At 42.8% G+C, this 65709-nt stretch overlaps 2 protein-coding genes across 4 annotated transcripts in view; one reads left to right on the top strand and one right to left on the bottom strand.

Annotated features, from left to right (window-relative positions):
• The first annotated feature begins 5903 nt into the window (after positions 1-5903).
• On the top strand, positions 5904-35740 carry LOC311149321 (large ribosomal subunit protein uL16). The gene is made up of 6 exons (XM_084186467.1): positions 5904-6069; positions 13028-13086; positions 15964-16071; positions 16698-16836; positions 18137-18299; positions 35489-35740. Exons 1-6 carry the CDS (start codon positions 6047-6049, stop codon positions 35642-35644), a joined length of 648 nt encoding a protein of 215 aa, XP_084042593.1. The 5' UTR covers positions 5904-6046; the 3' UTR covers positions 35645-35740.
• An 11551-nt stretch (positions 35741-47291) lies between these two features.
• LOC311149719 (deoxyribonuclease gamma-like) overlaps positions 47292-65709 on the bottom strand; it is a 35455-nt gene continuing 17037 nt past the window's right edge. For 2 of the 3 annotated variants that reach the window (XM_084186929.1, XM_084186928.1), the window contains exons 6-9: positions 52261-52373; positions 49556-49713; positions 49169-49265; positions 47452-48240 (exon numbers count right to left, since the gene is read on the bottom strand). In XM_084186929.1, coding sequence (XP_084043055.1) covers positions 48127-48240; positions 49169-49265; positions 49556-49713; positions 52261-52373 — 482 coding nt within the window. In that variant the 3' untranslated portion in view covers positions 47452-48126. Of the gene's footprint in view, positions 48241-49168; positions 49266-49555; positions 49714-52260; positions 52374-65709 lie in introns of all 3 variants that reach the window. The other variant, XM_084186927.1, reaches the window with a different exon arrangement.

Genomic DNA, 65709 nt, shown 5'->3' with positions numbered 1-65709 from the left:
TAATTGAAACAGTGAACAGTATAGGTCTATATTGGGTATGTTCTGTGTGTAGAGTCAAACCAAGGCTAGAATTCCTAACATTGCCCAGCCTCCCTCGTCGTTAAAACATTTGTTCTGCATTAGTCCAGTTTACAGATAGTATGACCTCATACTGGAGCTCTGAGTCAGACTGAATCTAATCACTACATGGAGAGGAGTATAGAGGAACAGAGAGACGATATCTACTCAGTACAGAGAGAGAAGTATAGAGGAACAGAGAGACGATATCTACTCAGTACAGAGAGAGGAGTATAGAGGAACAGAGAGACGATATCTACTCAGTACAGAGAGAGGAGTATAGAGGAACAGAGAGATGATATCTACTCAGTACAGAGAGAGGAGTATAGAGGAACAGAGAGACGATATCTACTCAGTACAGAGAGAGGAGTATAGAGGAACAGAGAGACGATATCTACTCAGTACAGAGAGAGGAGTATAGAGGAACAGAGAGACGATATCTACTCAGTACAGAGAGAGGAGTATAGAGGAACAGAGAGACGATATCTACTCAGTACAGAGAGAGAGTATAGAGGAACAGAGAGACGATATCTACTCAGTACAGAGAGAGGAGTATAGAGGAACAGAGAGATGATATCTACTCAGTACAGAGAGAGGAGTATAGAGGAACAGAGAGACGATATCTACTCAGTACAGAGAGAGAGTATAGAGGAACAGAGAGACGATATCTACTCAGTACAGAGAGAGAGTATAGAGGAACAGAGAGACGATATCTACTCAGTACAGAGAGAGAGTATAGAGGAACAGAGAGACGATATCTACTCAGTACAGAGAGAGAGTATAGAGGAACAGAGAGACGATATCTACTCAGTACAGAGAGAGAGTATAGAGGAACAGAGAGACGATATCTACTCAGTACAGAGAGAGAGGAGTATAGAGGAACAGAGAGACGATATCTACTCAGTACAGAGAGAGAAGTATAGAGGAACAGAGAGACGATATCTACTCAGTACAGAGAGAGAGAAGTATAGAGGAACAGAGAGACGATATCTACTCAGTACAGAGAGAGGAGTATAGAGGAACAGAGAGACGATATCTACTCAGTACAGAGAGAGAAGTATAGAGGAACAGAGAGACGATATCTACTCAGTACAGAGAGAGGAGTATAGAGGAACAGAGAGACGATATCTACTCAGTACAGAGAGAGGAGTATAGAGGAACAGAGAGACGATATCTACTCAGTACAGAGAGAGAGGAGTATAGAGGAACAGAGAGACGATATCTACTCAGTACAGAGAGAGAAGTATAGAGGAACAGAGAGACGATATCTACTCAGTACAGAGAGAGGAGTATAGAGGAACAGAGAGACGATATCTACTCAGTACAGAGAGAGGAGTATAGAGGAACAGAGAGACGATATCTACTCAGTACAGAGAGAGAGGAACAGAGAGACGATATCTACTCAGTACAGAGAGAGGAGTATAGAGGAACAGAGAGACGATATCTACTCAGTACAGAGAGAGAGTTTAGAGGAACAGAGAGACGATATCTACTCAGTACAGAGAGAGAGTATAGAGGAACAGAGAGACGATATCTACTCAGTACAGAGAGAGGAGTATAGAGGAACAGAGAGACGATATCTACTCAGTACAGAGAGAGGAGTATAGAGGAACAGAGAGACGATATCTACTCAGTACAGAGAGAGGAGTATAGAGGAACAGAGAGACGATATCTACTCAGTACAGAGGAGTATAGAGGCACAGAGAGACGATATCTACTCAGTACAGAGAGAGGAGTATAGAGGAACAGAGAGACGATATCTACTCAGTACAGAGAGAGGAGTATAGAGGAACAGAGAGACGATATCTACTCAGTACAGAGAGAGAGTATAGAGGAACAGAGAGACGATATCTACTCAGTACAGAGAGAGGAGTATAGAGGAACAGAGAGACGATATCTACTCAGTACAGAGAGAGGAGTATAGAGGAACAGAGAGACGATATCTACTCAGTACAGAGAGAGGAGTATAGAGGAACAGAGAGACGATATCTACTCAGTACAGAGGAGTATAGAGGGACAGAGAGACGATATCTACTCAGTACAGAGAGAGGAGTATAGAGGAACAGAGAGACGATATCTACTCAGTACAGAGGAGTATAGAGGAACAGAGAGACGATATCTACTCAGTACAGAGAGAGGAGTATAGAGGAACAGAGAGACGATATCTACTCAGTACAGAGAGAGGAGTATAGAGGAACAGAGAGACGATATCTACTCAGTACAGAGGAGTATAGAGGGACAGAGAGACGATATCTACTCAGTACAGAGAGAGGAGTATAGAGGAACAGAGAGACGATATCTACTCAGTACAGAGGAGTATAGAGGGACAGAGAGACGATATCTACTCAGTACAGAGAGAGGAGTATAGAGGAACAGAGAGACGATATCTACTCAGTACAGAGAGAGAGAAGTATAGAGGAACAGAGAGACGATATCTACTCAGTACAGAGAGAGAGAAGTATAGAGGAACAGAGAGACGATATCTACTCAGTACAGAGAGAGAGGAGTATAGAGGAACAGAGAGACGATATCTACTCAGTACAGAGAGAGGAGTATAGAGGAACAGAGAGACGATATCTACTCAGTACAGAGAGAGAGAAGTATAGAGGAACAGAGAGACGATATCTACTCAGTACAGAGAGAGGAGTATAGAGGAACAGAGAGACGATATCTACTCAGTACAGAGAGAGAGTATAGAGGAACAGAGAGACGATATCTACTCAGTACAGAGAGAGAGTATAGAGGAACAGAGAGACGATATCTACTCAGTACAGAGAGAGAGAAGTATAGAGGAACAGAGAGACGATATCTACTCAGTACAGAGAGAGAGTATAGAGGAACAGAGAGACGATATCTACTCAGTACAGAGAGAGGAGTTTAGAGGAACAGAGAGACGATATCTACTCAGTACAGAGAGAGAGAAGTATAGAGGAACAGAGAGACGATATCTACTCAGTACAGAGAGAGGAGTTTAGAGGAACAGAGAGACGATATCTACTCAGTACAGAGAGAGAGTATAGAGGAACAGAGAGACGATATCTACTCAGTACAGAGAGAGGAGTATAGAGGAACAGAGAGACGATACAGGAGCTGCTCTCCTGGTGCAGTGCCGCCCCCTGCTGGTCACAGTAGGAAACAGCTGGACCTGGGAGTGTCTCTGAACTGCCCCCATAACAACTCTGTATGAAATCCTTTCAAATGTAGTTTGTGTCCATTTTTCCTTGATAATTTACAGCCTTCATCTCTCCTACATACTTAAAGTGGCGTGTTGGTAAAATAATGGCCAAACACAATTGTTGTTGCTATCAGTGTCTTCAGACAGTTTAGAGTAGTTGTCCAACTTGTAGCTACAGATTGTACGCCAGATCATGTGATATAAGCAAAGATTTTTGGTGTCCATTTCTGGGAGTTACAGGAACGCTTCAAACTAACCTGTTCTTGCCGATACTTTCTTTGTTCTCGATTTGGTGGGGGAAAAAGTATCTTCGAAATGTCCGTTTCCAGTTGCAGGTGGTTCTATTAAAAAACATAGAAAATTAAGAAAGATATTAAATCCATGTTTTGTATCGATTGAGGTATAGAGGGGTAACCAACCCGTGCGCAACTATGGGGCAAAACAGATGGGGTTGGCTTAGATTGTTGACAACATGGAAACTATATTTCATCTCCAATGTTTATTGAAAACATAAATGCATTTGCACAATGAGCACTTGTTGTCTCTCAAATATATATTTACAGTTGTTGGTTAGCTAGCTAGCGAATTTTTGTCATTTTAGCATAGACTTGAAATCAGTCAAAACACTTCAAAACATGACATGGTATCAAGAACAAGATGAAACATGCTGAAATGAGTCTCGACTCCCCACATGGCAGTTTCTTGTCATTGTTGGTATCTATCTGGCCATCCAGAATCACAACAACACGCAGACTTCTGCTCAATTGAAGGTGCATCGTTTTCGTGACATTGTCAGCCAACCCATCTATGCGGCTTGCATGTGTGTAGAGCTTTGTTTTTGTTGCACTGGGTGATGTGCTGTCTTTTACTTCTCCAAATGGCAGCGGGCGTGTCGCATATAAACTCCTAGTTCCTGTAAAGATGTTGGGCAATGCTAGATGTGCAGCAGCAATGAGGAACCTCCTGTAAACATGCTGGGCAATGCTAGATGTGCAGCAGCAATGAGGAACCTCCTGTAAACATGCTGGGCAATGCTAGATGTGCAGCAGCAATGAGGAACCTCCTGTAAACATGCTGGGCAATGCTAGATGTGCAGCAGCAATGAGGAACCTCCTGTAAACATGCTGGGCAATGCTAGATGTGCAGCAGCAATGAGGAACCTCCTGTAAACATGCTGGGCAATGCTAGATGTGCAGCAGCAATGAGGAACCTCCTTGTGCGCTACAAAACATGGATTTAATATCTTTCTGAATTTTCTATGGTTTTTGTAGACCCACCTGCAACTGAAAACGGACATTTCTAAGATACTTTTTTCACCAAAAATCTTTGGTTATATCACATTATCTGATATACAATCTGTAGCTATCCAACTTGTATCTTAGGGAGTAAATGTTATTTATAATAAGGGTTACATGGAGAAAATCTGACCTCTCTGAAATGCAGTGGTGGAAAAAGTACCCAATTGTCATACTTGAGTGAAAGTATAGATACCTTAATAGAAAGTTACTCAAGTAAAAGTGAAAGTCACCCAGTAAAATACTACTTGAGTAAAAGTCTAAAAGTATTTGGTTTTAAATATATTTAAGTATCAAAAGTAAATGTAATTGCTAAAATATACTTAAGTATCAAAAGTAGTAGTCAAAGCATGAATCATTTCAAATTCCTTATGTTAAGCAAAGCAGATGGCACCATTTTGTTGTTTTTAAAATGTACGGATAGCCAGGGGCACACTCCAACACTCAGACATTATTTACAAAAGATGCATTTGTGTTTAGTGACTCCGCCAGACCATAGGCATTAGGGATGATTTAACTCTACCCACATGTACATATTACCTCAACTACCTCAACTAGCCGGTGCCCCCGCACATTGACTATGCAACGGTACCCCCCTGTATATATAGCCTCCCTACTGTCACTTTATTTTACTGTATATATAGCCTCCCTACTGTCACTTTATTTTACTTCTGCTCTTTTTTTCTCAACACTTTTTTGTTGTTGTTTTATTCTTACTTTTTTTGTTTAAAATAAATGCACTGTTGGTTAAGGGCTGTAAGTAAGCATTTCACTGTAATGTCTGCACCTGTTGTATTCGGCGCATGTGACCAATAAAATTTGATTTGATTTGATTTGATGACCACGTGTTATCTTGATAAGTGTGTGAATTTCACAATTGTCCTGTCCTGCTGAGCATTCAAAACGTAACCAGTACTTGGGTTGTCAGGGGAAATGTATGGAGTAAAAAGTACAATATTTTCATTAGGAATGTAGTGAAGTAAAAGTAAAAGTTGTCAAGAATATAAATAGTAAGGTACAGATACCCCATAAACTACTTTAGTAGTACTTTGAAGTATTTTTACTGAAGTACTTTACACCACTGTTCATTTTCTCCTACTGTAAACGACAGAGATGAACGATCTTGGGTTAGTTATAAATATCTTTGGTAAAAACTACTCTTCCCAAGATGCTCCACAATTGGCTAGTAGTTACGGAGGAAATTTTACTGCCTAAATATTCAATAAAAAATTTACGATTACTAACCATAATTCAACTATGATTACAAAAGTGATTACCCAAATGAAAAAATAAAACAGGTGTGTTTTTACCATATATTTTATCCAGGCGAACGCACCCATATGACGCACCGGAAGTCTCTGTAACTTCCTTTCCTCCATTCGGTGAGTGAACGGTGACATCGTGGTCTCTGCCGCTCTTCTAAAAATTATAGAAAATAAAGTATTTGTCCACTCTAGAACCCCAGCTACTTTCCATTGGTAATAAGTGTTTATTTGTGTTATTTCAACAGGTCGCAGCCATGGGTCGCCGCCCAGCCCGATGGTGAGTGTTTTTGTCGCGTAGTTTTAGCTCAAGTATAAAGTCTGACACTGGGTGAAAATACAAAATGGCGGATGTGTCTGCACAATGTGCAGCAATGAGCCGGCTAACTACATTCGCAGGGTTGCTGTGAAATGATTTATATGCCGTAACGTAAACTTGTGTTGTCATTAAACTGACTAGCTAGATGGTATGTTACACACTGTCAGCGATGTCTACGTCCCCGTCATATACCTAGTTAACACTAACTCCTCTGTAGCTCAGCTGGTAGAGCATGGCGCTTGTAACGCCAAGGTAGTGGGTTCAATCCCCGGGACCACCCATACACAAAAATGTATGTACGCATGACTGTAAGTCGCTTTGGATAAAAGCGTCTGCTAAATGGCATATTATTATATTATTAACTCATGTAGCTAGCTGGATTAGAAGGCTAACACCGCTAATGGCATTAGGTAGCGAAACTAGACGATGCAACTTGTGGGTGGCGCAACATACTTATTTATGGAGTTTATTGGTGTCTTACATTGGTCTGTGATTATTGGTACACATTACACAGCATAGTGAGGTTTATACCGTACAGAATAAAGATAAGTGTAGCTCAGTTGGTAGAGCATGGCGCTTGCAACGCCAGGGTTGTGGGTTCGATTCCCACGAGGGGCCAGTATGAAAATGTATGCACTCAATAACTGTAAGTCGCTCTGGATAAGCCTATTCCTTTATAGCCTGAATAACCTTTTCAATAAATGCTCAACAATTTACAGAATGCGAGAGAACAAAGCAGCCCAAAACATCAAAGTTTGTCTCGATGTCAGATGATCTGGTCCATATAGCCGAAGTCCATTTACATTTTCTATAGTGGACAATCCAGTGACTATTTTAAAAGACACATTTAGCCTTCTGTCCATTTGTTCTGAATATGACTTGAGTTTTTATGCCTGCTGGCTTTCTCTCTCCTCCCACCGCTGTACTTCATGACCAAACAATGAATTTATCTAACACTGAAGGCTAATGTCAGTTGCATGCTAAATTGACTGCATCACTACTTGTCTTTGTGAGAGGTGTTGAAGGCACTGAACTGTCTGTTCAAACAGCTAACACACAGCTCAGACACCCATACATACCCCACAAGACATGCCACCAGGGGTCCCTTTACAGTTTAGAACCGAGGCCATGAAACTCAGTACTACATAGAGCCATGACTACATGGAACTCTATTCCACATCAAGTAACTCAAGCAAGCCGTAAAATCAGACTTAAAAAAATAAATAAATAATCAAATTTATACTCAGGACAACATGGACTGTGAAGAGACACACTCTAGTAACACACCCATTACAAATGTATAATACAACATTACAATGTTTTTTTATTAATGATGTAGGCTGTTGCCTTTTATGTAATTTTTTATTCCTGTCTGGACCCCAGGAAGAGTAGCTGTTGAATTGGTGGCAGCCTATGGGGATTCTAATAAATACTAAACAAGAACATGTGTTCTTAACTGCAGCTTATTAAGCCGACCAGTCTCGCTGCAGTGTGGTTCTGGTGTGCAGTGGCTGCAGACAGTGACTCTGTGGTTGTGTATGAGGCCAGCTGGGAGGTGCTGGCCCCTTTAAGGGACCGCTGAGACAAAACGTTACAATGTTTTAATTCTGCCAACTACTGAGGGTGTAGCTAGTTGACTGTTTGCTATGTCTATTTGGTCACTTGCAGCTGGAATGTGACCTTTTGAGCGACCTGACCAAATTCACAGAAATTAGTTATATACTGAACAGAAATGTAAACGCTACATGTAAAGTGTTGATCCCATGTTTCATGAGCTGAAATAACAGATCCCAGCAACTTTCCACATGCTCAAAGAGTGGCCTATTCCTTTATAGCCTGAATAACCTTTTTCAATAAATTTAACAATTTACAGCCATTTTACATTTTCTATAGTGGACAATCCAGTGACTATTTTAAAAGACACATTTAGTCTTCTGTCCATTTGTTCTGAATATGACTTCAGTTTTTATGCCTGCTGGCTTTCTCCCTCCTCCCGCCGCAGTACTTCATGATCAAACAATGAATTTATCTAATGCCGTAAGTTCTCAAAGTTTTGAATAACCTAAAAACATGCTAGGCAATAATCAGGTAGAACAAACAATAGAAAGATGGAAAAATCTAAGGAATAGTTTGCCACAAACCTTACAGTTGAGCAAAGCTTAGTCTAAAATAAATTATTCATGCATCCCTCCTCGCTGTTGCGAAACAAACGGCCAAAAAGCGAAATCCTACAAATTAACATTACATTTACATTTACGTCATTTAGCAGACGCTCTTATCCAGAGCGACTTACAAATAGGTGCATTCACCCTATAGCCAGTGGGATAACCACTTTACAATATCTTTTTTTTTTTAGGGGGGGGGGGGGGTAGAAGGATTACTTTATCCTATCCCAGGTATTCCTTAAAGAGGTGGGGTTTCAAATGTCTCCGGAAGGTGGTGAGTGACTCCGCTGTCCTGGCGTCGTGAGGGAGCTTGTTCCACCATTGGGGTGCCAGAGCAGCGAACAGTTTTGACTGGGCTGAGTGGGAACTATGCTTCCGCTGAGGAAGGGGAGCCAGCAGGCCAGAGGTGGATGAACGCAATGCCCTCGTTTGGATGTAGGGACTGATCAGAGCCTGAAGGTACAGAGGTGCCGATCCCCTCACAGCTCCATAGGCAAGCACCATGGTCTTGTAACAGATGCGAGCTTCAACTGGAAGCCAGTGGAGTGTGCGGAGGAGCGGGGTGACGTGAGAGAACTTGGGAAGGTTGAACACCAGACGGGCTGCGGCATTCTGGATGAGTTGTAGGGGTTTAATGGCACAGGCAGGGAGCCCAGCCAACAGCGAGTTGCAGTAATCCAGACGGGAGATGACAAGTGCCTGGATTAGGACCTGTGCCGCTTCCTGTGTAAGGCAGGGTCGTACTCTCCGAATGTTGTAGAGCATGAACCTGCAGGATCGGGTCACCGCCTTGATGTTAGCGGAGAACGACAGGGTGTTGTCCAGGGTCACGCCAAGGCTCTTCGCACTCTGGGAGGAGGACACAACGGAGTTGTCAACCGTGATGGCGAGATCATGGAACGGGCAGTCCTTCCCCGGGAGGAAGAGCAGCTCCGTCTTGCCAGGGTTCAGCTTGAGGTGGTGATCCGTCATCCATACTGATATGTCTGCCAGACATGCAGAGATGTGATTCGCCACCTGGTTATCAGAGGGGGGAAAGGAGAAGATTAGTTGTGTATCGTCTGCGTAGCAATGATAGGAGAGGCCATGTGAGGATATGACAGAGCCAAGTGACTTGGTGTATAGGGAGAATAGGAGAGGGCCTAGAACTGAGCCCTGGGGGACACCAGTGGTGAGAGCACCTGGTGCGGAGACAGCTTCTCGCCACGCCACTTGGTAGGAGCGACCGGTCAGGTAGGACGCGATCCAGGAGTGAGCCGCGCCGGAGATGCCCAGCTCGGAGAGGGTGGAGAGGAGGATCTGATGGTTCACAGTATCAAAGGCAGCAGACAGGTCTAGAAGGACAAGAGGAGAGAGAGTTAGCTTTAGCAGTGCGGAGAGCCTCCGTGACACAGAGAAGAGCAGTCTCAGTTGAATGACCAGTCCTGAAACCTGACTGGTTTGGATCAAGAAGGTCGTTCTGAGAGAGATAGCAAGAGAGTTGGCTAAAGACGGTACGCTCAATAGTTTTGGAAAGAAAAGAAAGAAGGGATACTGGTCTGTAGTTGTTGACATCAGTGGGATCGAGTGTTGGTTTTTTGAGAAGGGGTGCAACTCTCGCTCTCTTGAAGACGGAAGGGACATAGCCAGCGGTCAAGGATGAGTTGATCAGCGAGGTGAGGTAGGGGAGAAGGTCACCGGAGATGGTCTGGAGAAGAGAGGAGGGGATGGGGTCAAGCGGGCAGGTTGTTGGGCGGCCTGCAGTCACAAGTCGCAAGATTTTATCTGGAGAGAGAGGGGAGAAAGAAGTCAAAGCATAGGGTAGGGCAGTGTGAGCAGGACCAGCAGTGTCATTAGACTTAACAAACGAGGATCGGATGTCGTCAACCTTCTTTTCAAAGTGGTTGACGAAGTCATCCACAGAGAGAGAGGAGGGGGGGGGGATTCAGCAGGGAGGAGAATGTGGCAAAGAGCTTCCTAGGGTTAGAGGCAGATGCTTGGAATTTAGAGTGGTAGAAAGTGGCCTTAGCAGCAGAAACAGATGAAGAAAATGTAGAGAGGAGGGAGTGAAAAGATGCCAGGTCGGCAGGGAGTTTAGTTTTCTTCCATTTCCGCTCCGCTGCCCGGAGCTCTGTTCTGTGAGCTCGCAATGAGTCATCAAGCCACGGAGCTGGAGGGGAGGACCGAGCCGGCCGGGAGGATAGGGGACACAGAGAGTCAAAGGATGCAGAAAGGGAGGAGGGTTGAGGAGGCAGAATCAGGAGATTGGAGGGAGAATGATTGAGCAGAGGGAAGAGATGATAGGATGGAAGAGGAGAGAGTAGTGGGAGAGAGAGAGCGAAGGTTGCGGTGGCGCATTACCATCTGTGTAGGGGCAGAGTGAGTAGTGTTGGAGGAGAGCGAGAGAGAAAAGGATACAAAGTAGTGGTCGGAGACTTGGAGGGGAGTTGCAGTGAGATTAGTAGAAGAGCAGCATCTAGTAAAGATGAGGTCAAGCGTATTGCCTGCCTTGTGAGTAGGGGGGGACGGTGAGAGGGTGAGGTCAAAAGAGGAGAGGAGTGGAAAGAAGGAGGCAGAGAGAAATGAGTCAAATGTAGACGTAGGGAGGTTGAAATCCCCCAAAACTGTGAGGGGTGAGCCATCCTCAGGAAAGGAACTTATCAAGGCGTCAAGCTCATTGATGAACTCTCCAAGGGAACCTGGAGGGCGATAGATGACAGCATTTCAAAATGCTTTTTAAAATAGCATTTCAAAAGCATTAAAGGAGTATTTCACTTTTACAACTTGATGTTAGATGATTCCTCACCCTGAAAGTAGTCTATGGACCAGGAGAAACTAATCCATGGTTCGGTTTTCTTTAAACAGCCACTAGAAACTTCAGCTAACTTTAGCCACCGCAAGTTAACAATCAATGGAAGTGATGGGGGCATGTGAGCATGTTTTTTAAATGTCAAAATCACCTAAGTAACATCAAACCAAATATGGAGTTGATTTCAGGTGATTTGGGCTTTTTAAACATGCTCACATCACTTCCATTGATTTGTTAACTACTTTCAGGGTGAGGAACCATCTAACATCAAGTTGTAAAATACTATTTTAAGGCAAGTTAATATTATGGAGTTTTCTTTGTAGCTCATTTGGTAGAGCATGGTGCTTGAAATGCGTTGCTTGTAATGCCAGGGTAGTGGGTTCCATTCCCGGGACCACCCATATGTAAAATGTATGCACGCATGACTGTCACTTTGTATAAAAACGTCTGCTAAATGGCATAATTATTCCCAAATAGGCTAATAGTGTTTAATGTCCTGAAGCTTCAGCTTTCAAATAGGAACAATTGTGAGTCTTATAGGTGATTTCTTTATCACAACTTTTTTTTTTTATTACGACTATTACAGGCAACAACAAGTGAAATTGTCAGACCACTTCAAGATGGAAAAATCAAATGAAGTCAAACGGGAACTTAGAGCTGAGCAAAGCTTATGAAGGAAACGAAGTGTAGAGTAGGCCTATTTCCATAGCTTATTATTGGCAGTGTATATGGAACCTACCGGCAACGTATAGAGGTGTTGTAAGAGGAAGATTAGGCAGATCATTAAATAATGATTCTGTTCTGGGGACGGCAGAGTTGTGCTCTGCAGCTGGGCCCTTCATGGGGACGGCAGAGTTGTGCCCTTCATGGGGACGGCAGAGTTGTGCTCCGCAGCTGGGCCCTTCATGGGGACGGCAGAGTTGTGCTCCGCAGCTGGGCCCTTCATGGGGACGGCAGAGTTGTGCTCTGCAGCTGGGCCCTTCATGATTTACAACAAATCACGTGACTCACAACCAGTGAGGCAGTCTTGCACGTCGACATCTCCTTCGTGCCACAGAGAGGAATAGGCTATTTTTGTACAGATTTTTTTTTTGTGTGGCTGAAATATATTTTGTCATGGTTAATCTCATCCCTCCTGTAGCATGTTTACGCCAGCAGTCCTTTTTTAGCTGTGTTTTTTGCGTTTGACCTTTTTGGGGGTTGGCCATTGTATATCAATGTTTTATGGGTACTTAATCACGATTGGACAGAGGTTGACATCGCCCAATCCTAGTACTGCAGACTCTGGTTGTTTGAGGCCAGCTGGAAGGTGCTGGCCCCTTTAAGGGACCGCTGAGGCAACATGCTGACTGGTTAGATTTCCTTTACACGCTAATAAACATGGCGTTCTCTGGAGAACTTCTGATCACTCCTACATTGTTGGCATTTCCCTGTGTTGAATGTAAAAGTAGCTGACACAACCACTTGACCAACCAAATTGTGACTGAGCCAGTAGCCTATAGTAGTGCTACTGTAGGTAGTCAGTTAGCTACGAGCCGCTACTGTAGGTAGTCAGTTAGCTACGAGAAGCTACTGTAGGTAGTCAGTTAGCTACGAGCCGCTACTGTAGGTAGTCAGTTAGCTACGAGCCGCTACTGTAGGTAGTCAGTTAGCTACGAGCAGCTACTGTAGGTAGTCAGTTAGCTACGAGCCGCTACTGTAGGTAGTCAGTTAGCTACGAGCCGCTACTGTAGGTAGTCAGTTAGCTACGAGCCGCTACTGTAGGTAGTCAGTTAGCTACGAGCCGCTACTGTAGGTAGTCAGTTAGCTACGAGAAGCTACTGTAGGTAGTCAGTTAGCTACGAGCAGCTACTGTAGGTAGTCAGTTAGCTACGAGCAGCTACTGTAGGTAGTCAGTTAGCTACGAGCAGCTACTGTAGGTAGTCAGCTGACAATTGTTTGATTAAACCATCTGTCTCTCCCTTAGCTATCGCTACTGCAAGAACAAGCCCTACCCCAAGTCCCGCTTCTGTCGCGGTGTGCCTGGTAAGTTCTCTCTCCTTTACCTTGAGGTTATTCCCACTCAAACAAGAAAATTAGTTGGCCCAGAACAGAGCAGCACCTCAGGCCCCTAAATGGACACTGAAGGCTAATGTCAGTTGCATGCTAAATTGACTGCATCACTACTTGTCTTGGTGAGAGGTGTTGAAGGCACCGAACTGTCTGTTCAAACAGCTAACACACAGCTCAGACACCCATACATACCCCACAAGACATGCCACCAGGGGTCTCTTTACAGTTTAGAACCGAGGCCATGAAACTCAGTACTACATAGAGCCATGACTACATGGAACTCTATTCCACATCAAGTAACTCAAGCAAGCCGTAAAATCAGACTTAAAAAAATAAATAAATAATCAAATTTATACTCAGGACAACATGGACTGTGAAGAGACACACTCTAGTAACACACCCATTACAAATGTATAATACAACATTACAATGTTTTTTTATTAATGATGTAGGCTGTTGCCTTTTATGAAATTGTTTATTCCTGTCTGGACCCCAGGAAGAGTAGCTGTTGAATTGGTGGCAGCCTATGGGGATTCTAATAAATACTAAACAAGAACATGTGTTCTTAACTGCAGCTTATTAAGCCGACCAGTCTCGCTGCAGTGTGGTTCTGGTGTGCAGTGGCTGCAGACAGTGACTCTGTGGTTGTGTATGAGGCCAGCTGGGAGGTGCTGGCCCCTTTAAGGGACCGCTGAGACAAAACGTTACAATGTTTTAATTCTGCCAACTACTGAGGGTGTAGCTAGTTGACTGTTTGCTATGTCTATTTGGTCGCTTACAGCTGGAATGTGACCTTTTGAGCGACCTGACCAAATTCACAGAAATATGAGTTATATACTGAACAGAAATGTAAACGCTACATGTAAAGTGTTGATCCCATGTTTCATGAGCTGAAATAACAGATCCCAGCAACTTTCCATATGCTCAAAAAGCTTATTTCTCTCCATTTTGTGCACAAATTTGTTTACATCCCTGTTAGTGAGCATTTCTCCCTTTGCCAAGATAATCCATCCACCTGACAGGTGTAGCATATCAAGAAGCAGATTAAACAGCATGATCATTACACAGTTGCACCTTGTGCTGTGGACAATAAAATGCCCCTCTAAAATGTGCAGTTTTGTCACAACACAATGCCACAGATGTCTCAAGTTTTGAGGGAGTGTGCAATTGGCATGCTGACCACAGGAGTGTCCACCAGAGCTGTTGGCAGAGCATTGAATGTTCATTTCTTTACGTCGTTTTAGTGAATTTGTCAGTACGTCCAACCGGCCTCACAACCGCAGACCACGTGTAACCACGCCAGCCCAGGACCTCCACATCCGGCTTCTTCACCTGCGTGATCGTCTGAGACCAGCCACCCAGACAGCTGATGAAACTGGGTTTGCACAACCAAAGAACTTCTGCACAAACTGTCAGAAACCATCTCAGCTCATCTGCGCGCTCGTCGTCCTCACCAGGGTCTTGACCTGACTGCACTTCAGAGGGCAAATGCCCACCTTCGATGGCCACTGACACACTGGGGAAGTGTGCTCTTCATGGATGAATCCCGGTTTCAACTGTACCGGGCAGACTGCGTGTGTCGTCGTGTGGGAGAGCGGTTTGCTGATGTCAACGTTGTGAACAGAGTGCCCCATGGTGGCAGTGGGGTTATGGTACGGGCAGGCATAAGCTACGGACAACGAACACAATTGCATTTTATCCATGGCAATATGAATGCACAGAGATACCGTGACGAGATCCTGAGGCCCATTGTCGTGCCATTCATCCGCCGCCATCACCTCATGTTTCAGTATGATAATGCACGGCCCCATGTTGCAAGGATCTGTACACAATTCCTGGAAGCTGAAAATGTCCCAGTTCTTCCATGGCCTGCATTCTCATCAGACATGTCACTCATTGAGCATGTTTGGGATGCTCTGGATCGACGTGGACGACAGCGTGTTCAGGTCCCGCCAATATCCAGCAACTTCGCACAGCCATTGAAGAGGAGTGGGACAACATTCCACAGGCCAAAATCAACAGCCTGATCAACTCTATGCGAAGGAGATGTGTCGCGCTGCATGAGAAAAATGGTAGTCACACCAGATACTGACTGGTTTTCTGATCAACACCCCTACTTAAAAAAAAAAAAAAAAGGTATCTGTGACCAACCGATGCACAGTCATGAAAGCCATAGATTAGGACCTAATTCATTTATTTATATTGACTGATTTCCGTATGAACTGTAACTCAGTAAAACCGTTGATTGTTGCGTTTTTGTTCAGTCAGTCGTTGGACGAAGAAGCAGTAAATCTATTTCTATGCCTTAAGTTTTTCATTTTTGAGTCTTAATTTTGGTTTTGTACACCAGCTGAAAATACTCTTTGGTAATGGAAAATATCAGTGGTTCAGATGGTACAATGATTCTTTGCCCCAGGGTTTCCTAAACTCTCTCCTTGGGCCCCCCTGGGGGCAACATTTTGGTTTTTGCCCTAGCGCTAACACAGCTGATTCAAATAACCAACTCATCTTGACTGTTAGCGCTAGGGCAAAAACCAAAACGTTACCCCCAGGGGGGCCCCAGGACAGAGTTTAGGAAACCCTGGTGCAAAGAATCATTGTACCATCTGAACCACTGTGAAATACATTTTCCATACCTACAAATATTGTATTTTCAGCTGGTGCACAAAACCAAAAGTAAAACTGGGGGGCCCAGGACAGAGTTTAGGAAACAGCTTGTTTTGTCACAAAATGAAATTAGGTAACCTCTTAGAACCAGGAAATGGAGGAGTGATTTCTGCATAGTGCACCTTTTTTAAAGACATTCAGAACATCATGAACTATTTAACCTCTCCTGTCTCCTCTCTGTAGATCCTAAGATCAGGATCTTTGACCTGGGCAGGAAGAAGGCCAGGGTGGATGAGTTCCCTCTGTGTGGTCACATGGTCTCTGACGAGTACGAGCAGCTGTCCTCCGAAGGTGAGGGGGCTGGGGTATCTCTGGAGACAGTCACCTTCTCTGACCCACACACACACACAGACCAGGCACATACTCACTCACTCACTCACAATGTTACACACACATTGTCTTCTGAAATGCAAGGTCAGATCACCATGTCGCATTGATGTACTTTCCATATCTCCCATCTCTCCTCTGGAGGCAGCCTGTCTGTTAACTCTCTCCCCTGGAGGCAGCCTGTCTGTTAACTCCCTCCTCTGGAGGCAGCCTGTCTGTTAACTCTCTCCTCTGGAGGCAGCCTGTCTGTTAACTCTCTCCTCTGGAGGCAGCCTGTCTGTTAACTCTCTCCTCTGGAGGCAGCCTGTCTGTTAACTCTCTCCTCTGGAGGCAGCCTGTCTGTTAACTCTCTCCTCTGGAGGCAGCCTGTCTGTTAACTCTCTCCTCTGGAGGCAGCCTGTCTGTTAACTCTCTCCTCTGGAGGCAGCCTGTCTGTTAACTCTCTCCTCTGGAGGCAGCCTGTCTGTTAACTCTCCCATCTCTCCTCTGGAGGCAGCCTGTCTGTTAACTCTCTCCTCTGGAGGCAGCCTGTCTGTTAACTCTCTCCTCTGGAGGCAGCCTGTCTGTTAACTCTCCCATCTCTCCTGTAGCTCTGGAGGCAGCCCGTATCTGTGCCAACAAATACATGGTGAAGACTTGTGGAAAGGACGGCTTCCACATCCGGGTCCGCCTGCACCCCTTCCATGTCATCCGTATCAACAAGATGTTGTCCTGCGCTGGGGCTGATAGGTACTGCACTCACTCTTCTACAAACTCCTAACACACACACACACCTGCAGCTTATTAAGCCGACCAGTCTCGCTGCAGTGTGGTTCTGGTGTGCAGTGGCTGCAGACAGTGACTCTGTGGTTGTGTATGAGGCCAGCTGGGAGGTGCTGGCTTCTTTAAGGGACCGCTGAGACAACCTTTACAACTTGTGCTGCTGCTATATGTCAGACCAGGGGATTTTTTAGAGCAGAGGGTTCGCCGGGGGGGGGGGTCTGATGGTCAGTCTCAGCAGAGGGTGGGAAGCAGAGGGTTCGCCTGGGGGGGGGGTCTGATGGTCAGTCTCAGCAGAGGGTGGGAAGCAGAGGGTTCGCCTGGGGGGGGGGTCTGATGGTCAGTCTCAGCAGAGGGTGGGAAGCAGAGGGTTCGCCTGGGGGGGGGGTCTGATGGTCAGTCTCAGCAGAGGGTGGGAAGCAGAGGGTTCGCCTGGGGGGGGGGTCTGATGGTCAGTCTCAGCAGAGGGTGGGAAGCAGAGGGTTCGCCTGGGGGGGGGGTCTGATGGTCAGTCTCAGCAGAGGGTGGGGAGCAGAGGGTTCGCCGGGGGGGGAAGCAGAGGGTTCGCCTCTCGGTCTCTGCTCCGGTGAGACTGACCAGAGAGAGGGGACAGTCTTTCACCTAATGGCCAAACTGGAGTCACATTGTCTGCCTCATGTTCCTAATGACCAGAGAAAGTGAAATATTCCTAAACATGAAAATAGACCGGACTATCTGCTAATAATAAAAACAGGTCTATTGATTCCAGCTGCAGCGCGAGTGGTAGGAATTCAAACAGCACCTCTTTGCTGTATTCTGTGACTCTCTCTGTGGTCATGGTTTTAAAAGTAATGAAATCTCACCCAGGCTAGTATCAGACTGTGCTGTGGGTTGGTGGACGCTGTAGGCCAATGATTTGAGCTATCCGATTGGCCAGCTCAGTAGGGCAGTTTGATTTAGCCACAGCTCTCCTGGTCCACTGGGTAGGTCGAGTTTTTCCCTTCAGATAAATGAAATAGTTCAAAATGGGAACACTTTGCCTACCCAACGCACAGGGCTTCTGAATCAACCTACTGTCAACCTACTGTCAACCTACTGTCAACCGCGCAAGACCAAAACAAAGAGCCTTAATCGTTGACTGTTCTACAGCTTGGTGATCGACCGGTTGGTGACCTCTGACATCGAGTGTAGGGTGCCATTTAAAGTCCAAGAACATTACATGTGTTTTGTCTATAATTAAATGTGTTCTCTCTGTGCGTCCAATTCAACGTGGTTTGTTCTGTGTCTCTAGGCTCCAGACGGGGATGCGTGGTGCGTTCGGCAAACCTCTGGGCACCGTGGCCCGTGTTAGAATCGGTCAGGTGATCATGTCTGTCCGCACCAAGGCCAGCAACAAGGAGCACATTATAGAGGCTCTCCGCAGAGCCAAGTTCAAGTTCCCCGGACGCCAGAAGGTAACACACACAGACACACACACACACACACAGACACACACACACTTGAAATGCAGACACTTATGTGAACACACACACTGTGGATAACTGATCAAATGTGGTAGTGATCATTGTAAAGGTATTTAACCAAATATTTTTTTTATGTAAATGAAATGTTGAAGAAGTGTCGAGACACTTTTTGTGATTTCACTTGGTTTTTGAAATTTACCCCAACCAACAATGGACTTCCTCAGGTATTTACATAAAACAATCTAGATTTGGTAAGTAAAAAAATAAGCTACCTTGTCCTTTAACCCTCTGCTGTCTAAGCCGGGGGGGGTTCTACTAAGCTGTATGCAATGAGGTCATACCAAGGGTCATTTGGCTTTTTGATGTAGAATGTTAAGACCCCTTGAAGTATCAAAATATCTATAAAAAATGATTTGAGAAATTGAATTTGGCTTTACTGCTATTAGCCCATACAAACACATTGAATAACAGATAGTCCTTACTGCTATTAGCCCATACAAACACATTGAATAACAGATAGTCCTTACTGCTATTAGCCCATACAAACACATTGAATAACAGATAGTCCTTACTGCTATTAGCCCATACAAACACATTGAATAACAGATAGTCCTTACTGCTATTAGCCCATACAAACACATTGAATAACAGATAGTCCTTACTGCTATTAGCCCATACAAACACATTGAATAACAGATAGTCCTTACTGCTATTAGCCCATACAAACACATTGAATAACAGATTCACTACATGGAACAACAGATAGTCCTTACTGCTATTATCCCATATAAACACATTGAATAACAGATTCACTACATGGAACAACAGATAGTCCTTACTGCTATTAGCCCATACAAACACATTGAATAACAGATTCACTACATGGAACAACAGTCCTTACTGCTATTAGCCCATACAAACACATTGAATAACAGATTCACTACATGGAACAACAGATAGTCCTTACTGCTATTAGCCCATACAAACACATTGAATAACAGATAGGCCTTACTGCTATTAGCCCATACAAACACATTGAATAACAGATAGTCCTTACTGCTATTAGCCCATACAAACACATTGAATAACAGATAGTCCTTACTGCTATTAGCCCATACAAACACATTGAATAACAGATAGTCCTTACTGCTATTAGCCCATACAAACACATTGAATAACAGATAGGCCTTACTGCTATTAGCCCATACAAACACATTGAATAACAGATAGGCCTTACTGCTATTAGCCCATACAAACACATTGAATAACAGATAGGCCTTACTGCTATTAGCCCATACAAACACATTGAATAACATATAGTCCTTACTGCTATTAGCCCATACAAACACATTGAATAACAGATAGTCCTTACTGCTATTAGCCCATACAAACACATTGAATAACAGATAGTCCTTACTGCTATTAGCCCATACAAACACATTGAATAACAGATAGTCCTTACTGCTATTAGCCCATACAAACACATTGAATAACAGATAGTCCTTACTGCTATTAGCCCATACAAACACATTGAATAACAGATAGTCCTTACTGCTATTAGCCCATACAAACACATTGAATAACAGATTCACTACATGGAACAACAGATAGTCCTTACTGCTATTAGCCCATACAAACACATTGAATAACAGATAGTCCTTACTGCTATTAGCCCATACAAACACATTGAATAACAGATAGTCCTTACTGCTATTAGCCCATACAAACACATTGAATAACAGATTCACTACATGGAACAACAGATAGTCCTTACTGCTATTATCCCATATAAACACATTGAATAACAGATTCACTACATGGAACAACAGATAGTCCTTACTGCTATTAGCCCATACAAACACATTGAATAACAGATTCACTACATGGAACAACAGATAGTCCTTACTGCTATTATCCCATATAAACACATTGAATAACAGATTCACTACATGGAACAACAGATAGTCCTTACTGCTATTAGCCCATACAAACACATTGAATAACAGATTCACTACATGGAACAACAGATAGTCCTTACTGCTATTAGCCCATACAAACACATTGAATAACAGATTCACTACATGGAACAACAGTCCTTACTGCTATTAGCCCATACAAACACATTGAATAACAGATTCACTACATGGAACAACAGATAGTCCTTACTGCTATTAGCCCATACAAACACATTGAATAACAGATAGTCCTTACTGCTATTAGCCCATACAAACACATTGAATAACAGATAGTCCTTACTGCTATTAGCCCATACAAACACATTGAATAACAGATAGTCCTTACTGCTATTAGCCCATACAAACACATTGAATAACAGATAGGCCTTACTGCTATTAGCCCATACAAACACATTGAATAACAGATAGTCCTTACTGCTATTAGCCCATACAAACACATTGAATAACAGATAGTCCTTACTGCTATTAGCCCATACAAACACATTGAATAACAGATTCACTACATGGAACAACAGATAGTCCTTACTGCTATTATCCCATATAAACACATTGAATAACAGATTCACTACATGGAACAACAGATAGTCCTTACTGCTATTAGCCCATACAAACACATTGAATAACAGATTCACTACATGGAACAACAGTCCTTACTGCTATTAGCCCATACAAACACATTGAATAACAGATTCACTACATGGAACAACAGATAGTCCTTACTGCTATTAGCCCATACAAACACATTGAATAACAGATAGGCCTTACTGCTATTAGCCCATACAAACACATTGAATAACAGATAGTCCTTACTGCTATTAGCCCATACAAACACATTGAATAACAGATAGTCCTTACTGCTATTAGCCCATACAAACACATTGAATAACAGATAGTCCTTACTGCTATTAGCCCATACAAACACATTGAATAACAGATAGGCCTTACTGCTATTAGCCCATACAAACACATTGAATAACAGATAGGCCTTACTGCTATTAGCCCATACAAACACATTGAATAACAGATAGGCCTTACTGCTATTAGCCCATACAAACACATTGAATAACAGATAGTCCTTACTGCTATTAGCCCATACAAACACATTGAATAACAGATAGTCCTTACTGCTATTAGCCCATACAAACACATTGAATAACAGATAGTCCTTACTGCTATTAGCCCATACAAACACATTGAATAACAGATAGTCCTTACTGCTATTAGCCCATACAAACACATTGAATAACAGATAGTCCTTACTGCTATTAGCCCATACAAACACATTGAATAACAGATAGTCCTTACTGCTATTAGCCCATACAAACACATTGAATAACAGATAGTCCTTACTGCTATTAGCCCATACAAACACATTGAATAACAGATAGTCCTTACTGCTATTAGCCCATACAAACACATTGAATAACAGATAGTCCTTACTGCTATTAGCCCATACAAACACATTGAATAACAGATTCACTACATGGAACAACAGATAGTCCTTACTGCTATTAGCCCATACAAACACATTGAATAACAGATTCACTACATGGAACAACAGATAGTCCTTACTGCTATTAGCCCATACAAACACATTGAATAACAGATAGTCCTTACTGCTATTAGCCCATACAAACACATTGAATAACAGATAGTCCTTACTGCTATTAGCCCATACAAACACATTGAATAACAGATAGTCCTTACTGCTATTAGCCCATACAAACACATTGAATAACAGATTCACTACATGGAACAACAGATAGTCCTTACTGCTATTATCCCATATAAACACATTGAATAACAGATTCACTACATGGAACAACAGATAGTCCTTACTGCTATTAGCCCATACAAACACATTGAATAACAGATTCACTACATGGAACAACAGATAGTCCTTACTGCTATTATCCCATATAAACACATTGAATAACAGATTCACTACATGGAACAACAGATAGTCCTTACTGCTATTAGCCCATACAAACACATTGAATAACAGATTCACTACATGGAACAACAGATAGTCCTTACTGCTATTAGCCCATACAAACACATTGAATAACAGATTCACTACATGGAACAACAGTCCTTACTGCTATTAGCCCATACAAACACATTGAATAACAGATTCACTACATGGAACAACAGATAGTCCTTACTGCTATTAGCCCATACAAACACATTGAATAACAGATAGTCCTTACTGCTATTAGCCCATACAAACACATTGAATAACAGATAGTCCTTACTGCTATTAGCCCATACAAACACATTGAATAACAGATAGGCCTTACTGCTATTAGCCCATACAAACACATTGAATAACAGATAGTCCTTACTGCTATTAGCCCATACAAACACATTGAATAACAGATAGTCCTTACTGCTATTAGCCCATACAAACACATTGAATAACAGATAGTCCTTACTGCTATTAGCCCATACAAACACATTGAATAACAGATAGGCCTTACTGCTATTAGCCCATACAAACACATTGAATAACAGATAGTCCTTACTGCTATTAGCCCATACAAACACATTGAATAACAGATAGTCCTTACTGCTATTAGCCCATACAAACACATTGAATAACAGATAGTCCTTACTGCTATTAGCCCATACAAACACATTGAATAACAGATAGTCCTTACTGCTATTAGCCCATACAAACACATTGAATAACAGATTCACTACATGGAAAAACAGATAGTCCTTACTGCTATTAGCCCATACAAACACATTGAATAACAGATTCACTACATGGAACAACAGATAGTCCTTACTGCTTTAGCCCATACAAACACATTGAATAACAGATAGGCCTTACTGCTATTAGCCCATACAAACACATTGAATAACAGATAGTCCTTACTGCTATTAGCCCATACAAACACATTGAATAACAGATAGTCCTTACTGCTATTAGCCCATACAAACACATTGAATAACAGATAGTCCTTACTGCTATTAGCCCATACAAACACATTGAATAACAGATAGTCCTTACTGCTATTAGCCCATACAAACACATTGAATAACAGATAGTCCTTACTGCTATTAGCCCATACAAACACATTGAATAACAGATAGTCCTTACTGCTATTAGCCCATACAAACACATTGAATAACAGATAGTCCTTACTGCTATTAGCCCATACAAACACATTGAATAACAGATAGTCCTTACTGCTATTAGCCCATACAAACACATTGAATAACAGATAGTCCTTACTGCTATTAGCCCATACAAACACATTGAATAACAGATAGTCCTTACTGCTATTAGCCCATACAAACACATTGAATAACAGATAGTCCTTACTGCTATTAGCCCATACAAACACATTGAATAACAGATTCACTACATGGAACAACAGATAGTCCTTACTGCTATTATCCCATATAAACACATTGAATAACAGATTCACTACATGGAACAACAGATAGTCCTTACTGCTATTAGCCCATACAAACACATTGAATAACAGATTCACTACATGGAACAACAGATAGTCCTTACTGCTATTATCCCATATAAACACATTGAATAACAGATTCACTACATGGAACAACAGATAGTCCTTACTGCTATTAGCCCATACAAACACATTGAATAACAGATTCACTACATGGAACAACAGATAGTCCTTACTGCTATTAGCCCATACAAACACATTGAATAACAGATTCACTACATGGAACAACAGTCCTTACTGCTATTAGCCCATACAAACACATTGAATAACAGATTCACTACATGGAACAACAGATAGTCCTTACTGCTATTAGCCCATACAAACACATTGAATAACAGATAGTCCTTACTGCTATTAGCCCATACAAACACATTGAATAACAGATAGTCCTTACTGCTATTAGCCCATACAAACACATTGAATAACAGATAGTCCTTACTGCTATTAGCCCATACAAACACATTGAATAACAGATAGGCCTTACTGCTATTAGCCCATACAAACACATTGAATAACAGATAGGCCTTACTGCTATTAGCCCATACAAACACATTGAATAACAGATAGTCCTTACTGCTATTAGCCCATACAAACACATTGAATAACAGATAGTCCTTACTGCTATTAGCCCATACAAACACATTGAATAACAGATAGTCCTTACTGCTATTAGCCCATACAAACACATTGAATAACAGATAGTCCTTACTGCTATTAGCCCATACAAACACATTGAATAACAGATAGTCCTTACTGCTATTAGCCCATACAAACACATTGAATAACAGATAGTCCTTACTGCTATTAGCCCATACAAACACATTGAATAACAGATAGTCCTTACTGCTATTAGCCCATACAAACACATTGAATAACAGATTCACTACATGGAACAACAGATAGTCCTTACTGCTATTAGCCCATACAAACACATTGAATAACAGATTCACTACATGGAACAACAGATAGTCCTTACTGCTATTAGCCCATACAAACACATTGAATAACAGATAGTCCTTACTGCTATTAGCCCATACAAACACATTGAATAACAGATAGTCCTTACTGCTATTAGCCCATACAAACACATTGAATAACAGATAGTCCTTACTGCTATTAGCCCATACAAACACATTGAATAACAGATTCACTACATGGAACAACAGATAGTCCTTACTGCTATTATCCCATATAAACACATTGAATAACAGATTCACTACATGGAACAACAGATAGTCCTTACTGCTATTAGCCCATACAAACACATTGAATAACAGATTCACTACATGGAACAACAGATAGTCCTTACTGCTATTATCCCATATAAACACATTGAATAACAGATTCACTACATGGAACAACAGATAGTCCTTACTGCTATTAGCCCATACAAACACATTGAATAACAGATTCACTACATGGAACAACAGATAGTCCTTACTGCTATTAGCCCATACAAACACATTGAATAACAGATTCACTACATGGAACAACAGTCCTTACTGCTATTAGCCCATACAAACACATTGAATAACAGATTCACTACATGGAACAACAGATAGTCCTTACTGCTATTAGCCCATACAAACACATTGAATAACAGATAGTCCTTACTGCTATTAGCCCATACAAACACATTGAATAACAGATAGTCCTTACTGCTATTAGCCCATACAAACACATTGAATAACAGATAGGCCTTACTGCTATTAGCCCATACAAACACATTGAATAACAGATAGGCCTTACTGCTATTAGCCCATACAAACACATTGAATAACAGATAGTCCTTACTGCTATTAGCCCATACAAACACATTGAATAACAGATAGTCCTTACTGCTATTAGCCCATACAAACACATTGAATAACAGATAGGCCTTACTGCTATTAGCCCATACAAACACATTGAATAACAGATAGTCCTTACTGCTATTAGCCCATACAAACACATTGAATAACAGATAGTCCTTACTGCTATTAGCCCATACAAACACATTGAATAACAGATAGTCCTTACTGCTATTAGCCCATACAAACACATTGAATAACAGATAGTCCTTACTGCTATTAGCCCATACAAACACATTGAATAACAGATTCACTACATGGAAAAACAGATAGTCCTTACTGCTATTAGCCCATACAAACACATTGAATAACAGATTCACTACATGGAACAACAGATAGTCCTTACTGCTTTAGCCCATACAAACACATTGAATAACAGATAGGCCTTACTGCTATTAGCCCATACAAACACATTGAATAACAGATAGTCCTTACTGCTATTAGCCCATACAAACACATTGAATAACAGATAGTCCTTACTGCTATTAGCCCATACAAACACATTGAATAACAGATAGTCCTTACTGCTATTAGCCCATACAAACACATTGAATAACAGATAGTCCTTACTGCTATTAGCCCATACAAACACATTGAATAACAGATAGTCCTTACTGCTATTAGCCCATACAAACACATTGAATAACAGATAGTCCTTACTGCTATTAGCCCATACAAACACATTGAATAACAGATAGTCCTTACTGCTATTAGCCCATACAAACACATTGAATAACAGATAGTCCTTACTGCTATTAGCCCATACAAACACATTGAATAACAGATAGTCCTTACTGCTATTAGCCCATACAAACACATTGAATAACAGATAGTCCTTACTGCTATTAGCCCATACAAACACATTGAATAACAGATAGTCCTTACTGCTATTAGCCCATACAAACACATTGAATAACAGATAGTCCTTACTGCTATTAGCCCATACAAACACATTGAATAACAGATTCACTACATGGAACAACAGATAGTCCTTACTGCTATTAGCCCATACAAACACATTGAATAACAGATAGTCCTTACTGCTATTAGCCCATACAAACACATTGAATAACAGATAGTCCTTACTGCTATTAGCCCATACAAACACATTGAATAACAGATAGTCCTTACTGCTATTAGCCCATACAAACACATTGAATAACAGATTCACTACATGGAACAACAGATAGTCCTTACTGCTATTATCCCATATAAACACATTGAATAACAGATTCACTACATGGAACAACAGATAGTCCTTACTGCTATTAGCCCATACAAACACATTGAATAACAGATTCACTACATGGAACAACAGATAGTCCTTACTGCTATTATCCCATATAAACACATTGAATAACAGATTCACTACATGGAACAACAGATAGTCCTTACTGCTATTAGCCCATACAAACACATTGAATAACAGATTCACTACATGGAACAACAGATAGTCCTTACTGCTATTAGCCCATACAAACACATTGAATAACAGATTCACTACATGGAACAACAGTCCTTACTGCTATTAGCCCATACAAACACATTGAATAACAGATTCACTACATGGAACAACAGATAGTCCTTACTGCTATTAGCCCATACAAACACATTGAATAACAGATAGTCCTTACTGCTATTAGCCCATACAAACACATTGAATAACAGATAGTCCTTACTGCTATTAGCCCATACAAACACATTGAATAACAGATAGGCCTTACTGCTATTAGCCCATACAAACACATTGAATAACAGATAGTCCTTACTGCTATTAGCCCATACAAACACATTGAATAACAGATAGTCCTTACTGCTATTAGCCCATACAAACACATTGAATAACAGATAGTCCTTACTGCTATTAGCCCATACAAACACATTGAATAACAGATAGGCCTTACTGCTATTAGCCCATACAAACACATTGAATAACAGATAGTCCTTACTGCTATTAGCCCATACAAACACATTGAATAACAGATAGTCCTTACTGCTATTAGCCCATACAAACACATTGAATAACAGATTCACTACATGGAACAACAGATAGTCCTTACTGCTATTATCCCATATAAACACATTGAATAACAGATTCACTACATGGAACAACAGATAGTCCTTACTGCTATTAGCCCATACAAACACATTGAATAACAGATTCACTACATGGAACAACAGTCCTTACTGCTATTAGCCCATACAAACACATTGAATAACAGATTCACTACATGGAACAACAGATAGTCCTTACTGCTATTAGCCCATACAAACACATTGAATAACAGATAGGCCTTACTGCTATTAGCCCATACAAACACATTGAATAACAGATAGTCCTTACTGCTATTAGCCCATACAAACACATTGAATAACAGATAGTCCTTACTGCTATTAGCCCATACAAACACATTGAATAACAGATAGTCCTTACTGCTATTAGCCCATACAAACACATTGAATAACAGATAGGCCTTACTGCTATTAGCCCATACAAACACATTGAATAACAGATAGGCCTTACTGCTATTAGCCCATACAAACACATTGAATAACAGATAGGCCTTACTGCTATTAGCCCATACAAACACATTGAATAACAGATAGTCCTTACTGCTATTAGCCCATACAAACACATTGAATAACAGATAGTCCTTACTGCTATTAGCCCATACAAACACATTGAATAACAGATAGTCCTTACTGCTATTAGCCCATACAAACACATTGAATAACAGATAGTCCTTACTGCTATTAGCCCATACAAACACATTGAATAACAGATAGTCCTTACTGCTATTAGCCCATACAAACACATTGAATAACAGATAGTCCTTACTGCTATTAGCCCATACAAACACATTGAATAACAGATAGTCCTTACTGCTATTAGCCCATACAAACACATTGAATAACAGATTCACTACATGGAACAACAGATAGTCCTTACTGCTATTAGCCCATACAAACACATTGAATAACAGATTCACTACATGGAACAACAGATAGTCCTTACTGCTATTAGCCCATACAAACACATTGAATAACAGATAGTCCTTACTGCTATTAGCCCATACAAACACATTGAATAACAGATAGTCCTTACTGCTATTAGCCCATACAAACACATTGAATAACAGATAGTCCTTACTGCTATTAGCCCATACAAACACATTGAATAACAGATTCACTACATGGAACAACAGATAGTCCTTACTGCTATTATCCCATATAAACACATTGAATAACAGATTCACTACATGGAACAACAGATAGTCCTTACTGCTATTAGCCCATACAAACACATTGAATAACAGATTCACTACATGGAACAACAGATAGTCCTTACTGCTATTATCCCATATAAACACATTGAATAACAGATTCACTACATGGAACAACAGATAGTCCTTACTGCTATTAGCCCATACAAACACATTGAATAACAGATTCACTACATGGAACAACAGATAGTCCTTACTGCTATTAGCCCATACAAACACATTGAATAACAGATTCACTACATGGAACAACAGTCCTTACTGCTATTAGCCCATACAAACACATTGAATAACAGATTCACTACATGGAACAACAGATAGTCCTTACTGCTATTAGCCCATACAAACACATTGAATAACAGATAGTCCTTACTGCTATTAGCCCATACAAACACATTGAATAACAGATAGTCCTTACTGCTATTAGCCCATACAAACACATTGAATAACAGATAGGCCTTACTGCTATTAGCCCATACAAACACATTGAATAACAGATAGGCCTTACTGCTATTAGCCCATACAAACACATTGAATAACAGATAGTCCTTACTGCTATTAGCCCATACAAACACATTGAATAACAGATAGTCCTTACTGCTATTAGCCCATACAAACACATTGAATAACAGATAGGCCTTACTGCTATTAGCCCATACAAACACATTGAATAACAGATAGTCCTTACTGCTATTAGCCCATACAAACACATTGAATAACAGATAGTCCTTACTGCTATTAGCCCATACAAACACATTGAATAACAGATAGTCCTTACTGCTATTAGCCCATACAAACACATTGAATAACAGATAGTCCTTACTGCTATTAGCCCATACAAACACATTGAATAACAGATTCACTACATGGAAAAACAGATAGTCCTTACTGCTATTAGCCCATACAAACACATTGAATAACAGATTCACTACATGGAACAACAGATAGTCCTTACTGCTTTAGCCCATACAAACACATTGAATAACAGATAGGCCTTACTGCTATTAGCCCATACAAACACATTGAATAACAGATAGTCCTTACTGCTATTAGCCCATACAAACACATTGAATAACAGATAGTCCTTACTGCTATTAGCCCATACAAACACATTGAATAACAGATAGTCCTTACTGCTATTAGCCCATACAAACACATTGAATAACAGATAGTCCTTACTGCTATTAGCCCATACAAACACATTGAATAACAGATAGTCCTTACTGCTATTAGCCCATACAAACACATTGAATAACAGATAGTCCTTACTGCTATTAGCCCATACAAACACATTGAATAACAGATAGTCCTTACTGCTATTAGCCCATACAAACACATTGAATAACAGATAGTCCTTACTGCTATTAGCCCATACAAACACATTGAATAACAGATAGTCCTTACTGCTATTAGCCCATACAAACACATTGAATAACAGATAGTCCTTACTGCTATTAGCCCATACAAACACATTGAATAACAGATAGTCCTTACTGCTATTAGCCCATACAAACACATTGAATAACAGATAGTCCTTACTGCTATTAGCCCATACAAACACATTGAATAACAGATTCACTACATGGAACAACAGATAGTCCTTACTGCTATTAGCCCATACAAACACATTGAATAACAGATAGTCCTTACTGCTATTAGCCCATACAAACACATTGAATAACAGATAGTCCTTACTGCTATTAGCCCATACAAACACATTGAATAACAGATAGTCCTTACTGCTATTAGCCCATACAAACACATTGAATAACAGATTCACTACATGGAACAACAGATAGTCCTTACTGCTATTATCCCATATAAACACATTGAATAACAGATTCACTACATGGAACAACAGATAGTCCTTACTGCTATTAGCCCATACAAACACATTGAATAACAGATTCACTACATGGAACAACAGATAGTCCTTACTGCTATTATCCCATATAAACACATTGAATAACAGATTCACTACATGGAACAACAGATAGTCCTTACTGCTATTAGCCCATACAAACACATTGAATAACAGATTCACTACATGGAACAACAGATAGTCCTTACTGCTATTAGCCCATACAAACACATTGAATAACAGATTCACTACATGGAACAACAGTCCTTACTGCTATTAGCCCATACAAACACATTGAATAACAGATTCACTACATGGAACAACAGATAGTCCTTACTGCTATTAGCCCATACAAACACATTGAATAACAGATAGTCCTTACTGCTATTAGCCCATACAAACACATTGAATAACAGATAGTCCTTACTGCTATTAGCCCATACAAACACATTGAATAACAGATAGGCCTTACTGCTATTAGCCCATACAAACACATTGAATAACAGATAGTCCTTACTGCTATTAGCCCATACAAACACATTGAATAACAGATAGTCCTTACTGCTATTAGCCCATACAAACACATTGAATAACAGATAGTCCTTACTGCTATTAGCCCATACAAACACATTGAATAACAGATAGGCCTTACTGCTATTAGCCCATACAAACACATTGAATAACAGATAGTCCTTACTGCTATTAGCCCATACAAACACATTGAATAACAGATAGTCCTTACTGCTATTAGCCCATACAAACACATTGAATAACAGATAGTCCTTACTGCTATTAGCCCATACAAACACATTGAATAACAGATAGTCCTTACTGCTATTAGCCCATACAAACACATTGAATAACAGATTCACTACATGGAACAACAGATAGTCCTTACTGCTATTAGCCCATACAAACACATTGAATAACAGATTCACTACATGGAACAACAGATAGTCCTTACTGCTATTAGCCCATACAAACACATTGAATAACAGATAGTCCTTACTGCTATTAGCCCATACAAACACATTGAATAACAGATAGTCCTTACTGCTATTAGCCCATACAAACACATTGAATAACAGATAGTCCTTACTGCTATTAGCCCATACAAACACATTGAATAACAGATAGTCCTTACTGCTATTAGCCCATACAAACACATTGAATAACAGATAGTCCTTACTGCTATTAGCCCATACAAACACATTGAATAACAGATAGTCCTTACTGCTATTAGCCCATACAAACACATTGAATAACAGATAGTCCTTACTGCTATTAGCCCATACAAACACATTGAATAACAGATAGTCCTTACTGCTATTAGCCCATACAAACACATTGAATAACAGATAGTCCTTACTGCTATTAGCCCATACAAACACATTGAATAACAGATAGTCCTTACTGCTATTAGCCCATACAAACACATTGAATAACAGATAGTCCTTACTGCTATTAGCCCATACAAACACATTGAATAACAGATAGTCCTTACTGCTATTAGCCCATACAAACACATTGAATAACAGATTCACTACATGGAACAACAGATAGTCCTTACTGCTATTAGCCCATACAAACACATTGAATAACAGATAGTCCTTACTGCTATTAGCCCATACAAACACATTGAATAACAGATAGTCCTTACTGCTATTAGCCCATACAAACACATTGAATAACAGATAGTCCTTACTGCTATTAGCCCATACAAACACATTGAATAACAGATTCACTACATGGAACAACAGATAGTCCTTACTGCTATTATCCCATATAAACACATTGAATAACAGATTCACTACATGGAACAACAGATAGTCCTTACTGCTATTAGCCCATACAAACACATTGAATAACAGATTCACTACATGGAACAACAGATAGTCCTTACTGCTATTATCCCATATAAACACATTGAATAACAGATTCACTACATGGAACAACAGATAGTCCTTACTGCTATTAGCCCATACAAACACATTGAATAACAGATTCACTACATGGAACAACAGATAGTCCTTACTGCTATTAGCCCATACAAACACATTGAATAACAGATTCACTACATGGAACAACAGTCCTTACTGCTATTAGCCCATACAAACACATTGAATAACAGATTCACTACATGGAACAACAGATAGTCCTTACTGCTATTAGCCCATACAAACACATTGAATAACAGATAGTCCTTACTGCTATTAGCCCATACAAACACATTGAATAACAGATAGTCCTTACTGCTATTAGCCCATACAAACACATTGAATAACAGATAGGCCTTACTGCTATTAGCCCATACAAACACATTGAATAACAGATAGTCCTTACTGCTATTAGCCCATACAAACACATTGAATAACAGATAGTCCTTACTGCTATTAGCCCATACAAACACATTGAATAACAGATAGTCCTTACTGCTATTAGCCCATACAAACACATTGAATAACAGATAGGCCTTACTGCTATTAGCCCATACAAACACATTGAATAACAGATAGTCCTTACTGCTATTAGCCCATACAAACACATTGAATAACAGATAGTCCTTACTGCTATTAGCCCATACAAACACATTGAATAACAGATAGTCCTTACTGCTATTAGCCCATACAAACACATTGAATAACAGATAGTCCTTACTGCTATTAGCCCATACAAACACATTGAATAACAGATTCACTACATGGAACAACAGATAGTCCTTACTGCTATTAGCCCATACAAACACATTGAATAACAGATTCACTACATGGAACAACAGATAGTCCTTACTGCTATTAGCCCATACAAACACATTGAATAACAGATAGTCCTTACTGCTATTAGCCCATACAAACACATTGAATAACAGATAGTCCTTACTGCTATTAGCCCATACAAACACATTGAATAACAGATAGTCCTTACTGCTATTAGCCCATACAAACACATTGAATAACAGATTCACTACATGGAACAACAGATAGTCCTTACTGCTATTAGCCCATACAAACACATTGAATAACAGATTCACTACATTGAATAACAGAGAGTCCTCCAAAACATTCTCAAGTTTGTTGTGAAGTGTCTGTCCTATATGTATGTATGTGTGTGTGTGTCTGTGTGTGTGTGTCTGTGTGTGTATGTGTGTGTGTGTGTGTATGTGTGTCTGTGTGTGTGTGGCAGATCAGGGTGTTGGCTCAAGACGTTTACACAGATCAGACACGGACAGAGTGTGATTAGCTCGGTTTCAAGGGTGTTTATTAATAAAATAATCAAAAGAAAAGGTTAGGTCTACCCCATGAGATCCTCTCCACGATACCGTCTCCAACTACTTCCCCCAGTCCTCCCCCATGAGATCCTCTCCAGGATACCGTCTCCAACTACTTCCCCCAGTCCTCCTCCATGAGATCCTCTCCAGGATACCGTCTCCAACTACTTCCCCCAGTCCTCTCATCTGCTGCCCTTCTGGCCGCTTTATGGGCCTTGAGCAATCCGCCCTTAATTACCCCCCAGCTCCCAATCAGCCCCAGTTAGTCCTGTCCGGGGAGCCCGGCGAGACCTGGCCCGTCCAGCAGATGGAGCCACTGCCTCCTGATGTATACTCCAGCCCGGCGAGACCTGGCCCGTCCAGCAGATGGAGCCACTGCCTCCTGATGTATACTCCAGCCCGGCGAGACCTGGCACGTCCAGCAGATGGAGCCACTGCCTCCTGATGTATACTCCAGCCCGGCGAGACCTGGCCCGTCCAGCAGATGGAGCCACTGCCTCCTGATGTATACTCCAGCCCGGCGAGACCTGGCACGTCCAGCAGATGGAGCCACCGACTCGTGATGTATACTCCCATCTGTTACCAGGCCTCGATGAGTCTCCCCCTGGTGGCTGACCTGCTGTACGCCACAAAATATATGTGTGTGTGAAAGAAAGATCAGGAAACATTTGTTTTTTCTTACATGTATTTAAACCCATATTTTTGGCATTAAACAGTCTCCATATTATACTTCCATACCGGTGGACCTTCAGGCGAGTTGAGGCCTGTGGGCTTCCTAGTGCAAAACAACTGAGTCTCACCTTTCCACAGAGGGGGGGTCATATTAGTGTGTAGCCCAAACTGTCCACTCAACAGACAGGCGTTGGCAGATCGGCTGCACCGACCTCTGTGGAGTCCCAAGACGCTTGTTGGGGTTTTAGAGCAAAACTGAGAACACCATCGTGTTGGTGAGTGTCCTTTCCATAGAGGTCATAGTTTGTAGCCAAACCATTCGATTGTTGTGAGGAGACGGATTTTCAAGGTTTTCTTATGGTCTGACACGCCGCTCTGGCAATGCCACCTTTCACAGCAGATGTGGCAGTGTGACGTCGGCGGATGCGGTGGATTGAGACTCATCCAACGGATATCTAACTTACACTGACAGAGTTTTATGGATTGCTTTATTATGCTAATTCAATGTCAGACTCTGTGGTTTAAACGTCTTAAGGGCCAGAGGTTGTGTTTCTACATTTTAGTCATTTAGCAGACGCTCTTATCCAGAGCGACTTACAGTGAGTGAATGCATACATTTTCATACTGGCCCCCCCGTGGGAAACGAACCCACAACCCTGGCGTTGCAAGCGCCATGCTCTACCAACTGAGCTACAGGGGACTACACTAAGCTAACATTCATTAACACACTGGGAAACATTACTGTCTGTAGAGGACCTCTGATCACTCTCACCTCTCCCTCTCCCAGATCCACATGTCCAAGAAGTACGGCTTCACTAAGTTCAACGCGGTGGACTTTGATCAAATGATGGCTGAGAAGCGTGTTATTCCTGATGGCTGTGGGGTGAAGTACATCCCCTCGACTGGCCCCCTGGCTCGCTGGAAGAAGATTCACGCCATCTAGACACCCAACTACACAGTGACTGTCTAGACAGGCTTTTAACATCCCGCAGGATAGGATGCCTGTCTGGTCCTTGGCTGCACAAGAGGTCCGACATGGTGAAGGAATCAATCTGAATAGTCAGCAAATAAACGTGCATATTTGAATATTGAACTGCCTGGTCTTCTTATTGTGCATTTCACTGCTGATTCTGTGATTTCAGATGAGGGGATGACTTGGAAGGTTAGAATTTATAATGATTGGTATTTTCGACCAAAATATTAACTAGGAACGCCAGTACTGTACATTTAAGTACTACCAGTGGTGATTTTAGTGGGGCAATGTTGGTGAGGCGAACTCCCCCAATTTCTTTGGGGGGGATGCATGCCAGCAAAGTCACAACACTAAACAATACATTAATTGCACTATAACGGTGTCCACAAACTGTTAGGGCCTCCATAAAGCTGTCCCAACAGCAGAGTCCCAACAGCAGAGTCCCAACACCTTACCACTGCTCCACCTGGCTATCAGAGGCAGCTGTCCCAACACCTTACCACTGCTCCACCTGGCTATCAGAGGCAGCTGTCCCAACACCTTACCACTGCTCCACCTGGCTATCAGAGGCAGCTGTCCCAACACCTTACCACTGCTACACCCGGCTATCAGCGGAGCCTTGTCTGGCAGAGAAACACTTCATTCAGCCTCATTTACTGCCTTTTTAAAACCAAAGCTGATCTGACTGACTTGCTTAAACAAATGTGGTTTTTACTGACAATTTGAGGTATGGCATAGTTTGTACAAGGGAACGATGAGCGGATAAGAGGTAATCCGTAATTTCGATTAAGACGTTAATGAGCGAGCCAGGACGGACGTAGTCAGAACCAGTTGTTCAGCACTTTCGAAATGTACAGCGACAGAATTCAGAACATGGGCCGTTCTTACAGTGTTCTCCCTGTACACCAAGTCAGAACCGTAGGATAAATAAAGGGGGCATATAAGCAGACAATGAAAGCTCTTACAATATTCGATGATAACATTTCTCTAAAACAGGCTATAGGCTACATGTGCACCACCAAGTCAGAACAGTAGGCTAAGTTATGAGGGGGAAAGGGACCAAATTATTAGGGTGAGGCACATGGGCTACTAACAGCTTACTACACAACATACACTTAGTATTACTTTCTTAGCTACAGTATACATATCTCCCTGGCATATTACATCATTTATGCAGCAGCATACAATACATTTTTGGACTCCCCTTGTTGTGCTGTGCTCACTTGAACAGGAAGGTGGCGCGGCGGTCCTTGTGGGAAAATGTCATGTCTGGCATTCTCTGGATTTATGGTGCTTTTCAAGACAACTGGGAACTCTGTGGGGGGGGGGGGGGGGAACAAGGTCAAATCATGACGTCCGTGATCTTCAGGTCGGAGATCTAGAAAGAGGCTTGAGTTTCCGAGTTGGATGACCGTTCAAAATGTATTTTCCCAGTCTGAGTTAGTTTTTTTTCCGAGTTCCCAGTTGTCTTGAACTCACTGAAGTCTGAGATTTCCCAGTTCAGAGTTTCCAGTTGTTTTGAACGCGGCAGAAGTCGTGCTGGACTGACAACATGGCCAATGCATTCAACCTTTTCTGGCTGATGGTGTTAAACGTTCATCCTTTTAAGCTTGGAAAAGAGGCCCTTAAACCCAGACTTGGACCACACATCCACTCCACTGAATAGCAGGCTAGTGATTGCTTTGCAATGCTTGCAGTTAGCCACTGATTCCTTCCAAACCACTCATTGTTGAATTTGCGATTTCCATCTTGTTGTGTAATGTTTATGTCCAATGGCCGATGAGCACCAATACGTTTTATCTATAATTTCTCTTCATATGACAAGGATTGAAAAGGATTTGCCAGTAGATTGTCAACCTGATTCATGATGGTGACTGCTTGCTAGTTAAGATTTTGAAAGTATGATGTTGGCATGTCAAAGCTAGATATAATGTGATTTGATATTTTATCTGTGGCCAATGACCTTGAGCCTTCTTGGATGGGCACTTCCAATGTAACTCCATGGCAGCACCGAAGGGGCTTGAAATTTCGAGCTCTCCCCGTAGATTTTGCGATGACGTAGTGTCTCCATGAATGACAGAACAATGAGCCAATCACGGCGCAACTAGAGCACATTACCAACCCCTACGCTCCGTATCCTCCGTTGGCTGCCCCACCACCACAGAAAGCACTGAGCTGGCTGCCCCACCACCACAGAGAGCACTGAGCTGGCTGCCCCACCACCACAGAAAGCACTGAGCTGGCTGCCCCACCACCACAGAAAGCACTGAGCTGGCTGCCCCACCACCACAGAGAGCACTGAGCTGGCTGCCCCACCACCACAGAAAGCACTGAGCTGGGCTGAAACACCACCACAGAAAGCACTGAGCTGGCTGCCCCACCACCACAGAAAGCACTGAGCTGGCTGCCCCACCACCACAGAAAGCACTGAGCTGGCTGCCCCACCACCACAGAAAGCACTGAGCTGGCTGCCCCACCACCACAGAAAGCACTGAGCTGGCTGCCCCACCACCACAGAAAGCACTGAGTTGGCTGCCCCTCCACCACAGAAAGCACTGAGCTGGCTGCCCCACCACCACAGAAAGCACTGAGCTGGCTGCCCCACCACCACAGAAAGCACTGAGCTGGCTGCCCCACCACCACAGAAAGCACTGAGCTGGCTGCCCCACCACCACAGAAAGCACTGAGCTGGCTGCCCCACCACCACAGAAAGCACTGAGCTGGCTGCCCCACCACCACAGAAAGCACTGAGCTGGCTGCCCCACCACCACAGAAAGCACTGAGCTGGCTGCCCCACCACCACAGAGAGCACTGAGCTGGCTGCCCCACCACCACAGAGAGCACTGAGCTGGCTGCCCCTCCACCACAGAAAGCACTGAGCTGGCTGCCCCACCACCACAGAAAGCACTGAGCTAGGCTGAAACACCTGCATTTTGGAGCTGCCTTACTCAAGAAAGTAAAAAAGAGACCATGTGGCTTTATTAACCAATGATTTGTTTTTTTAAACATTGTTTGCAAACTGGTATGTGACACGTAGTAATGCCAAAGTAACATGCAAAACAGGCTACATAAACTAAATGTAGCGCTGCCCTGAATGACGGGTCGCCACTGAGTATTACTACCCAAAATGAGAACTGCCTGTTTTAATTTCTCGTGTGACAGCTTCTGAAGCGCCTCTGGTTGACACTTTAAACCTTGTTGACACATGACCTACAAGAACTCGTTACATTGCGCCGGATGACATGCATTTCAATGGGTGCGTCCACAAGAGTGGAATGGCAACGCCCCCTTGTGGTTGAAGGTGCAGTTGCGAGACGGACGCTGCGTACTCATTTTAGAATCTTTTCGTCGTCTTCAGTCCGTCAAAGAACAGGAAGTTACCAAACCACAGATGAAAATTGGCTCGCTATAAAGTTGGAGAAACACATTGAGGAAAAAGTAAACAAAACTTGCTATCACCTGAAACAATATATTTATCCTGTCTTGAATGAAAAGGTCATCTTGCGTTACAAACGCTGCAATTGTCTGTTCAGTAGCGGGGCAAGACTAGCGTGAAGATGACATACTGCGTAAGGGCATTCTAGACGGGTGGGTAGTTTAGCAGCAAACCTGATGCGTGCACACCTGTGGAGCAAAACAGATGGAGTTTAGAATCAAAGGATTAACATGTCAACTCTTTCTTCATCTTTATTGAATACATAAATGCATTTACACGAGCACTTGTCTCATACATCGTTACCGGTTAGCTAGTGAGTGAATTTCAGCTATATTAGCATTGACATGGAACCAGTCAAAACACCTCAAAACAAGACGTGGTATCAAGAACAAGAGGAAACGAGACACGATTCCCCCATATGGCAGTGCTGCCAGCTCCTCGGTAAGGAAAGCAGCTATTGCTGTCCTAAAAGTTGCTAGAAGTCGCTAAATGACGTCATCACCTAATTTGCATAATTGGCCATGTGCATGTAATTGTGATGGACGCTGTAGGAGAGAGGAATAACGCTGTAGGAGAGAGGAACAACGCTGTAGCAGAGAGGAACAACGCTGTAGGAGAGGAATAACGCTGTAGTAGAGAGGAATAACGCTGTAGTAGAGAGGAATAACGCTGTAGAAGAGGGGAATAACGCTGTAGGAGAGAGGAATAACGCTGTAGGAGAGAGGCATAACGCTGTAGGAGAGGGGAATAACGCTGTAGTAGAGAGGAATAACGCTGTAGGAGAGAGGAATAACGCTGTAGGGGAGGGGAATAACGCTGTAGTAGAGAGGAATAACGCTGTAGGAGGGAGGAATAACGCTGTAGGAGAGAGGAATAACGCTGTAGGAGAGAGGAATAACGCTGTAGGAGAGAGGCATAACGCTGTAGGAGAGAGGAATAACGCTGTAGGAGGGAGGAATAACGCTGTAGGAGAGAGGAATAACGCTGTAGGATAGAGGAATAACGCTGTAGGAGAGAGGAATAACGCTGTAGGAGAGAGGAATAACGCTGTAGGAGAGAGGAATAACGCTGTAGTAGAGAGGAATAACGCTGTAGGAGGGAGGAATAACGCTGTAGGAGAGAGGAATAACGCTGTAGTAGAGAGGAATAACGCTGTAGGAGGGAGGAATAACGCTGTAGGAGAGGGGAATAACGCTGTAGTAGAGAGGAATAACGCTGTAGGAGAGAGGAATAACGCTGTAGGAGAGAGGAATAACGCTGTAGGAGTGAGGAATAACGCTGTAGGAGTGAGGAATAACGCTTAGGAGAGAGGAATAACGCTGTAGTAGAGGGGAATAACGCTGTAGGAGAGAGGAATAACGCTGTAGGAGGGAGGAATAACGCTGTAGTAGAGGGGAATAACGCTGTAGTAGAGAGGAATAACGCTGTAGGAGAGAGGAATAACGCTGTAGGAGAGAGGAATAACGCTGTAGGAAAGGGGAATAACGCTGTAGGAGAGAGGAACAACGCTGTAGGAGAGAGGAATAACGCTGTAGGAGAGAGGCATAACGCTGTAGGAGAGAGGAATAACGCTGTAGGAGGGAGGAATAACGCTGTAGGAGAGAGGAATAACGCTGTAGGAGAGAGGAATAACGCTGTAGGAGAGAGGAATAACGCTGTAGGAGAGAGGAATAACGCTGTAGGAGAGAGGAATAACGCTGTAGGAGAGAGGAATAACGCTGTAGTAGAGAGGAATAACGCTGTAGGAGAGAGGAATAACGCTGTAGGAGAGAGGAATAACGCTGTAGTAGAGAGGAATAACGCTGTAGGAGGGAGGAATAACGCTGTAGGAGAGGGGAATAACGCTGTAGTAGAGAGGAATAACGCTGTAGGAGAGAGGAATAACGCTGTAGGAGAGAGGAATAACGCTGTAGGAGTGAGGAATAACGCTGTAGGAGGGAGGAATAACGCTTAGGAGAGAGGAATAACGCTGTAGTAGAGGGGAATAACGCTGTAGGAGAGAGGAATAACGCTGTAGGAGGGAGGAATAACGCTGTAGTAGAGAGGAATAACGCTGTAGGAGAGAGGAATAACGCTGTAGGAGAGAGGAATAACGCTGTAGGAAAGGGGAATAACGCTGTAGGAGAGAGGAACAACGCTGTAGGAGTGAGTAAACAAAACAAAAGTGAGTAAAAAAACACCCTAAATATGTTTAGAACTACAAATGAACTTTCACCTGTCGATTTCTTGTTTTTTTAATGTCCCAATTCCAACCCTCCTCCTTTATCCGGGCTTGGGACCCAAAAGAGACACTCTGGCTGAGTTACTTAGTTTTTTCTTAAGTTTGGTTTTTAACCTTATGGTCCACTTAGGAGCCTACAACAAGTCACAGTAAAACATGAACCTTTTTAACCATAACATTATAAACATGTTTTTTGTATCCAATCTACATTAACAATCTAAATGGACCAAAAAGAGACAATAGAAAAAACTGTCAATGGCAAAGTGAGGAAACGATGGTAACTAGTCTGGCCCTAATTCAGGCTAATTGTTGTTGTTTTCCAGACCCCCTCCACACACACAGGCTGTGCTGGCTCACAGAAAGACTGGGTCATCGTCCTTTTGGTCGAGGCTCTCTATGGCAGGTTCAGCAACTGAGGGAGCCGACTTAAATGAGTAAGCAGCTGATGTGCCAAAAAGCTGCAAAACATTATCAGGCAGCTGGTGCTCATAGCAAGCCTCACCAGACAGCTTCAGTCCATATCGAATGTACAGGATGGAGTTAAGGGTCTGCAAGGACATCCGATTTCTACGTTTGCTTTTTACCACACTCATCTGGCTGAATACTCTCTCGACTTCAGCATTCGAGTGTGGCAAGAGACAACACAGACACAGCAGCCGTGGCAAGTTCTTGAAACGAGTTGATATCAGCTGCATCCCTGAACTTCCAAATCTCACTCCAGAAGCCCAGTGTGTTTTTTGTCTCATTCCATTTACTAAGATGGATGGCACGACACTGCTGGACAATCTTGTCTATCTCTGCAGGGGAGTAGCCAAGGAGCTTGGCTATTTATTTCTGTATTAGGACAGGGCCGCCTGTGAGTGCTTTGGGACGGGGGTGGGGCCGTCCACGGCAGCACCCGCTGCTTGTTGAGAAGAGTAAGAACGATACGTGCTTTCACGTCAGAGTCTCCAATAACACCAGAAAAAGTCGCTACATTTGTCGCTAGTCGATTTTTTGAAAATGTGTCGCTAGAGGGGTCTGAATACTCGCTAAATAGAACGACAAAGTCGCTAAGTTGGCAACACCGGATCTGGCCATCCAGAATCACAACACACTGACCTCTGACCACATCGTTTTCGTGACGTCGGCTAACCTATAGTCCATTTAATTTATGTTCTTTGTCTAATCAAATATATGGCGTTAGTCAACTACACATCAGTGACGTCTACTGGTATAACTGTAGATTAATTAATTACATAGATGTCAAATGACCAGTTGAACATATAAAAATATATACATACACATATTTAGCAGATGTTATTGTGGGTGTAGCGAAATGATCCCCTGTCATGCTGTGTTCTGAAATATAAAAAGTAGTGCATGATTGTCAAGTTTTAAAAGACAGGTTTTCATAGTCATAAAGTTGTATCAATAATCACCCAACTCTAATTATCCAATAATGATATACTTCATTTGTATAGCACCTTTTATACAAATAAATTGCAGGCCAAAAGTTCAGTGCAGATTTCCACTGAAAATAACATGGTAAAAAGTAAATCGATCAAATTGATATTTATTGGGGAACTCCCTTTAATGTGGAAGCCCATAGCTGCAAACCCAAATTGTGAGAATTCCGAGATATGTGTTGCTAGCGGTAATATAGCGCTCACTAGGCATTCATACTGAAAGCTAATCCAGTCTTGTCCCTAAGACCGGGTGCACATTACACCACTTTCAAAATCCATCGCTGAGACTCATGAAACAACCATCTATTTTTTTGTCTTGCCAACGTAGTGGCACAGACGGGTGTTTACATACAAAGATTCTTCACTTGTATTCAGGAATCTCCATACCACGCTGTCTCACAAACCATGTGATTAGATTAACAGAATGAGCTGTGGCTTTGAGCAGCCTCCAGCGTTTTCAGTCAGACATTCAGGCATGCTATACAGAGTAGAAATATCTAGCGAAGTAGCCAATACATATTAAATATCGTTGCTTGTGAACTTTAGTTGTAATGATTTGACGCTTTCGTTAAAGGCAAACACATACTAGTAATCATGGCTCCTGCTCCGGAGTCTACACATTCTGGGTGATGTCATCTCACTGCCTTATCTGGTGAGCTCTTATTGGCTATTGCTGATCACCGTTCTAAAAACTAGCGGTTGCACATCTCTCACTACAAGAGCATTGCAGATTTTGTGCCGATAAAATCGAACACGTTTGAAAATATCAGGACGGCTCAAAGACTGGATCGGTAGCCATCAGATTGCATCTGACATGCTCGCATTAAATGAGCATCGGTGATGGCCGCGCTCCCAGAAGTAGGCAACGACATGGGGATTTTTTCTCCGATCTGAACTTGTCTGGGACAGCTACAGTGAGGGAAAAAAGTATTCGATCCCCTGCTGATTTTGTACGTTTGCCCACTGACAAAGAAATGATCAGTCTATAATTTTAATGGTAGGTTTATTTGAGCAGTGAGAGACAGAATAACAACAACAAAATCCAGAAAAACGCATGTCAAAAATGTTATAAATTGATTTGCATTTTAATGAGGGAAATAAGTATTTGACCCCCTCTCAATCAGAAAGATTTCTGGCTCCCAGGTGTCTTTTATACAGGTAACGAGCTGAGATTAGGAGCACACTCTTAAAGGGAGTACTCCTAATCTCAGCTTGTTACCTGTATAAAACACCTGTCCACAGGTCCTTTATAGCCACTCCCCTTTGAATTCAATACAATCGATATTTATTGTCCCCAGTGGATCTCTTGTGCAGTGTACAAATATATTTCTATACATAAAAACATACACAGCAAATATCCTGATATAGATGGCTGCCATGTGAATAAGGATTTGGTGTTCAAGCTAGAATTCCATCAAACCTGTTAGTGTCTGTTTACAAACTAGTGGCGACCCGTGTGCTCACACATTTCCTATTCTGATCATTCTGGTAGTAGTAGGTTTTTAAAGTACATTCTGATATTTCAATGAGGTATTATGGAACTACTGCAATAGGTGTTTGATTGAATAGTCCTGTGTGTCAGCAAAAAACATGTTTTATTGTTACATACACCGGATAACGGTGCAGGGAAACGTTTTGCAGGGTCAGCCATAGTAGTACTGTGCTGGAGCAATTTAGGGTTAAGTGCCTTGCTCAAGGGCACATAGGCAGGTGTTTCACCTCGTCTGTTTGGGTTTCAAACCAGAGTTCATAGAGTTCTCCAATCACACACACTGGCCTTGTTCCAGGCAGACGCCTGCCCGATCTCACAGCACCTGGATAGGTGTTTAACATATTATGCTAACTACACTGAACAAAATATAAATGCAACATGTCAAGTTTTGGTCCCATGTTTCATAAGCTGAAATAAAAGATCCCAGAAATTTTTCATATGCAGAAAAAGCTTATTTCTCTCAAATTTTGTGCACAAATTTGTTTACATCCCTGTTAGTGAGCATTTCTACTTTGCTGAGATAAGTAAGGAACTTGTCTGTCAGCCTTGCATTAAATAACATAATTGGTTAAAGAAAATTGTGATAAATAAAAAAGTATACCAGTTTCATTTAAGGACCAAAGGATTGACAGCCATCCCATATAGATTGCAAAATAGTTGGGAAGAGATTTTTGACGTACCGATCCCATGGCATAGTGTTTATGAACTGATACGCAAAACGACACCGGATTCAAAACTTAGAATCTTTCAATGTAAATTATTATATAAAATTATTGCTACCAATAGAATGTTATTTATATGGGGGATACAATCTTCCCAGCTCTGCAGATTTTGCTGTGAAGAGACAGAATCATTAGATCATTTGTTTTGGTTCTGTCCATTTGTAGCTTGTTTTTGGACACAGGTCCAGGAATGGCTAAAGGATTGCAATATTTACCTGGAACTAACCCTGCAGATAGCACTACTGGGTGATCTGAAAAGTCATAGTCAATCGATCAATAATATAATAATACTTTTAGCAAAAAAAAGAGCACAGTTAGAAAGATATGGCATATAGAAGCAAACCAGATGGACATCATGAAAATGATCGGAGGAAGTTCAGGAGTAAAAACAAACAAAATATAATTATTGTAGAATTTGACTGTGTCCATAAAATGTATATAGTATGTATGGGCTGGAAGTAGAGGCCTAAGCGTTGTTGTTCACTAGTTTACTCCAATTGGGGAAGGGGTGGTGGGGTTGGAAAGTAATAAAGGGAACACTAAAATAACACATCCTAGATCTGAATGAATGAAATAATCTTATGAAATACTTTTTTCTTTACATAGTTGAATGTGCTGACAACAAAATCACAAAAAATTATCAATGGAAATCAAATGTATCAACCCATGGAGGTCTGGATTTGGAGTCACCCTCAAAATTAAAGTGGAAAACCACACTACAGGCTGATCCAACTTTGATGTAATGTCCTTAAAACAAGTCAAAATGAGGCTCAGTCGTGTGTGTGGCCTCCACGTGCCTGTATGACCTCCCTACAACGCCTGGGCATGCTCCTGATGAGGTGGCGGATGGTCTCCTGAGGGATCTCCTCCCAGACCTGGACTAAAGCATTCGCCAACTCCTGGACAGTCTGTGGTGCAACGTGGCGTTGGTGGATGGAGCGAGACATGATGTCCCAGATGTGCTCAATTGGATTCAGGTCTGGGGAACGGGCGGGCCAGTCCATAGCATCAATGCCTTCCTCTTGCAGGAACTGCTGACACACTCCAGCCACATGAGGTCTAGCATTGTCTTGCATTAGGAGCAACCCAGGGCCAACCGCACCAGCATACGGTCTCACAAGGGGTCTGAGGATCTCATCTCGGTACCTAATGGCAGTCAGGCTACCTCTGGCGAGCACATGGAGGGCTGTGCGGCCCCCCAAAGAAATGCCACCCCACACCATGACTGACCCACCGCCAAACCGGTCATGCTGGAGGATGTTGCAGGCAGCAGAACGTTCTCCACAGCGTCTCCAGACTTTGTCACGTCTGTCACGTGCTCAGTGTGAACCTGCTTTCATCTGTGAAGAGCACAGGGCGCCAGTGGCGAATTTGCCAATCTTGGTGTTCTCTGGCAAATGCCAAACGTCCTGCACGGTGTTGGGCTGTAAGCACAACCCCCACCTGTGGACGTCGGGCCCTCATACCACCCTCATGGAGTCTTTTTCTAACCGTTTGAGCAGACACATGCACATTTGTGGCCTGCTGGAGGTCATTTTGCAGGGCTCTGGCAGTGCTCCGCCTGCTCCTCCTTGCACAAAGGCGGAGGTAGCAGTCCTGCTGCTGTGTTGTTGCCCTCCTACGGCCTCCTTCACGTCTCCTGATGTACTGGCCTGTCTCCTGGTAGCGCCTCCATGCGCTGACAGACACAGCAAACCTTCTTGCCACAGCTCGCATTGATGTGCCATCCTGGATGAGCTGCACTACCTGAGCCACTTGTGTGGGTTGTAGACTCCGTCTCATGCTACCACTAGAGTGAAAGCACCGCCAGCATTCAAAAGTGACCAAAACATCAGCCAGGAAGCAAAGGAACTGAGAAGTGGTCTGTGGTCACCACTTGCAAAACCAGTCCTTTATTGGGGATGTCTTGCTAATTGCCTATAATTTCCACCTGTTGTCTATTCCATTTGCACAACAGCATGTGAAATGTATTGTCAATCAGTGTTGCTTCCTAAGTGGACAGTTTGATTTCACAGAAGTGTGATTGACTTGGAGTTACATTGTGTTGTTTAAGTGTTCCCTTAATTTTTTTGAGCAGTATATATATATATATATATATATATATATGTATATGTATGTATGTATATGTATGTATGTATATATATATATATATATATATATGTATATATATATATATGTATATGTATGTATGTATATGTATGTATGTGTATATATATGTGTATATGTGTGTGTATGTATGTGTGTGTGTATATATATATATATATATTTGCAAGAAACAAAACATGGGGGATTGGAAGTGATGCAGACAATTACATTGATGGAAGTTACAATCTATCTGAAAAATTAAAGCTGATCTACCCCCCCCCCCCCCCCCCCAAAAGAAAATGAATCCATCCACCTGACAGGTGTGGCATATCAAGAAGCTGATTAAACAGCATGATCATTACACAGGTGCACCTTGTGCTGGGGACAATAAAAGGCCACTCTAAAATGTGCAGTTTTGTCACACAACACAATGCCACAGATGTCTCAAGTTTTGAGGGAGTGTGCAATTGGCATGCTGACTGCAGAAATGTCCAACAGAGCTGTTGCCAGAGCATTGAATGTTAATTTCTCTACCATAAACTGAGGCAGCGTCATTTTAAAGAATTTGTCAGTACGTCCAACCGGACTAAAAACAGCAGACCACGTGTAACCACGCCAGCCCAGGACCTCCACATCCAGCTTCTTCACTTGCGGAATCGTCTGAGGAGGGGGAGGGGGGGTGCTGAGGAGTATTTCTATCTGTAATAAAGCCCTTTTATGGGGAAAAACTAATTCTGATTGGCTTAACCTGGCTCCCCAGGTGGGTGGGTCTATGCCCTCCCAGGCCCACCCATGGCTGCATCCCTGCCCAGTCATGTGAAATCCATAGATTAGGGCCTAATGAATTTATTTCAATTGACTGATTTCCTCATATGAACTGTAACTCAGAAAAATCTTTGAAATTGTTTCATGTTGGGTTTATATTTTTTTTCAGTACACATCATATGATACACTATCTGATGCTTGACTACAGTCCATGACGTGGGATGCAACCATTGGTTGATGCAACGCAGCGTCTGCAGTGTAGTCCTGGAACGTGGCCACAGGTTCAGGTGGAGATGATGAAGGCCATGAGGATGATCAGGGGGGTGTGGCCTGCCAAGTGTTCTGACCCCGCCTTCAACTCAACCTCCACTGGGTAGTGGTCACTGACGACCAGCGCCTGGAGAAAGACAAACACATTAAAACACAAAATCACACATTGAATTTCAATTTACATCCTGAATTGACTCTGTGGGTGTGTTAGCTGTTGAATTGACTCAGGGTGTGTTAGCTGTTGAATTGACTCTCTGGGTGTGTTAGCTGTTGAATTGACTCAGGGTGTGTTAGCTGTTGAATTGACTCTGTGGGTGTGTTACCTGTTGAATTGACTCAGGGTGTGTTAGCTGTTGAATTGACTCTGTGGGTGTGTTAGCTGTTGAATTGACTCTGTGGGTGTGTTACCTGTTGAATTGACTCTCTGGGTGTGTTAGCTGTTGAATTGACTCAGGGTGTGTTAGCTGTTGAATTGACTCAGGGTGTGTTAGCTGTTGAATTGACTCAGGGTGTGTTAGCTGTTGAATTGACTCTGTGGGTGTGTTAGCTGTTGAATTGACTCAGGGTGTGTTAGCTGTTGAATTGACTCTGTGGGTGTGTTAGCTGTTGAATTGACTCTCTGGGTGTGTTAGCTGTTGAATTGACTCAGGGTGTGTTACCTGTTGAATTGACTCTGTGGGTGTGTTAGCTGTTGAATTGACTCTCTGGGTGTGTTAGCTGTTGAATTGACTCAGGGTGTGTTACCTGTTGAATTGACTCTGTGGGTGTGTTACCTGTTGAATTGACTCAGGGTGTGTTAGCTGTTGAATTGACTCTGTGGGTGTGTTAGCTGTTGAATTGACTCAGGGTGTGTTAGCTGTTGAATTGACTCTGTGGGTGTGTTAGCTGTTGAATTGACTCTCTGGGTGTGTTAGCTGTTGAATTGACTCAGGGTGTGTTACCTGTTGAATTGACTCTGTGGGTGTGTTAGCTGTTGAATTGACTCTCTGGGTGTGTTAGCTGTTGAATTGACTCAGGGTGTGTTACCTGTTGAATTGACTCTGTGGGTGTGTTACCTGTTCTTCTGTGAGGTGGTATTCTTCGGCGAAGTTGAAAGGTCGTGCGGACTGGGGCACGATGACATTTGCAAATGCCTCCCCGTGGACCACGATCCTACAACACACACACACACGGGGTTAACACACGGGGTTAACAAACAGGGTTAACACACGGGGTTAACAAACAGGGTGGGGATTCAATCAAAGGCGCATTGTAGATCAGTGCACTGGCCAGCCTACAATGCAGACAGACAGACAGACAGACAGACAGACAGACAGACAGACAGACAGACAGACAGTCATATAGACAGGCAGACAGACAGACAGACAGACAGTCAGTCATATAGACAGACGGGCAGGCAGACAGACAGACAGACAGACAGACAGACAGACAGACAGACGTACCTGTCGTAGGCGCAGGTGGTGGTCTGTCTAACGGTGGTGTCCTCCTTGTCTCCTATCAGCCACAGGAAGGCCTGGTTACTATAGAGACGTACATGCTGCCTGTTCTTCTTGGCCAAATAGCCACAGTCAGCATTAAAATCCCCTAGGAACATCACCATCTACACACAAACACAAACACACACCGTTAAAATCCCCTAGGAACATCACCATCTACACACAAACACAAACACACACCGTTAAAATCCCCTAGGAACATCACCATCTACACACAAACACAAACACACACCGTTAAAATCACCTAGGAACATCACCATCTACACACAAACACACACCGTTAAAATCACCTAGGAACATCACCATCTACACACACACACACACCGTTAAAATCACCTAGGAACATCACCACTAGGGTGTTGGCGGTCATGACATTTTGTCAGCCAGTAACTGTCACGCAAATAACTGCCAGTCTCACGGTAATTGATCGTTAATTAACATTACAAGAATACTTGTTTCTCTAGGCTCTGTAGGCTCTGGGCTCTCCAACCCTGGTCCAGGAGTCCTAGGCTCTGTGGGCTCTGGGCTCTCCAACCCTGGTCCAGGAGTCCTAGGCTCTGTGGGATGTGGGCTCTGGGCTCTCCAACCCTGGCCCAGGAGTCCTAGGCTCTGTGGGCTCTGGGCTCTCCAACCCTGGTCCAGGAGTCCTAGGCTCTGTGGCTCTGGGCTCTCCAACCCTGGTCCAGGAGTCCTAGGCTCTGTGGGCTCTGGGCTCTCCAACCCTGGTCCAGGAGTCCTAGGCTCTGTGGGCTCTCCAACCCTGGTCCAGGAGTCCTAGGCTCTGTGGGCTCTCCAACCCTGGTCCAGGAGTCCTAGGCTCTGTGGGCTCTCCATCCCTGGTCCAGGAGTCCTAGGCTCTGTGGGCTCTCCAACCCTGGTCCAGGAGTCCTAGGCTCTGTGGGCTCTCCAACCCTAGTCCAGGAGTCCTGGGCTCTGTGGGCTCTCCAACCCTGGTCCAGGAGTCCTAGGCTCTGTGGGCTCTCCAACCCTGGTCCAGGAGTCCTAGGCTCTGTGGGCTCTCCAACCCTGGTCCAGGAGTCCTAGGCTCTGTGGGCTCTCCAACCCTGGTCCAGGAGTCCTAGGCTCTGTGGGCTCTCCAACCCTGGTCCAGGAGTCCTAGGCTCTGTGGGCTCTCCAACCCTGGTCCAGGAGTCCTAGGCTCTGTGGGCTCTCCAACCCTGGTCCAGGAGTCCTAGGCTCTGTGGGCTCTCCAACCCTAGTCCAGGAGTCCTGGGCTCTCTGGGCTCTCCAACCCTGGTCCAGGAGTCCTGGGCTCTGTGGGCTCTCCAACCCTGGTCCAGGAGTCCTAGGCTCTGTGGGCTCTCCAACCCTGGTCCAGGAGTCCTGGGCTCTCCAACCCTGGTCCAGGAGTCCTGGGCTCTGTGGGCTCTGGGCTCTCCAACCCTGGTCCAGGAGTCCTAGGCCTATAGCCTATGTTTTGAGTTATTTGGCCACTTTAGTTGTGATACAAACTTTATCAAAACATACTGTATGCATGCAAATATGATTAGAAAAAGTCATAAAAAAATGCATGGGCTGTTTCTTGCCTTAGACTGCACATGCTGAGCATCATTCGTGATAATATTATCACTCATCAGACTATTCTCAATTTAATCTTGTTTTTACATATAGTAAATATTATATGTGAAATTAGTTTTGATTTAGAATTGGCCATTATCATGCATCTGTAGGAACAGGGGCGGGGGGGGGGGGGGGGGGGAATAGGTCCGTACGCAGTATAAAAATAAAACATAATAACAAATATTGGTCACATGCGCCGAATACAACAGGTGTAAACTTTACCGGGAAACGCTTACTTACAAGCCCATTCCCAACGAGCCCATTCCAACATTTGAATAGCGAATAGAGGTCACTTTTCCCGCGGTTCATTTTCATGCCAGCCAGGTAGACTACTCCAGTAGAAAAGCGATCAATGTGCTTAATATTAGGAAAGTTGAGAAATAAATATAGTAGGCCTAGCCTATAGAAATCTGATGGTATCCTCCTCTTTTTAATAGAGGCCATCAAAACTCTGTTTTCTCACGCAATTGCAGAAATGTTGTGCAACAGGAACTTATTTCATTCCACAGCCGATCCTATTCTGCTCCAACTCAAAGCCAGGGCTCTCATGAAGTGTTTGATTTTGATGTCAGAGTGATTAGAGGGACAATAGAGCGCTGAGTACCAGGCCGTTAGCAACTGGAAGTTTGGGAGGCTCTAATGACCATCAGAGCACAGTTACCATGACGGCCAGGCCGTTAGCAACTGGAAGTTTGGGAGGCTCTAATGACCATCAGAGCACAGTTACCATGACGGCCAGGCCGTTAGCAACTGGAAGTTTGGGAGGCTCTAATGACCATCAGAGCACAGTTACCATGACGGCCAGTGTGGCAGTAAGAGATGATACAACCCTAACCAGGTGATATGGTAACCTTAACAACCACGACACACACAGTAAATTAAAACACACACAGCCCGGGATTAAATCTGACTGTGCTTGTAGACAGTGCATATTTTAAAGGCAATGTTTGCGGAGATCGCATTAATGGTAAGCGGTGCATATTTCGGCCCCATTGGAAATGTCCTTTTACATGGTGCATTAAGACACAAAGCATGATTGGATTGAGTTCTGGCCACAGAAACCCTCTTACCTCTGTCTTCCATTTCTTCTTGACATCCAGGAAGACATCGTAGAGGGCATCGATCTCTTTAGTAGCGTTGGTGGGAGTGGTGTGCTGGGGTACTAACACAAAGTTCTGTATGGCTAGAGAGAAAGAGACAGAGGTGGTGTCAGAGGAGAGGATGAGACAGAGAGAGAGGTGGTGTCAGAGAGAGAGGTGGTGTCAGAGAGAGAGGTGGTGTCAGAGGAGAGGATGAGACAGAGAGAGAGGTGGTGTCAGAGGAGAGGATGAGACATAGGTGGTGTCAGAGAGAGAGGATGAAACAGAGAGAGGTGGTGTCAGAGAGAGGGAGGATGAGACAGAGAGGTGGTGTCAGAGAGAGAGGATGAGACAGAGAGGTGGTGTCAGAGAGAGAGGATGAGACAGAGAGGTGGTGTCAGAGAGAGAGGATGAGACAGAGAGAGAGGTGGTGTCAGAGGAGAGGATGAGACATAGGTGGGGTCAGAGAGAGAGAATGAGACAGAGAGAGAGGTGGTGTCAGAGAGAGAGGATGAGACAGAGAGAGGGGTGGTGTCAGAGAGAGAGGTGGTGTCAGAGGAGAGGATGAGACAGAGAGAGAGGTGGTGTCAGAGGAGAGGATGAGACAGAGAGAGAGGTGGTGTCAGAGGAGAGGATGAGACAGAGAGAGAGAGGTGGTGTCAGAGGAGAGGATGAGACAGAGAGGTGGTGTCAGAGAGAGAGGATGAGACAGAGAGGTGGTGTCAGAGAGAGAGGATGAGACAGAGAGAGAGGTGGTGTCAGAAAGAGGGAGGATGAGACAGAGAGGTGGTGTCAGAGAGAGAGGATGAGACAGAGAGGTGGTGTCAGAGAGAGAGGATGAGACAGAGAGAGAGAGAATGAGCTGGAGAGAGAGGTGACCTGCAGAGTGGAAGGTCACAACTTGAGCTCCTAAAATATTAGAAATGTTTCTATGGAGAAAAAAACCCAGATGAACTTCAAGATGACAATCTAACAAGACAAAGAAGCTGAATGAGGACAAAGGAAAATGGCATCTCTACCAAAGGTCTACCTCACACATCACACAAACATTGGACCTGTATAATGGGCTGCACCTCAACCAACCCACAATCCTGCCACCACAAGAACCCACAGGCCTCCAACATGCACACGAGTGACCCTGGCCAACACTGTTTTCGCCCACAGGACTGCCGCTGACTGGATGTTTTTTGTTTGTCGCACCATTCTCGGTAAACCCTAGACACTGTCGTGCTTAAAAAGCCCAGGAGGGCAGACGTTTTCTGAGATACCGGATCTGGCGCGCCTGGTACCAACGATCATGCCGCACTCAAAGCCGCTTAGGTCACTCGTTTGGCCCATTCTAACGTTCAATCAAACAGTAACTGGATGCCTCGATGCCTGTCAGCCATGGTCACATGACTCACTGTCTGTAGGAGCCATCCATTTTCATGAACTGGGTGGTGTATCTAATAACTGGGTGGTGTATCTAATAACTGGGTGGTGTATCTAATAACTGGGTGGTGTATCTAATAACTGGGTGGTGTATCTAATAACTGGGTGGTGTATCTAATAACTGGGTGGTGAGTGTATCTAATAACTGGGTGGTGAGTGTATCTAATAACTGGCCGGTGAGTGTATCTAATAACTGGCCGGTGAGTGTATCTAATAACTGGCCGGTGAGTGTATCTAATAACTGGGTGGTGAGTGTATCTAATAACTGGGTGGTGAGTGTATGTAATAACTGGCCGGTGAGTGTATCTAATAACTGGCCGGTGAGTGTATCTAATAACTGGGTGGTGAGTGTATCTAATAACTGGGTGGTGAGTGTATGTAATAACTGGCCGGTGAGTGTATCTAATAACTGGCCGGTGAGTGTATCTAATAACTGGGTGGTGAGTGTATGTAATAACTGGGTGGTGAGTGTATGTAATAACTGGGTGGTGAGTGTATCTAATAACTGGCCGGTGAGTGTATCTAATAACTGGCCGGTGAGTGTATCTAATAACTGGGTGGTGAGTGTATCTAATAACTGGGTGGTGAGTGTATGTAATAACTGGCCGGTGAGTGTATCTAATAACTGGCCGGTGAGTGTATGTAATAACTGGGTGGTGAGTGTATGTAATAACTGGGTGGTGAGTGTATGTAATAACTGGGTGGTGAGTGTATCTAATAACTGGGTGGTGAGTGTATCTAATAACTGGGTGGTGAGTGTATCTAATAACTGGGTGGTGAGTGTATGTAATAACTGGGTGGTGAGTGTATCTAATAACTGGGTGGTGAGTGTATCTAATAACTGGGTGGTGAGTGTATCTAATAACTGGGTGGTGAGTGTATGTAATAACTGGGTGGTGAGTGTATCTAATAACTGGGTGGTGAGTGTATCTAATAACTGGGTGGTGAGTGTATGTAATAACTGGGTGGTGAGTGTATGTAATAACTGGGTGGTGAGTGTATGTAATAACTGGGTGGTGAGTGTATCTAATAACTGGGTGGTGATTGTATGTAATAACTGGGTGGTGAGTGTATGTAATAACTGGGTGGTGAGTGTATGTAATAACTGGGTGGTGAGTGTATGTAATAACTGGGTGGTGAGTGTATCTAATAACTGGGTGGTGAGTGTATGTAATAACTGGGTGGTGAGTGTATGTAATAATTGGGTGGTGAGTGTATCTAATAACTGGGTGGTGAGTGTATGTAATAACTGGGTGGTGAGTGTATCTAATAACTGGGTGGTGAGTGTATGTAATAACTGGGTGGTGAGTGTATGTACCGCCCTCAGTCTCATTACTATTCAGATGACACATTCTCTCAGCTTGAGTTAGAGAGATGCCATTTTCAAGTCCAAAGAAATGTGCTGTTATGTGCTGACCAGAACAGGAACTCTTCATGATATAACCAGCACCCTGGGAGACAACTTTATAATTGACCACTATTTATTTAATCATTTGAATATGCTCCCCAGAAATAATTTACACCACCATCAACAAAAACGTGAAGGATCTGCTGCAGCTCTGCCAAAGCATGGGTCTGTACATTATTATTATTATTATTATTATTATTAATGGTAGGGTCGAGGGAACTCTAGGAAGACATAGCCGTTTCTCATCTCTTGGCAGTAGCACAGACATGGTTATATGGTCACAGACATGGTTATATGGTCACAGATATGGACCCTTTCTCTTTGAGTGCATTCACAGTCAAACCCCTGCCCCTTTTGTCTGACCACAGCTAAATCACTGTGTTCTTCAAAAGGACAATATTTGCAGTGTTGACCCTTCTTTTTTCAAGACCTCTGCAATCCGCCCTGGCATGCTGTCAATTATCTTCTGGGCCACATCCTGACTGATGGCAGCACATTCATGCATAATCAATGCTTGGAGTTTGTCAGAATTTGTGGGTTTTTGTTTGTCCACCCGCCTCTTGAGGATTGACCACAAGTTCTCAATGGGATTAAGGTCTGGGGAGTTTCCTGGCCATGGACCCAAAATGTTGATGTTTTGTTCCCCAAGCCACTTAGTTATCACTTTTGCCTTATGGCAAGGTGCTCCATCATGCTGGAAAAGGCATTGTTCGTCACCAAACTGTTCTTGGATGGTTGGGAGAAGTTGCTCTCGGAGGATGTGTTGGTACCATTCTTTATTCATTGCTGTGTTCTTAGGCAAAAATGTGAGTTAGCCCACTCCCTTGGCTGAGAAGCAACTCCACACATGAATGGTCTCAGGATGCTTTACTGTTGGCATGACACAGGACTGATGGTAGCGCTCACCTTGTCTTCTCCGGACAAGCTTTTTTCCGGATGCCCCAAACATTCGGAAAGGGGATTCATCAGAGAAAATGACTTTACCCCAGTCCTCAGCAGTCCAATCCCTGTACCTTTTGCAGAATATCAGTCTGTCCCTGATGTTTTTCCTGGAGAGAAGTGGCTTCCTCGCTGCCCTGCTTGACACCAGGCCATCCTCCAAAAGTCTTTGCCTCACTGTGTGTGCAGATGCACTCACACCTGCCTGCTGCCATTCCTGAGCAAGCTCTGCACTGGTGGTGCCCCGATCCCGCAGCTGAATCAACTTTAGGAGACAGTCCTGGCACTTGCTGGACTTTCTTGGTCACCCTGAAGCCTTCTTCACAACAATTGAACCTCTCTCCTTGAAGTTCTTGAAGTTCTTGATGATCCGATAAATGGTTGAGTTAGGTGCAATCTTACTAGCAGCAATATCCTTGCCTGTGAAGCCCTTTTTGTGCAAAGCAATGATGACGGCACGTGTTTCCTTGCAGGTAACCATGGTTAACAGAGGAAGAACAATGATTTCAAGCACCACCCTCCTTTTAAAGCTTCCAGTCTGTTATTCTAACTCAATCAGCATGACAGAGTGCTCTCCAGCCTTGTCCTCATCAACACTCTCACCTGTGTTAACGAGAGAATCACTGACATGATGTCAGCTGGTCCTTTTGTGGCAGGGCTGAAATGCAGTGGAAATGTTTTTTGGGGATCATTATCATGGCATTCTGGAGTATATGCAAATTGCCATCATAAAAACTGAGACAGCAGACTTTTTGTGAAAATTAATGTGTCATTCTCAAAACTTTTGACCACGACTGTATGTTTCCCCATAAAGCCCCTTTGAATTGAAAGAGGAGTAATGACAACTACTATTGTTTATTTTGTTAGTTGTTGTTGATGTCATTTTCTCACTTTGCTGTCACTTCAGTGGCATTGTTATTCATGCTAATAAAGCTTATCTGAATCTGACAGCGAGAGACAGAGAGAGTTTACCTTATAAGGCTGTGTTTGCAGATACAGAAAAGGTGTGTGTGTGTGTGTATCATTGACTGTATGCATCTTTGAATAAGCATGTTGGTATTTTTTGCATGGGTATTTAGATTTTTAGGGGGGAGAGAGACGGAGACAGAAGGAGCGACAGTGAGGCAGGGAGGGAGGGAGAGAGAGAAAGAGAGAGACAGAGAGAAAGAGACAGAGAGAGATGCATTTCCTGACAAAATGTAAAAAATATAAAACAATTAGAGAGTGTGATTTCCCCAAATTTGAAACAGTTTTTCAAGGTTTCAAAGACCTCTCTGATGAGAATAGCCTACCCGTCCTGTTGGGGGAGGAAGCAGAGAGCTGTGGGTTGGCAGCGCACTACATTGCTGCCTGCCATAAGATGAGGGACAGTGTCTGACAGACCAACCAACCTGCACATGTCCTCTATATTGTTATTGTTCAATGGTTATTTTGACCCTTGGCTATTGTTATTACTGTTGTCCCGTTGACAATATTGATTATTATTATTTTAATTATGCTAATATTGTAAATATCCAAAGTAAGCTTTGGCAATATGTACATTGTTACGTCATGCCAATAAAGCGAATTGAATTGAAATGAATTGAGAGAGAGAGACAGAGAGACAGAGAGCGAGACAGAGACAGAGAGAGAGAGAGGCAGAGAGAGAGAGAGGAGAGACAGAGAGAGGCAGAGAGAGAGAGAGAGAGAGAGAGAGAGAGAGAGGAGAGACAGAGAGAGAGAGTAGAGATCAAGAGGTTTAGGATAGAGAGAGAGCTCCCGCATTTTTCAGCATGTTTTTACAAAAAATGTAGATTTAGAGTTAGATCAAATGTGATTTCTTGGCAGGGACATATACAGGATGCTACCCTCCACAACATAACCTTCATTCCAAACCAAAACTCCAAACCTATTTCCCTCAGATTACACAGACCCACTAAGAATTCAGAAAACAAATCCAATTTTGATAAACTCCCATTTCTATTGGGTGAGATACCACAGTGTGCCATCACAGCAGCAAGATTTGTGACCTGTTGCCACAAGAAAATGGCAACCAGTGAAGAACAAACACCATTGTAAATACAACCCATATTTATGTTGATTTATTTTCCCATTTGTACTTTAACTATTTGCACATTGTTACACTGTATATAGACATAATATGACATTTGAAATGTTTACTGTAAATGTTTTATTGTTCATTTCACTTTTGTTTATTATCTATTTCACTTGCTTTGGCAATGTTAACATATGTTTCCCATGCAGAGAGAGAGAGAGAGAGAGACAGAGAGAGAGCGACAGAGAGATAATTTTTCAGCTTGTTTTTACAAAAATTATTTTTTTGGCAGGGACATATACAGGAAGCTACCCTCCACAATAACCTTCACTCCAAATCAAAACTCCAAAACCTACAACCTGATTTTGGACAGAATTACCTGGAAGGCTTTCTACTACCAAGGATGACTATTCCCAAACTATACAGCAAATGCTCTGGCAAACAAACAGAAACCTGAAAACACCATCCAACCTGGAACTGAGTGAGTAATGTTTAGTCTGAAGCTATTTTATACTTTAAAAAACCAAGAAGAAAAATACATTACAATGATATACAGTGGGGAAAAAAAGTATTTAGTCAGCCACCAATTGTGCAAGTTCTCCCACTTAAAAAGATGAGAGAGGCCTGTAATTTTCATCATAGGTACACGTCAACTATGACAGACAAAATGAGAAAAATAAATCCAGAAAATCACATTGTAGGATTTTTAATTTATTTATTTGCAAATTATGGTGGAAAATAAGTATTTGGTCACCTACAAACAAGCAAGATTTCTGGCTCTCACAGACCTGTAACTTCTTCTTTAAGAGGCTCCTCTGTCCTCCACTCGTTACCTGTATTAATGTCACCTGTTTGAACTTGTTATCAGTATAAAAGACACCTGTCCACAACCTCAAACAGTCACACTCCAAACTCCACTATGGCCAAGACCAAAGAGCTGTCAAAGGACACCAGAAACAAAATTGTAGACCTGCACCAGGCTGGTAAGACTGAATCTGCAATAGGTAAGCAGCTTGGTTTGAAGAAATCAACTGTGGGAGCAATTATTAGGAAATGGAAGACATACAAGACCACTGATAATCTCCCTCGATCTGGGGCTCCACGCAAGATCTCACCCCGTGGGGTCAAAATGATCACAAGAATGGTGAGCAAAAATCCCAGAACCACACGGGGGGACCTAGTGAATGACCTGCAGAGAGCTGGGACCAAAGTAACAAAGCCTACCATCAGTAACACACTACGCCGCCAGGGACTCAAATCCTGCAGTGCAAGACGTGTCCCTCTGCTTAAGCCAGTACATGTCCAGGCCTGTCTGAAGTTTGCTAGAGTGCATTTGGATGATCCAGAAGAGGATTGGGAGAATGTCATATGGTCAGATGAAACCAAAATATAACTTTTTGGTAAAAACTCAACTCGTCGTGTTTGGAGGACAAAGAATGCTGAGTTGCATCCAAAGAACACCATACCTACTGTGAAGCATGGGGGTGGAAACATCATGCTTTGGGGCTGTTTTTCTGCAAAGGGACCAGGACGACTGATCCGTGTAAAGGAAAGAATGAATGGGGCCATGTATCGTGAGATTTTGAGTGAAAACCTCCTTCCATCAGCAAGGGCATTGAAGATGAAACGTGGCTAGGTCTTTCAGCATGACAATGATCCCAAACACACCGCCCGGGCAATGAAGGAGTGGCTTCGTAAGAAGCATTTCAAGGTCCTGGAGTGGCCTAGCCAGTCCCCAGATCTCAACCCCATAGAAAATCTTTGGAGGGAGTTGAAAGTCCGTGTTGCCCAGCGACAGCCCCAAAACATCACTGCTCTAGAGGAGATCTGCATGGAGGAATGGGCCAAAATACCAGCAACAGTGTGTGAAAACCTTGTGAAGACTTACAGAAAACGTTTGACCTGTGTCATTGCCAACAAAGGGTATATAACAAAGTATTGAGAAACTTTTGTTATTGACCAAATACTTATTTTCCACCATAATTTGCAAATAAATTCATTAAAAATCCTACAATGTGATTTTCTGGATTTTTTTTTCTCATTTTGTCTGTCATAGTTGACGTGTACCTATGATGAAAATTACAGGCCTCTCTCATCTTTTTAAGTGGGAGAACTTGCACAATTGGTGGCTGACTAAATACTTTTTTTCCCCACTGTATTTTACTTTATAAGGACTGAATGCTAAGGCTACCAAGCTTGCTAGGACAAAGAGATACAACTTCAATTAGCACTGACGTGTGAAGTGAGAGGTGTCAAAGCCCTTGAGCCCAACAATGGCAGGAGAGTCGCACAGTCTACCCCAACCAAATGGAGAGGCCTTAGAAGCACCCTCCCGCTGTTCAGAGGTAATTAAAATACAGTACCCTCTGTATGTAAAGAATGATAAGACACGAAAAGAGTACAAAATGAAGCTCCTTATGGGAAATCAAGAGACACTTTTTGCAGACTATTATAAAAATGAGAACATAAGCAACCTTATCTTCTACACAGACCATCCCCTGGCATGGCACAGTGCTATATTAGCACACTACCCCTCTGTTAAGAGGGGAGGTGTTAGCGATGGGTGGAAACTCAGGATACTAGACAACGAGGACTCTGAGTCAGCTAATATACAGTGGGGAAAAAAAGTATTTAGTCAGCCACCAATTGCGCAAGTTCTCCCACTTAAAAAGATGAGAGAGGCCTGTAATTTTCATCATAGGTACACGTCAACTATGACAGACAAAATGATTTTAAAAAATCCAGAAAATCACATTGTAGGATTTTTTATGAATTTATTTGCAAATTATGGTGGAAAATAAGTATTTGGTCACCTACAAACAAGCAAGATTTCTGGCTCTCACAGACCTGTAACTTCTTCTTTAAGAGGCTCCTCTGTCCTCCACTCGTTACCTGTATTAATGGCACCTGTTTGAACATGTTATCAGTATAAAAGACACCTGTCCACAACCTCAAACAGTCACACTCCAAACTCCACTATGGCCAAGACCAAAGAGCTGTCAAAGGACACCAGAAACAAAATTGTAGACCTGCACCAGGCTGGGAAGACTGAATCTGCAATAGGTAAGCAGCTTGGTTTGAAGAAATCAACTATGGGAGCAATTATTAGGAAATGGAAGACATACAAGACCACTGATAATGTCCCTCGATCTGGGGCTCCACGCAAGATCTCACCCTGTGGGGTCAAAATGATCACAAGAATGGTGAGCAAAAATCCCAAAACCACACGGGGGGACCTAGTGAATGACCTGCAGAGAGCTGGGACCAAAGTAACAAAGCCTACCATCAGTAACACACTACGCCGCCAGGGACTCAAATCCTGCAGTGCCAGACGTGTCCCCCTGCTTAAGCCAGTACATGTCCAGGCCCGTCTGAAGTTTGCTAGAGTGCATTTGGATGATCCAGAAGAGGATTGGGAGAATGTCATATGGTCAGATGAAACCAAAATAGAACTTTTTGGTAAAAACTCAACTCGTCATGTTTGGAGGACAAAGAATGCTGAGTTGCATCCAAAGAACACCATACCTACTGTGAAGCATGGGGGTGGAAACATCATGCTTTGGGGCTGTTTTTCTGCAAAGGGACCAGGACGACTGATCTGTGTAAAGGAAAGAATGAATGGGGCCATGTATCGTGAGATTTTTAGTGAAAACCTCCTTCCATCAGCAAGGGCATTGAAGATGAAACGTGGCTGGGTCTTTCAGTATGACAATGATCCCAAACACACCGCCCGGGCAACGAAGGAGTGGCTTCGTAAGAAGCATTTCAAGGTCCTGGAGTGGCCTAGCCAGTCTCCAGATCTCAACTCCATAGAAAATATTTGGAGGGAGTTGAAAGTCCATGTTGCCCAGCGACAGCCCCAAAACATCACTGCTCTAGAGGAGATCTGCATGGAGGAATGGGCCAAAATACCAGCAACAGTGTGTGAAAACCTTGTGAAGACTTACAGAAAACGTTTGACCTGTGTAATTGCAAACAAAGGGTATATAACAAAGTATTGACAAACTTTTGTCATTGACCAAATACTTATTTTCCACCATAATTTGCAAATAAATTCATAAAAAATCCTACAATGTGATTTTCTGGATTTTTTTTTCTCATTTTGTCTGTCATAGTTGACGTGTACCTATGATGAAAATTACAGGCCTCTCTCATCTTTTTAAGTGGGAGAACTTGCACAATTGGTGGCTGACTAAATACTTTCTTTCCCCACTGTAAATCTCTATAAATCTGGAACAGTATTGGTACAGGGCAACCCCAAACAGTTTCAGCTGGACTTTCACCTAATCAACAAAATAGCTCAGCAGGAGACGCTCTCCCTTGAGAAAGATACCCCCACCCCGAGTGGGTCAGACCAGACCTCTTCATTAAATAACCCCACAGAGCAACCCCAAGCAGAAAGTCAACTTCCCAGCACAGAGTACTACTCCCTCATTAAAATGAAGGATAAATTCACCCAGCTGGAGGTAAGGCAGGTGGAGCTGGAACAGCAGGTGAACACACTCCAGTCAGCACAGACCCTAAAGAGCAGGAACCTGGACTTTACCAAAGAAATCAGAAATACAGACATTGTCATCCTACAAGAAACATGGTATAGAGGAGACGGACCCACTGGTTGCCCTCTAGGCTACAGAGAGCTGGTAGTCCCATCCACCAAACTACCAGGTGTGAAACAGAGAAGGGACTCAGGGGGTATGCCAATTTGGTATAGAGCAGACCTAACTCACTCTATTAAATTAATCAAAACAGGAACATTTTACATTTGGCTAGAAATTGAAAAATAAATGATCTCAACAGAGAAAAATGTCCTCCTGTGTGCTGCCTATATCCCCCCACTAGAATCCCCATACTTTAATGAAGACAGTTTCTCCATCCTGGAGGGGGAAATCAATCATTTCCAGACCCAGGGACATGTACTAGTCCGTGGCGGCCTAAATGCCAGAACTGGACAAGAACCTGACACCATCAGCACACAGGGGGATAAACACCTACCTGGAGGTGACAGCATTCCCTCCCCCATATGCCCCCCTAGGCACAATTACGACAACATAACCAACAGAAATGGGTCACAACTCCTGCAGCTCTGTCGCACTCTGGGTATGTACATAGTCAATGGTAGGCTTCGAGGGGACTCCTATGGTAGGTACACCTGTAGCTCATCTCTTGGCAGTAGTACTGTAGACTACTTTATCACTGACCTCAACCCAGAGTCACTCAGAGCGTTCACAATCAGCCCACTGACACCCCTATCAGACCACAGCAAAATCACAGTCTACTTGAACAGAGCAATACTGAATCATGAGGCATCAAAGCCAAAGGAATGGAATAATATTAAGACATGCTATAGATGGAAGGAAAGTAGTGTCGAAACCTACCAAAAAAACAATTAGGCAACAATAAATTCAATCCCTTTTAGACAACTTCCTGGACAAAACGTTCCACTGTAATAGTGAAGGTGTAAACTTGGCAGTAGAAAACCTAAACAGTATATTTGACCTCTCAGCTTCCCTATCAAAACTAAAAATCTGAAACAGAATACCGAAAAGTAACAACAATGACAAATGGTTTGATGAAGAATGCAAAACCTAAGAAAGAAATTGAGAAACCTATCCAACCAAAAACATAGAGACCCAGAAAACCTGAGCCTATGCCTTCACTATGGTGAATAACTAAAACAATACAGAAATACACTACGGAAAAAGAAGGAACAGCATGTCAGAAATCAGCTCAATGTAATTGAAGAATCCATAGACTCTAACCACTTCTGGGAAAATTGGAAAACACTAAACAAACAACAACACGAAGAGCTATCTATCCAAAATGGAGATGTATGGGTAAACCACTTCTCCAATCTTTTTGGCCCTATAACAAAGAACAAACAGCAAAAAATAAATAAATGTAAAAAAATATACATGATCAAATGCAAATCTTAGAATCAACTATTAAAGACTACCAGAACCCACTGGATTATCCAATTACATTGAATGAACTACAGGACAAAATACAAACCCTCCAACCCAAAAAGGTGTTGATGTGGTGTTGATGGTATCCTCAATGAAATGATAAAATATACAGACCACAAACTCCAATTGGCTATACTTAAACTCTTTAACATCATCCTTAGCTCTGGCATCTTCCCCAATATTTGGAACCAAGGACGGATCACCCCAATCCACAAAGGTGGAGACAAATTTGACCCCAATAACTACCGTGGGATATGCGTCAACAGCAACCTTGGGAAAATCCTCTGCATTATCATTAACAGCAGACTAGTTCATTTCCTCAGTGAAAACAATGTACTGAGCAAATGTCAAATTGGCTTTTTACCAAATTACCGTATGACAGACCACATATTCACCCTGCATACCCTAATTGACAAACAAACAAACCAAAACAAAGGCAAAGCCATCTCAAGCTTTGTTGATTTCAAAAAAGCTTTTGACTCAATTTGGCATGAGGGTCTGTTATACAAATTGATGGAAAGTGGTGTTGGGGAAAGAACATACAACATTATAAAATCCATGTACACAAACAACAAGTGTGCGGTTAAAATTGGCAAAAAGCACACATTTCTTTCCACAGGACCGTGGGGTGAGACAGGGATGCAGTTTAAGCCCCACCCTCTTCAACATATATACAGTGCCTTGCAAAAGTATTCATCCCCCTAGGCGTTTTTCCTATTTTGTTGCATTACAACCTGTAATTTAAATTGATTTTTATTTGGATTTAATGTATTGGACAAACACAAAACAGTCCAAATTGGTGAAGTGAAATGATAAAAATAACTTGTATCAAAAAATTCAAAAAAAATAAATAATGGAAAAGTGGTGCGTGCATATGAATTCACCCCCTTTACTATGAAGCCCCTAAATAAGATCTGGTGCAACCAATTACCTTCAGGAGTCACATAATTAGTTAAATGAAGTCCACCGGTGTGCAATATAAGTTTCATATGATCTCAGTATATATATATACACCTGTTCTGAAAGGCCCCCAGAGTCTACAACACCACTAAGCAAGGGGAACCACCAAGCAAGCGGCACCATGAAAACCAAGGAGCTCTCCAAACAGGTCAGGGACAAAGTTGGGGAGAAGTACAGATCAGGGTTGGGTTATAAAAAAATAACTGAAACTTTGAACATCCCACGGCGCACCATTAAATCCATTATTAAAAAATTGAAAGAATATGGCACCACAACAAACCTGCCAAGAGAGGGCCGCCCACCAAAACTCACGGACCAGGCAAGGAGGGTATTAATCAGAGAGGCAACAAAGAGACCAAAGATAACCCTGAAGGAGCTGCAAAGCTCCACAGCGGAGATTGGAGTATTTGTCCATAGGACCACTTTAAGCCGTACACAAGAGTGGCCAGAAAAAAGCCATTGCTTAATGAAAAAAATAAGCAAACACGTTTGGTGTTCACCAAAAGGCATGTGGGAGACTCCCCAAACATATGGAAGAAGGTACTCTGGTCAGATGAGACTAAAATCAAGCTTTTTGGCCATCAAGGAAAATGCTATGTCTGGCGCAAACCCAACAACTCATCACCCCGAGAACACCATCCCCAGAAGCATGGTGGTGGCAGCATCATGCTGTGGGGATGATGCTAAATACAGGGAAATTCTTG

The sequence above is a fragment of the Coregonus lavaretus genome, assembly GCF_964263955.1.
Source record: "Coregonus lavaretus genome assembly, chromosome: 22".
In the NCBI taxonomy this organism is placed as follows: Eukaryota; Metazoa; Chordata; class Actinopteri; order Salmoniformes; family Salmonidae; genus Coregonus; species Coregonus lavaretus.
This window is presented reverse-complemented; position numbering and strand designations above follow the sequence as displayed.

Bases quoted from the DNA above. Each gene is read 5' to 3' on its own strand.
- LOC311149321 (XM_084186467.1), top strand. From the start codon at position 6,047: ATGGGTCGCCGCCCAGCCCGATG. The intron at 6,070-13,027 runs GTGAGTGTTTTT...TCTCTCCCTTAG, and splicing joins GGTCGCCGCCCAGCCCGATG to CTATCGCTACTGCAAGAACA. The intron at 18,300-35,488 runs GTAACACACACA...TCCCTCTCCCAG, and splicing joins AGTTCCCCGGACGCCAGAAG to ATCCACATGTCCAAGAAGTA.